This window comes from Canis lupus, chromosome 4 (genome assembly GCF_011100685.1).
Source record: "Canis lupus familiaris isolate Mischka breed German Shepherd chromosome 4, alternate assembly UU_Cfam_GSD_1.0, whole genome shotgun sequence".
In the NCBI taxonomy this organism is placed as follows: domain Eukaryota; kingdom Metazoa; phylum Chordata; class Mammalia; order Carnivora; family Canidae; genus Canis; species Canis lupus.
The window spans coordinates 75,374,282-75,446,370 of NC_049225.1; positions in this window are offsets into that span (position 1 = coordinate 75,374,282).

A 72,089-nucleotide genomic window follows, 5' to 3' on the forward strand; every position below is an offset into this window, starting at 1 on the left:
CTTAAATGGGCTCACCTTCTCAAGCGTAGAGTAGATGAGAAGGGGAGAGGAAGAGGGAAATCCCAAAGGGATATTTTGATTTCTACAATGACATAGCACATTACTACGGCCTTCCTGTCAAAAAGGTAAGACTAAATGACAGCCAAGCAGCATGGGTATCATCTGGGAGGTTTCTAGAAATGCAGGGTCTCAGATGCCACCCCAGACTGAATGAATCAGAATGTGCATTTTAATAAGATCATATGAGTCTTATGCATATTTGAGTAGCCCTGGTTAGGGTGTGCCTCCCCTACAGTATTTACAAGTACTTTCTACATTCGTGGTATTTTGCTACATAGGGAATTCTGCTCAGTTTAAAGCCTAATAGCCCAGTGCTTGTATTTAGGTAAAAGGCTTTAAGTCTTAAATTATGAAAACACAGGGCTTCTATGTAATCTAAGGCATTATTGAATAAAAGGGAAAGATGTATGCACCAGGACCTCTAATTCCTCTAAAATTGAGCTGTAGAAGTGACAACTATTCCACATGTAAGTAAACCAATGTCTTCAGTAATACAGAACAAAGTAATTTAAATTTGTTGGGTCTTGGATTTAGTTTATTTTTAGAAGTTTTGGGCATATAAGTCATTATGCAATTATGCATGGATCTTATGGGGGATGTCAGTTTTTATAGACACCTGTCTTCCAAGAACAAGTGTGCTATCTGCCCTCTGCCCAATGGGAGAGGCCATACTTCTGAAATCCTGGATCCTTTGGCTAAAAAAGATTATTTGTGGCATGACTGTGTTTATTTAAATTGCCTGAGGTTACTCCACTAGCTCTTTGTTTTAAATTCATGATAGAAAAGTACATTTTAAGGAAAGTCTTTAAATTATGCATATAAGGGTCTGTAAATTAAGTATTATCATTGCCTGAAGACATATGAAGAACTGTTGATATGTTTTAAGAGTAGCAATCACTAAATGCAGGACAATAGAGGATGTATTAACCTAAATATTCTAGACAAGTATTAGCCTATTGAATTATGTTACTATGAGCCAGGCATCTGACAACTTGAAATCTATTGACGCAATTTGTGGTTACATTAAATAGTTGGTTTTATTTAATGGGAATTTCATCCTCCCAAATTCCATCTTGTGTAGTGTGTATGATGCAAAGTATGTACTGTAAGTGTGGTCCTGACAGTACAATTTAAGATGTTGGTCCTAACAGTGCAATTTAAGCAATTTTTTCAACACTTTGATTTAATTTTTTCTAAGGACTGTCTACTCTCTGTTAAAAATCTTTCTACTTGCCTAATGAAACAAAGTGGCAGTAAATTTTGTAAAAAGCAGTATTTCCTAATGCAAATGCTGTTCAGCTAATGACTGCCAGGAATAGGTCTTTAATTACTTCATACAGCAAGAAAAGATGCACACCATGGAATCATGGGGTGTCTCAGTAAGAAGGTTGTTATGGACTGAATATATCCCCCAACCAAATTGATGTGTGAAAATCCTAACCCCCAGTGGATGGTATTTAAAGATGAGCCCTTTAGGAAGTAATCAAGGTTAGGCGAGGTCATAAGGGTAGAGTCCTCATGAAGGGATTAGTGCCCTTATAAAAAGAGACAGAGGGACCTGGGTGGCTCAATCAGTTGAGTCTTGATCTCAGCTTGGGTCTTGGTCTTGGGATTGTGAGTTCTGGCCCTTTGGGCTCTACATTGGACACAGAGCCTACATTAAAAAACAAAACAAAACAAAACAACACAACAGAGAGAGAGAGAGAGACCAGAAAGCTTGTTCTCTCTATTATGTTATCTGCAAATTAGAGTTCTCACTAGAAACTAACCATAGTGACACCATGTTCTTAAACTGATAGCCTCCAGAACCATAAGGAAATAAAATTTGGTTGTTTAAGCTATCCAGTCTATAGTATTTTGTTATGGTAGCCTCAGCAAAATAATACAAGGGTTGAAAAGAATCTATAGCATTTTGGCTTTGTTTGGATGATTTGAGGGGAGAATCAAAAAGCAGGAGGTTTGCTCTACCAGGGTGCTGTCAGAAAGTAGGAACAATTTCATAATTGGTTTTCTCAGTAATTGGATAGGGCAGACAAAAGAGTGGGTAAAGCTATAATTGGTACAGAAGCAGCAATCACTCAATTTAGCCAGGGATATTTTGGTATTTTATGGGTGGCACAGTGGCCTTGATTTTGTCTATACTTAGATTGAATTATAAAATGACATTATTTTGTCTCACACTGTCATGATCTCAGAGTGACCTTGTCTGATACTGCTTTCATGTGAGATTTTTTTTATGTCCAGCAGGGAAATACATGGCCTACCTGTGAAAAGGGCCAGCTTCTTAACAAAAGTGGAGCTGAGCTGTACATGCCAAACCAGTTCCCTGATTCTGATTCCCAGTTTCTTCTTTTTTACTAACTAGAAAATTGGTTTCTAGATGTTTTAGAAGATTTATTTCTTCCAATAATAAATATATTTTATTTTTAAAAAGATATTTTTGAAATTAGGGTCTTTATTCAATAAGAAAATATTAAATAATGAGATCATTTTATAAATCTTAAATTTCCTTCCTATTAAAGAAAGTATAAATAACATCTAAATCAATGACTCATTTGAGCTGGCATCCTGTCTTTGACATACCTGCCTAGGAATTGCCCAGACTATACTGGAACATTTCCAATATAAGGAAATACTTGGCTACATTGAGCTATTCCTTGATTCCCTAAATCTCCCATCCATGGGCTGTTCTTGTATTCACTTAAGCAACAGAGAACAAAATTAATGTTATTCATAGGAAAAGTATTCTAATTAATGAAACCCACACAAACTAGTTCAAATGAAGAAAGAGAAATATTTTTGAAAGGCTACAACATGCCATCTCCAAGACATTAATAAATTGAAAATTCCCATTGCACTGAGTCAAGTTAAGCTTCTTCCTCACATTTTCCATTGATTCATATCATCTCTTTCTTCTATTTCTTATGGAGTGTCTTTTCATTTGTTTATTCTTGCCCCTGATCTCTCTCTGTTTTTCCTTTCACTCATACTTTCAGCCAGCAGATCACTTTGACTTATCCTGGTACCTGTGCAGAAGAAACTAACATCCTCAATTCACAGTATATTTTATCTTAAGGGATTATAAACATCTAAGTGACCCAGTCTTGGACCAGTTCAATTTTGAGGTGAGGGAATCCACTTGGATCAGTTCAGCCTATGAATTTCCTTTTTCTCGATCTGATGTTCAGTCTCATATAATTTTTGTCCTCATTCAAACTTGTAGTTAAGGACCAGCCTTGTATTCATTATAGAACCCTAATCCAAGCTTTAAATAAGTATTTGGAAATATACCAGATTAGCTTAAAGGCTATGGAAATACAGTTCACAGAAAAGGAGATGCAAATACTTTCTAAATATATGAAAATGCTTAACTTACTCATGATATAAGTATATGACATTATAGAGCCATTTCTCACCTGTAGAATTGTTAAGAATTAAAATCTTAGTTGTATTTGATAATATACAATGTTAATGAGGCTGTGAGGAAATAGACCTTTTCATACATTGCTGGTAGTAGTGGATATTAGCACAGTTTTTATAGAGACTAATTTGGCAAAGTATATTCAATTTTCATCAATAGGAACTGAATAAGTAAGACACTCATAAAATGAAAAACTATGTAAAAAATAATAAGGAAACACTTTATATCTGAAATGGAACGATTTACAAGATGTTTGCTATGTGAAAAAAATCCAACTACAGAACAGTATGTATAGTAGTATACCATTTATATAAAATCAAGAGGTGGAAAAATAACTTTATATGTATATATAGTACATTGAAATTTCTGGAAGAACTTATAAGGACTAAATATTAGTAAGGAACTATAGAAAATAGATAAAAGTAGGCAGGAGACTTTTCACATCTTTTGTCTTTTGTATTTGAACCATATGAATATATCACTCATTCAAAAATTAACTAAAATAACTTTATAAGAGAATAAATAGAATTTCTAATCACTACAAAAATTGTACCTGTTTTAATGTGTATCTTCCCATATGACTTCAGATACAATACAGAACAACAAAAGGACAAACAAACCTACATAAAACTATATACTAGAAGACAGAGGACATTCAAACTTCAAATCACCTTTACATATGTATTTACATAAATTTAAGTGAACTGTCTCTGATGTTCGTCCTGTAAGTCTGCAAGTCTTCATGGTTATCAGTACAGGAAAAACTGCTGGAAAAGGAGTAGAAGAGAGCTAGTGATGGATCAAAGATTGATTTTTAAAAAGATTTTATTTATTTATGCATGAGAGACAGAGAGAGAGGCAGAGTCACAGGCAGAGGGAGTAACAGGCTTCTTGCAGGGAGCCCTATTCAGGACTTGATCCCAGGACCCCAGGACCCCAGGACCTGAGCCAAAGGCAGACAATCAACCTCTGAGCCACCCAGGCATCCCCAAAGATTGATGTAAAGCCAGTACCACATAGGACAAAGTTCATCCTTAGGTTGAAATTATTTGAAAAGTATGCTGGTAGATCAGCGCACTGACTACAGGAAGGAGATTTAAAAATCCACACATGGGACGCCTGGGTGGTTCAGCGGTTAAGCGTCTGCCTTTGGATCAGGGCGTGATCCTGGAGTCCTGGGATCGAGTCCCACATTGGGCTTCCTGCATGGAGCCTGCTTCTTCCTCTGCCTGTGTCTACCTCTCTTTCTCTCAGTGTCTCTCATGAATAAGTAAATGAATAAAATCTTTTTTTAAAAAAATAAAAGTCCACACAACTCCAGGTATCAGTCTTTGTAATACATTGTTTCTGGGAGAGAAACAAAATAAAAAGATAAGGGAAAGATACTTTTGATGATTGGATGGTGAAGTATAAAGGAAGCAAAAAAGCAATCCAAAAAATAATCCAAAACTGGAGAACACACAATTCCTCAACAACCTCCCCAGTAACCCCCATACAAAATCCATTAAACAACCTGGGCTCTGCTGCACTGACAGAAGAGGGCACCATTGAACTAAAAATTTTGTGAGCCATCACACATCCACAAAATAAGACCAAAGTGAATAAATCTATTCAGGGCTGCTACAAGATAACAAAATCAGAATCAAAATATTTCATTTGATGAGAATTTCTCCCCAGATAATATGAAGAAGACAAATTGTAATAAAAAAAGCCTATAACTTTAATTTAGAATTCTAAATAAGTGTTTAAAGATAGAAAACATTAAAGACAGAAATGGACAAAAAATAGTAAAACGAAAAAGGATTGACTAAACTTGATAAAGAAATAAAGAAAAGGAGAAAATGATTGTAAGTGTGATCACAGGGTACTCAAGGGAAAACAGACTCAAGTGAAAATTTTATGGCACATTGAAGTAGGAAAACAAAAGATAATGAAAAGTGACACACACACACACAAAAGGAACAGAGAGAAAGTTGTTGAAATGGAAGACAGACAAAGAAAAATTGTGTGTGTGTGTGCGCACGCACGTGTATTGGAATCCTTAAAACAGACAAAAAAATGGATAAAACTAATATTTAAAACTGTAATTCAAAAGATGTTCCAGTCACAAATGAAGATCTGAATTGACATATTGAAAAGTTTTAGCAGGAACCTGAGAAAAAGGACCAGGAATGGCCTGCTTTGAGACATATCCTAGTAAACTCTTAGATTTCAAGATCTAGAAAAAAATTTTCCTAAGACCTTCTATCAAAATCATCAAATTACTTATGAAGAGAGAAAAATAGACTGGAGTTAGACTTTTCCAAAACAACTTATAAAATAATAGAGCAATGGATCAACAGTGTAAAAACAAACAAAACAAAAAACTAGGAAGAAATTGCGAACCAAAGATTTGTATTCAGTTGTTAAGACAATAGAAAAACAGAATCTCTGGAGGATAGGTTTATTCAAATAAAGAGATGACTCAGAAAACTTCAGCAATGTGGTTTATGATAAACACAATATATTTCATTGCACATCTAAAACTAAACCAAATATGGGTACAGGGATGGAAGTATAATTAGAGATATTATAATCCTGAAAATGTAGAAATGATGTAAGTAAAAAATGGGAGGATAAAAGAGAGTTAATAATAAATAGGAAAAAAAGAATAAACTTCGGTAGTATTTTCTATATATGGAAGTTAAATGAACCATTAAATCCTGACAAATCAGATAATAACAGACAACTAAAAAACTGAAAAATTTTTGCGATATGTAGCAGATAAAGGGCTGATATCCCTAATGTATAAAGAACCCTTAAAAGTTGAGAGAGAAGAAACACCAAATGCTTGATAGAAAAGTGGGTAAAAGATAATTAACAATTTACAAAAAGAGATAGAAAAATCACCCTTAATGAAAAACCATTTCAACTTTACTCATGAGTAGAAAAATAGAAGTTGAAATTACACAGACTATTTTTCATCTTTCAGACTGGCAAAATTAAAAAATACACAACATAAATGTTGGGGGAGGCTATGTGCAATCCATCACTCATATATTGCTAGTGAGACAACTTCAAACATGCAAGTCAGTACAACCTTTGGAAAAGGGAATTTGGCAGTATCTAACAAAAATTCTTATGCATTTACCTCTCAACCCATATAGCCCTTTATAGGAATCTATCCTGAATGTTTACACCCAACAATTCAAATATATATGCACAAGGTTATTCACTACAACAATGATTGTAATTATAAAATATTAGAAACATTCTTAAGGGGAGAGGTTGAACAAATTATGGTATTTCTATCCAAAGGAATACTATGCAGCTGTGAAAAGAAAAAGGAAACTCTCTAAGCTGAAATAGAATGATTTGGAGTATATATGATTTTTTAAAAAGTAAAATATAAAAGACTGGCATTTTACTGACTTGGAAAAAAAGAAAAAAGGGGTAATAGAAAGATACATGTGTTTGCTTATTTGTGCTGTACAAAAAACACAGGAAGCATAAACCAAAGATAGATAGTTATCACCAGGGGTGGTTAGGAATGGGTAGGAAAGAAAGGGAGCTATAGACATGGAGTAGAATGTATGGATTAGGGGAGAGACAGTTCTCTCATTCATGTATTTGTATAGTTCTGCATTTTAGCACCAAGATGATGTTTCACATTCTAAAATGAATGAATGAATGAATGAATGAAATCAACAATGTTGGGGAAAAACCAAACAGATGGGTCCAACAGAAACAAATGAGTCTAATTGTATTTCAGATGAATAATATAACTATACTGAGTGGGAATGAAGTGGACTGATTCAAGGAACTTTTATGCACTGTATTTTGATTACATATCCTCAGGTTACATACAAAAAAACCCTGTAAACAAATATTGATTCTAGTTAGTAGGTTTATTTTTCACAGTAGTATAGGTTAGCAACTCTGAAATATTTGAAGCATATCCTGGTACTGAACAAATAAGTAAATATATTGTGGATTATGAGAGCCAAGTTTCTAGTTGAAAAGCAAGTTACAGAAATGGAAAGGAAGAAGACTAGAATAAAGCTTTTGATGTTGGAATTGGAACAATGTGAACTCACAGTTTTCAAATATAAAATATGATAGATATAGATGTATGTGTATTTAGATATTTTCTGTCTCTGTTCACTGAGATGACCTTGACACAATGCACTCTAATACTGATAAACATTCCTAGCCCCCAGATAGTGGTTTCTAAATACTATTCTTCACTAAAAAGAACCGAGGATCATTAGAAAAATAGCTGATTGCAGAGCTATTGTAGCAAAAGTTCAAGTCATAATTAGAGTATCTTTTTTTGTGGGTGCCAGTAGATAAGGAAGGGCTCAAACAGTATTGGAGACATCCCAGAAGAGCACAGGAAGTAGTTTGAAGGGCTCTCACTGGTCAAATCTTGGACAGCTGAGCATCAAAATAAATAATGAAAGATTAAAATCCACAATTTTTTACATATATGAATACATAAATTAATATATAAATAAGGTTTACAAGAACACTCTTTCCAACTGTAAAATATCAAATAGTAACTGTAGAAGAATGATAGAACTGGGAAAAAATGAATCACTACCATAGTAATAGATATTTCCATTAAGAATTATCATTAAAACTAGTAGACAAAAGTATCCTGATGAGAAATGAGATTTTTACATAATCTTAAAGTATCTCTTCATAAAATACTTCCTAATATTTTTACTTAAAAATAGTAGCTTTATGGTGGACAGACATGACACATTACCATGACCTAGGAATATTGTTATGAAGGAAATAAAAAAAGGTGTGATGGTTTGATAGTTCCAGAGATGTATATCTGGAGTTGGTTGCAAAAGACCTTTCTAAGACAGACATATGAAGTGATGCTTAAAGAATGAGAAAGAGCCAATACTTGAAGAGCTAAGGGAATGCCTCATAAAAGAATGCCTTGGATTTATAATAGATGTCAAGGTGGACACTGCATTAGTAGCCGTTTCATCTACTGAGATAATATTTTCCTGAGTGCTACCTTGAAAATTATATTACAAGTTACTGAAACATGAGAAATATATTTATATTTTTATAATTTAATACAAAAAAATAGATTTGGGTTGATGATAAGCATAAATGATGTTTTACAATCTTCCATTGTTAGCTATGAGCAGTCTCTGGGATAGACAATATTTTGACCTTTAATAAAAAGAGGAGATATTTCTAGGACACCAAGAAACAAAAACTAGTCAAACGGTTTCATAAACTGTTATATTTCATATTAAATTCAATATTCAAACTACTTCACACTTCAACAAAACTCTCCCTTTTCACTCTTAATTGAAGATTTTATATCTTATTTAATGGAAAATATACAAAAATTCAAGTGTGAATCTCTATACATTACCAACAGCAAACATACCAGCTTATTAAAATCTGTGCCAATATTTGTTGCCCTAACTCCTGTTACAGTGAATTAAATGCTCCTGCTTCTATCTACTCTCCCTGCAACTTTCAAATAAACAGTACAGTATAAATAACTATATTAATAATGTTGTACATTATATCCCTAGAACTTATTTACCTTTTAATGTAAGTTTGTACCTTTTGATCAGCTCCACCTATTTCCCCCATTTTTACACTCTACCTCTGGAAACCACCAATCTGTTCTCTGTTATTGTGAATTTCTTTTTATAAATTGTTTTTTTTTTTAAAGATTTTATTTTTTCATGAGAGACACAGAGAGAGAGAGGCAGAGACATAGGCAGAGGGAGAAGCAGGCTCCATGTAGGGAGCCCAATGCTGGACTCGATTCTGTTTAGATTCCTATGAGATCATGCAGTATTTGTTTTTCTCTGTCTGAATTGTTTGATGTAGCATAATGCCCTCAAGGTCCATCCATGTTGTTGCAAACAGCAAGATATCCTTTTTTAAAAAGAGATAATATTTTGTTGTATGTACATATGTGTATGTATGACACATTTTCTTTATCCATTCAATATTCAGGTTGTTTCCATGACTTGGCTATTTTAATGATGCTACAATATCTTTTCAAGACTGTGATTTCATTTCTTTCAGATATACCCAGAAGTGTAATTGCTGGATTGCAGATAGTGAGCACCTTAAGGGCAAAAACCATATGTTAGTTTTCTTGATATTACCACTGCAGAGCACAGTACTTGATAACTAACTAGTAGACAACCAACAAATATTTAATTAGCTAGACTGAATTAAATCCATAGGCATTAGGATATGGAATAGTGTTAGGTTATGGAAGAATGGCAACTCACCTCCCCCCCCCCCCATGCTAACATTAACACAATACATATAGGGAAAGGAGACATTCTTGTGTTATTAAACTCTCATCATATATCTTTAGGCTTTTTTCTTGAGATATCTATATATATATAGCCTTTGAACTGACTCAGTATATTTGCTGAGAGAGTACGGGAGCTAGCAGGATCTCCCCTCAGTATCTGGATTTCCCCGTGGGTAGCAGGTAATGGAGTGCCTGATAGAATGCAAATGAAATTGTATGGGTGTGGCTATCTTTTCAGAGCCAAAGAACCCTGAGAAGGTGGAATGTGGTCCATTAATTTGAAATGCATGCTAATGTGGTGATTTATGTCAAAGATAAGCTTGCTTTTATAAATAGTCCTTCTCTCCCCAGTAAATAGGCTGGAGGAGATGACTTTCTGACAGGAATGAGACTTCAGGACTGGGGCACTCCTAAATGAAGGGGCCTATTTAGTTAATTATGGGGCCAACTTGTGAATGTGCTGCTAGAGGCTAGAAATGAATACTACCCCTTGTGCTAAAGGACCAGTAGGTGATGGTGTCAGCCAACTTCAGCCCTGTTTGTGAAGAGCCCACACTTCCCTGGATAATCAGCCCAACAGTTAGGCCTATTTAATAATTAGAGAACCCACAGGTTGGTCAGAGCTAACAAGAAGTAGAGAGCAAGGGAGGGTGGTGATTTTTTCATCTCTTTCAAAAGAGAATGTTCACGAGTATATATATGTTCTGGGTTGGGAGTCAGACTGGTGTCCTGAGGCATGGGAGGGTTCTACTTCAAGGTATCCAAACTTAGGTTACAGGTCAGCATATGGCATTCTAGTTCTGCATTCTGTTGACAAATTTTAAGGAAATAATACAAACCAAAATTTCTACAAGACTTGACATTTCCTATAGAAAAGTCCATATTTAGAACATATAAAGTCCATGCAAGGAATGACCTTGGTGGAGTACTTCATTTCTTTCTTATTCATTCATTACCTTTTACCCAATACTTAATAAATACTGGTAAGAATTTCCATTGTTCCTATATACAGTTCCCAGTTTCTGTTGATGGTACTTCTTAAGGTAAAAAATGTGGGCCATAGAATCAGAATACCTGCTTTTGAATTCTGTTTACACATTTATGTGAACTCAGATTCTTTAATGTAAAATTGCATCTACATCCTAGAGATCATGTGAAAAAAGAAATATGTTAATATACATTAGGCATGTAGATCAATGACTGGCATACTTTAAGTAATAAAAAAAAATTAGCTAATCATCTCCTAAATCTTCCTATTTTATTTCTCTTTGCTCCTTTAATCTAGAATTTCACTGTATTTTTCTTGGATTACAGTTCTTTCCACAAATCTCCTAGCATCCAGTGTTTCTTCTCCCTACGTAACTGCCAGAGTAATTTTTTCTGAAATGCAAATCTGACCATGTCACTCCCCTAGTTATATTCAAACTCTCCATCCTGGCATACAAGGCATCTTTTTTCCAGCCTGAATCTCTTTCCTATACCTCCCATTTTGTCCTTCCACAATGACGAAAGACTCTCAGTAACCTGTCACAGCAGACTCCCTTATGCTTCTATGACCTTCTCTAGTATATTTTTTCCCTTCTTACCCACCTGATGCATATCCTTCAGACTCCTACCTAGTATTTTCCTTCTGTTGATAATCTTTTGTAACAGCCCTTCATCTGTGACTGAATGAATTTCTTCCTCCTCTGTATTTTCTGTTTATCAGTTCTAATTCTATTATTTCACCTACTCTACTGTTTTGTGACTTCACATGGAAACAGGATAGTTATTTTAGGTAAGTATCCAAGAAGATGACAGTGCACTCTGCCCAGATGGAGGGAGTTAGTGTTTACTTAGGAAAACAGACATCTGAAATTAGAGATCTAAGAAGTTAGACAACACTCAATAGTTATTGAACACTCACCTGTACTAAAATAACTACGAAGGGATCCCTGGGTGGCGCAGCGGTTTGGCGCCTGCCTTTGGCCCAGGGCGCGATCCTGGAGACTCAGGATCGAATCCCACGTCAGGCTCCCGGTGCATGGAGCCTGCTTCTCCCTCTGCCTGTGTCTCTGCCTCTCTCTCTCTCTCACTGTGTGCCTATCATAAAAAAAATAAAAAATAAAAAAAAATAAAATAACTACGATACTTAGGTATGTTCTCTTTGAAAGAAGAATGTAGAAATACTTATACCTCATGGTATTTGAAAATAAATATGATCTAAAATATCTATTGTGAACTATAGAATTAAATAAGATAAAGCCAGTGCAAAAGTTGGAACAGGATCTGTTGTTTGATTTACAATATTCATGTTACAGGGATTTCTGGTTGCACGTAAATTCCATTTTCTTTTTTTCCTGGGTATGTGTAACTGGAGTCCTAGAAGAAGATCACAGTGGGAAGGATCACAGAAAAAATATTTGAATAAATATTAGAGGAAATGTTTCCAAATTTGATGAAAACTCTAAAGCCATAGAAACAAGCTCAATAAAACCCAAGTCAAAAAAATAATATAGGATATCATAATCAAATTGCCTAAAGCCATTGTAATCAAGAGACTATCTTGAAAACAGCCAGAAGGAAGATGACATATTATATGTTAAGGAAAAGATATGAGAATGACAACAGATTTTACATGGAAAACAATAGTGCAAGCTAGAGGACAGTGGAGCAACATCAAAGGTATTATAAGAAAAGGAAACTTTAGACCACTATCTCTCATTAACATACATGAAAAATTTTAATTTTAGTAAATAGAATACCACAATATGTTGAAAAGTTAATGTATCATAATAAAGAGAGGGTTATCCCAGAGTGCAAGACTAGTTTAGCATTTCAGAATCAATCAGTATAATTTATCATGTTCCCATTTTACAAATAAAGGCTCTATAATATTTTAAATAAAGGCATAAAATACATTTCATAAATTCCAACATCCTTTCCTGATAAATTCTCAGCAGACTAGAAGTAGAAAGAAAATTTATGAACCTAATGAAAGACATATGAAAAACCTAGTATAGATTTTATTTAAAGATGAAAGATTAAACACTTTCCTTCTATGATCAAGAATGAGGCAAAGGTTATTAACTCTTGCCATTTATATTTAACACCTTACTGGAAATCCTAGCAAGAACAATAAAGCAATAAAAATATTAAAGACATATAATGGAAAGGAAAATTTTTTTACTGATTTTATTTATAGACACATGATTATCTAAGTAAAAAATCTTAAGTAATCTATCCAAATCTTTTTTTTTTCCTATCCAAATCTTAAGTAATGTATCCAAAGCACACACACAAACACAGATACATGCACATACAATGGAATATTTTTTATTTTTTTATTTTTATTTATTTTTTTAAAGATTTATTTATTTATTTATGACAGAGAGAGAGAGAGAGAGAGAGGCAGAGACACAGGAGGAGGGAGAAGCAGGCTCCATGCCGGGAGCCCGACGTGGGAATCGATCCTGGAACTCCAGGATCGCGCCCTGGGCCAAAGGCAGGCGCTAAACCGCTGAGCCACTCCGGGATCCCCACACAATGGAATATTATTCAGCCATCAAAAAGAATGAAATCTTACCATTTGCAATGATGTGGATAGAACTAGAGGATATTATGCTAAGTGAAATAAATCAGTCAGAGAAAGACAAATATATGATTTCACTCTTACGTGGGCTTTAAAAAACAAAACAGATGAACATGGGGAAGGGAAGGAAAAATAAAATAAGATGAAAAATTGAGAGGCCGGTAAAGCATTAGAGATGCTGAACTCTAGGAAACAAACAGGGTTGCTGGAGGGGAGGTGAGTGGGGGGAGGGATAATTGGGTGATGGGCATTAAGGAGGGTACTTGATGTATTGAGCACTGAGTGTTATATACAACTGATAAATCACTAAATTCTACCTCTGAAACTAATGAAAAATAAATTAAGAATAAAATTTAAAAAGACTAAGAAATGTAAAGTCTATAAAGAACAATAACAACAACAAAACACTATTTACTATAGCATCAAAACCATGTAATACATTGTGATTATTTTGACAAAGAGAGGCACAAGACCAATATACTAAAAACTATGAAATAATGGAGAGAGAAATTACAGACCTAAATATATGGAAAACATATGATCTATTCATGTATCAAAAGACCCAATATTATTTAGATGTAGTTCTCTTCAGATATATGTAGATTCTGTACGATCCCAAACAAAATATCAGCAGAGAGTAGAAAGTGACAAAATGATGCTAAAAGGTATGTGGGAAGATGAGGGACCTAGAATAGCCCAAATAATTTTTTGGATTTTTTTTTTTTTTTTGGTTTTGGTTTGTTTTAAAAGCTTTTATTTAAATTCTTTTTTTTTCTTTTATTTAAATTCTTGTTAGTTAACAATCAGTGCAATATTGGTTTCAAGAGTAGAATTCAGTGATTCATCATTTACATACCACACCCAGTGGTCATCATAACAAGTGCTTTCCTTAATAAAAATTATGATGATGACTTTACAGCTGTGTACATTTATCAAAACTTATAAAGTTTTCTACTAATTACATTCACAATTCATTCCACATTAGTTCTCAAAAATGCTGCCTTAAGAAAGACTTTTATTTTTTCCTTTTTTTGTTTGTTTTTATTGAAGTTTGATTTGCCAACATACAGTATAACACCCAGTGCTCATCCCATCAAGTGCCCTCCTCAGTGCCCATCACCCAGTTACCCCAACCTCCTGCCCACCTCCCCTTCTGCAACCTTTGTTCATTTCCCAGAGTTAGGAATCTCTCATGGTTTGTCTCCCTCTCTGATTTTTCCCACTCAGTTCCCCTCCTTTCCCTTAAAATCCCTTTCACTAAAAAAGCAGAGCCATTGACATTATGATCAGGTGTCTAGGAGTATATATGAAAAGTTTGGAAAAGTCCAAGAGGTACAATCAACTAGTTATAAAATAAGACACGGAGAAGTACTGTAAAGCATAGGGAATATAGTCAATACTATTGTAACAGCTTTGTATGGTGACAGATGGTAACAAGATTTGTGCTTTTTCATGATATATGCGAATATTGAATCAGTATATTGTACACCTGAAACTAATACAGCTTCATATGTCAATTATTCTTCAATTAAAAAATTTAAAAATTGGGATCCCTGGGTGGCGCAGCGGTTTGGCGCCTGCCTTTGGCCCAGGGCGCGATCCTGGAGACCCGGAATCGAATCCCACGTCGGGCTCCCGGTGCATGAAGCCTGCTTCTCCCTCTGCCTGTGTCTCTCCCTCTCTCACTCTCTCTCTGTGACTATCATGAATAAATAAATAAAATCTTAAAAAAAAAAATTTAAAAATTGTTTTAAAAATCTTTTAAAGTTTGAAAAAATAATTTTTAAAAACTCAAATTATTAACAGTAAGCATCCCTTCCAATTGATTCTCATATTGGTCTGGTTTTTTTGTTAGTTGTTTTTTTTTCACTTTCTGTGCCTTTTTCCAGTTAAGATGATAGTTTTCTCTTTCTTTCTTTGCATACTATAGTGACCTCTTAATTACTTGTATATATTCATAAAAATTTTCAGATAAAAGAAATCTGCGTTCTCTTAAGCCAAAAGTCAGAAATCTCTTGTTTCTTCTGTCACAGTGAAATCAGAGCTAGTTCTTTAATACTCTCTAAAACTCAGTAATTTAAAACAGCAATTATTTAGTATTTCTTCTATGTCAGCAAGTTCCCTGGGGGTTGGCTCTAGGCTTGGTTAGCTGGGACAGTTTGCCATTTGTCTTTCGTCTTTCTTAGACTGGTTGATAACCCAGGCTTATTCTCACATCAATGGCTAAGACTTGAGTACATATTCAGGAACATTCAAGGTCTCATAAAGCCTGGTTTACATTTGTACACTGTCACATCCATCTCATTTTGTTAGCCATAGAAGGTTATCTGGTCAAATCCAAATTCAAGGAATGGGGAAGTAAATATCACCCTATTAATGAGAGGAACTCGTGACACATGGCACACTACAGAAAATGTGAAGTATTAGGCACAATGATGTAATCTACAAACACCAGATTAAACCATGTATTCTTTCCCCTCTCCTCATTCTTACTAGTTCTGTATTCTGGGGAAGATACTCTGTCCCTTCTAGCAAAGCATTTCAAGTCTTCACTGAAATAGTTCTTTTTTTTTAATATTTTATTTATTTATTCGAGAGAGAGAGAGAGAGAGAGGCAGAGACACAGGCAGAGGGAAAAGCAGGATCCATGCACCGGGAGCCCGATGTGGGATTCGATCCCAGGTCTCCAGGATCCCGCCCTGGGCCAAAGGCAGGTGCCAAACAGCTGTGCCACCCAGGGATCCCCACTGAAATAGTTCTGATCTAGCTTTTTAAGCTTCAACATTCTTTATATCCCTTTAAAGATTTTATACTCTATCCCATGTGATGGTATCTATCTGATGCTATGCTCGCCTGTCTCTTTGTGTCCTTTCACTGTCTTCTGTTGAAATCTTCCCAGATTAATCACAAATGTCTTTTTTATACAGGCAGTATAATTTCAAGAAAGAGACTAAGATGCTGTGAACCAGAAGGGCTGGTTCAAATCCCAATCTATGACTTGTTAGCCTTTGGGAAAATTACATAAACCTCTCTCAGCTTCAGTTTTCTTAAAAAAAAAAAATCTATAAAATTGAGAGAATGTCATTTTCTTAACTTCTCTGTAGGCCAATGGAAACAACATTGAGATTTTTAATTCTTCTCCTTCCTTTTTCAGTTTTTTCCAAATTTATTTGATACCTTGTGATTCCACAAAGGGAGACTTCTAAAAGTTAGTTTCAGATAGGGAATTAAAGGAAGTTTATGGATCCTGCCCAAACATAGGTTCTAAATTTATGAATGAAAAGTAGGGCTTTCATAAACCAACTAGTCAATAAATTAAAAAACTACTGGCTTTTAACATTTCTTTTTGTGTGTGTCTATTTTTTATTGGAGTTCGATTTGCCAACATCTATAGTATAACATCCAGTGCTCATCCCATCAAGTGCCCCCCTCAGTACCTGTCACCCAGTCACCCCATCCCCCCACCCACCTCCCCTTCCACTACCCCTTGATCGTTTTCCAGCGTTTGTCACCCTCTCTGATTTTTCCCACTCATTTTCTCTCATTTCCTTATAATCCTTTTCACTATTTTTTATATTCCCTGTGGGCTTTTAACATTTCTTATTGCATTTTGTGTAGGTTCTTATGCTGTAAGCACACAGAACAATTACTTGAGGAGATTGAGTGAATGAGAGAATGAACATTGAATGACATATTGATGAATAGACTCAGAAAAGAAACTTTCACCTGTGTGGTTTCTGAGTCAAATGGAAAAGCATACTGCTCATTATTTTACATTAGAACTCTTATAGTATATAGAAACATTTTTCTTAGGCATTTCAACACCTTTTGCAGAGTTAACAAGCATTGAATATACATGTCAGTAAAGGAAGTGGTTATATTTTTAAACAAGTTAATTAAATTTCATCAATATTTCATCAGTATTTTCATAGCTCAGTGACAGCTTATTTAATTTTATCAGTGGAGAGTCTATTCAAATTAACTCAAAAGGATAAAACTTTTGTTCAGATACTTGCACTCTTATATGACAAAGATCTGCTTAACACATGTCTGACACTGGTCAGTAGAGGAACTCTGATCCACATAGTCACTCAGAGTCAGAGACTAACACACTCTAGCATCTCAGTACAGGAGGTCCATAATTTTTACATTAGAAGTGAGAGAATAGAGAACTCATGCCCTCTCGTTTGCTCTATCTTAGAAGTATTAGAGATAATTTCTGCTCTATAGTCCATTGGGCAGAACTCATCATGGGTCCCCACCTAACTGCAATCTTGCTGGGAAATACAGGGAGCACATGAATATTCAGTGAGCTATAAATATTTCTGCCACAATTGTAATAGAATCTAAACTCATCCAAGGTAGTTATTAGGAAACACAAAAAGAGGTGTAAATCAAGGAATTTATTTAAGTTACAACATCCTTGGAATGTGATAGAAGGTTCCCTCTAAGTATTTAAGTGAGATTAGATGAATCCTACCCAGAAGATGTGTATTTGTTTCTCATGAATGTTGTTGGTATGCAGTTCTCCTTGGGTATCTTATGTTTATGCACATCTTGCAAACAGAATTAATTTCTTTTATTCTGGACGACCTCTCCAAAGATATTTGTATGGTGAATAGCCTTAGAAAGATATGTGTCAGGGCACCTAGGTCGCTCAGTGGTTGAGTGTCTGCGTTTGGCTCAGGTCTTGATCCTGGGGTCTTAGGATCAAGTGTCACATCAGGCTACCCGCAGAGAGCCTGCTTCTCCCTCTGCCTATGTCTCTGCCTCTTTCTCTCTCTCATGAATAAATAAAATCTTAAAAAAAAAAAAAAAGAAAGATATGTGTCTCACTCTAGAGCCAAGGGCAGGCATGCTTACTCCCCAGTATAAAAACTTTGGTTTCCTAAGCTCAGGGTTTCCCTTCTGTTATGCAACCCATGGGCATCTATTAGGACCCATTTGTGTTGTCCTTGTGGGACTTGAGGTAAGGGAAGCTAATCCAAAATGTGCTGGTACTCTGGATATTGCTATTGCTATAATAATCTGCACTTCTTCTCTGCCCTGGACTCTTGTTTTCTTCTACCACCATCTTTGAGGCTAGTGAACTTATTACCTTGTAGGTAGGGTAAAATCTCAGAACATTCCTGATACTTGACAAATGTATACAATAAATACATCTAATACACGATCAAAAATGGTTAATAAGAACTCTAAAGGTTCATTCATTTAGCAGATATAAGTTATGTACCTGGTATGTGTGAGATATGATACCAGGTATTAGAGAATGTAAAAATAAAAAGATAAGGCCTTCATACTCATGTTGCTTATTGCCTATTTGGAAGATGTATATGGAAACAGTTATTACAATACAGTATCAGAACCATACTAATAAAGTGGCATACAAAATGCAATGAGATTCTAAGGATTAAGAGAAATTGAGGAGACAGTGTTTTAACTGAAGGGAGGAATACAAGTTCACCAGATGGTCAAGAAAAGGATATGACTTCTAGACAGAAGGAAAATTTCTGAGGTGTGTCCTATTTGGAGAGCCACAACTTGTTCAGCATGGCTGAAGTTTTAAGTGCAAGGAGGCAAAGGATGAAAATGAAAAGAGTGGCTTGAAAGGTAAGTAGTGACTGGACTGAAGGTTTTTATATGCCACACAGAAGATTTTGGTTTTATCCTTTAGGCCATGCAGAACTATTTAGGTACAACCAAAAAATATTAATAAAAGGATTTTGTGGTAATAAGACTTTCAAGGAGATTTTAAGAAGCAAATCTTATTCTTTCTAGAACAATAATTCAATTACTGTGCTCATCTTCCTTTCTACATAAGGTCATTCTTTTTTTGATGCTCTGAATTATATTCTACTAATTACATAACTTCTCCATAATATTGCATACTACCTTAAAGTGGATATTTAAACCAGTTTTGAAACAGCAACTATATAGCCAACCTGCAACAGAGCTATAGCCTCAAAAGTGAATTGTGTTCATTAGACCTAATGCTAGTGAGACAAGGTTGTGAAATTTTATTAAATAATTATATTATTCCTTTTTAAAGATTTATTTATTTATTTATTTGTTTATTTATTTATTTATTTGAGAGAGAGAGAGGCCACGAGCGGGAGGGGCAGAGGAAGCAGGAGAATCCAAAACAGACTCCGTATAGAGTCCAACACAGAGCTTGATCCCACAACTCTGAGTGGGACTCTTGATCTGAGATCAAGACTTACCTGAGCCAAACCAAGAGTCTAACACTCAACTGACTGCACCACTCAGGCACTTCTATATTAATTCCTTTTTAAAAGGAGGCACAGTCTTTAATAATTTTATTTTTTTCTTTTGGAAGACTGACCTTTAATTTAATTTTTATGTACTGTTGTGATAAAATGCATTTGGATTTCTTACAATGATATCTCTGAAAGGACTTAACTTGAAATACAGTTGGCAACCCATGTGAAAAGTATGTGTGTCATCTGTGTATGTTAAATAAGTTAAATTCAACTTGGTGGTTCAAAAAATAATGTTTACATATTCCTTCAAGACATGCTGGGCACTTTTCTCCTGAAGAATAGGGTTTTCCTGGTAGTGAGGTAGAGCAAGCAGGTGCTGGAAACCCAGGGTATACATATGTAAAAATATTTCTAGTATTTGCTCAGGCACTTGCCAAGTCTGTTGAAAAGTGAGATATACTGTCTTTTGCTAATATTAGAATTTACAAATGCAAAGCAGATGTCATTCTACATAGCTGCTGACCTTTTGACTCTTTTTGTTACTCTGGATAAAAAGAAGTAAAGGAAAAAAAATATGAGTGGGCAGGGTAAGGCATATGTTACAAAATTAGACTGGGTAGCTGTGTTGGAATCACAGAGATGATGTCATAGTATAATAATAGTCTTACATTATAGCATGAAATATTCTACTGACTTTCAAATGATAAAATTTGTCTTAGATCTTTACTTACTCCAATTAGAAAACTGTCTGCCTGTATGATTTTAAGAATGCTACAAAGAACTTCCTGATCAGCAATATAGTTTCCTAACTATTTATCAGTATATACTGGTAAACAAATCATTCCACAATTAGAGTTGAAGTTTAAGGTAGAAATGCCCCATGGAAAAAAAAAAGAAGAAAAAAAAAAGAAATGCCCCTAGGTAAGGCATAGTATACTTAAATGTTACTGTAAATGCATTGTAAAAGCAAATTTTGCTGGTAATTGATGGGAAAGATAAATTACTTGGGTACCAGTTGTATGAAGGTGGAGAGAATTTGGAAGATGCAATAAAGGGTAGGTGGAGATTCCAAAGACAAGTAACATGATATTATTTAATGTTTTTGAGTGCTTATCATTTATCAGGAAGTTCTAAGCTCTTTAAATGGGTTATCTCCTTTAACCCACCTCAATAACCCTATAAGGTAGATACTCTTCTTATCCCCCATTTTAAAAATGTGGCAACTGAAATACAAGATATTTCCCAAGGTTACATAATTGGTAAATTGTTGAGATTCCAGTCCAGACAGTCTGACACTGGTGCCTGCCCTCTTAACCATCATCCTGTACTTCATTTATATCACAATTTTGTGCATGTATCTTGTGAATAAGAGGTCCCTTCATAGGACTCAGCATGCTGGGTTGGCCCAGCAAGCTATGGTCAGTTTTCCAAAGGAGTGGTAGGGTATGTTTTATAAATATAGAAATAATATGAGGTGATAAGGAAATTATTCAGTTCCTTCACCAACTTTCTATTTCTTCATTAATGTAAAAAAATAAGAATTCAGTAAATGTTTGAATAAATAAATAACTTAAGCATCAAAGTTATAGTTTGTGTTATAAGATATTGCCAACATACTCATTAAATAATTTCCTAGAGAAGAGCAGTACCTTAAGCTAGCAGTCATATATTTCTCATTGAAAGAAGTGAGAGAAGCTTAAGGGAAAAGGCTTTGGATATATGAGAAGAAAGCACTCGGGTAAGGGAGACATTCCTCTTATTAATTTTTATCTTTTTTTCCCTTTTATAGGAGCCAAAATCAGATTAGGTTATTAAAGTGAGTTTTCAGTTTTTCTATTCTTAAATTTTTCCTTTCTTTGCCATGAAGATTCTTTTTCTAGCCTAGGAACAGACTTATCTTCTACTTTGTCCGTTTGAAGCAAAATAATAAGGAAAAAGCACTGATATGTCAAGATGTTTAAGAGCCTAAGTTTTGAAGTCAGACTTGATTTGGAACCCTGACTCAACCATTTGCTAAAAGCATGAGCTTGGGCAAGTTATTAATGATTTGGAATCTTATTTCCCTCTTTTAGAAAATAAGTGTATCAAATGTGGGTATTTAAAGCTGTTGTAACAAACTTTGAACTGTCAATAGGCTTATTTCTCTACCTGTCAATAAGCAGCTGCTTATTTTGGTGCTGAAGCTTGAGAATTTCAGGGCCAATTTCTCAAAGCCATTCTCTAGGCTGGCCCCCAGTTCTTTTACTTCAGGGTAAAATTGATTGCTGCAGCTCCAGGCATTCATTGTGTTCAAAGCTGGAAGAAGTAATAGTCATTCCCATCAACAGTGTAAGAGGGCCATTTTTGTGTTGTCAGAAAAGCAAAATCTTCTCTGGGAACCCAGATTTCTACTTCCAGAACTGTGTCATGTGGTCACTTCTACCTGAGGAATTTAAGAAAACAAGTGTTTAACTCTCTTAATGGGATTTAAAAGTTGGTGAGCCAAACACTTATGTAACAAAGGAGAATAATAGACTATACCTGATAGGTTATATAAATATTAAATTAGATAATGTTGAATAAAGTGCTAATTATTTGCCTATTGTATGAAAAGTACTAAATAAGAGACAGCTATAGTTAACATCATCATTTCTTATATTGTCATTACCATTACCAAGAAAGATAATATATACCCTCCATAGACTCTCCTCTAGATAAAATCCAAAGTCACAGATTCCACTGTGTCATAGGCTTTTTCATTTTCTTTTAGAGTTTATTTAAATTCAAGTATTATTAGTTTCAGAGGTAGAATTTAGTGCTTCATCAGTTGTATATAACACCTAGTGCTCATTACATTAAGCCCTACTTAATGCCTGTCACCCATTTAGCCCATCCCGCCCACCCACTTTCCCTCCGGCAACTTTCAGTGTGTTCCTTATATACCTAAGAGTCTCTTATGGTTTATCTCTGTCCCTCTGTTTTTGTTATTTTATTTTTCCTTCCCTTTCCCTATGTTCATCAGTTTTCTTTCTTAAATTCCACATATGAGTGAAATGATATGGTATTTGTCCTTCTCTGAGTGACTTATTTCACTTAGCAAAATACCCTCTATTTCTATCCACGTCGTTGCAAATGGCAAGATTTCATTCTTTCTGATGGCTGAGTAATATTTGATTGTCTGTGCGTGTGTGTGTGTGTGTGTGTGTGTACGCAAATTACACCACATCTTCTTATCCATTCATCAGTCAATAGACATCTGGGTTCTTTGCATATTTTGGCTGTTGTGGACATTGCTACTATAAACAACTGGGGTGCATGTACTCCTTAAAATTACTGTTTTTGTATCCTTTGAATAAATACCTAGTAGTACAATTGATGAGTCATAGGGTAGTTCTATTTTTAACTTTTTGAAGAACCTCCATACTGTTTCCCAGAGTGGCTGCAACAGTTTGCATTCCCATCAACAGTGTAATAGGGTCCCACTTTTTCCATATCTTTGCCAACATCTGTTGTTTCCCGAGTTGTTAACAGCCATTGTGACCAGTGTGAGGTGGTATCTCATTAGTACTTTTGATTTGTATTTCCCTGATAAGTGTTATTGAGCATCTTTTCATGTGGCTGTAAGCCATGTCTGCTTTGGAGAAATGTCTGTTCATATCTTCTGCCCATTTCTTGACTGGGTTTTTTGTTTTTTTGGGGTGTTGAGTTTGATAAGTTCTTTATAGATTTTGGATACTAACCCTTTATCTGCTATGTCGTTTGCAAATATCTTCTTCCATTCCATAGTTTGCCTTTTAGTTTTGTTGATTGTTTCCTCTGTTGTGCAGAACCTTTTTATCTTGATGAAGTCCCAATAGTTTATTTTTGGTTTTGTTTTCCTTGCCTCTGGAGACATGTCTAGTAAGAAGTTGCTACAGCCGAGGTCAAAGAGGTTGCTATGTTCTCCTCCAGGATTTTAGTGGATTCCTATCTCACATTTAGGTTTTTCATCCACTTTGAGTTTGTTTTTGTGTATGGTGTAAGAAGGTGGTCCAGTTTCAGTCTTCCACATGTTGCTGTCCAGTTTTCCCAGCACCATTTGTTGAAGAGATATCCATTGGATATCCATTGGATATTCTTTCCTGCTTTGTTGAAGATTAGTTTACCATAGACTTGAAGGTCCATTTCTGGGTTCTTTATTCCATTGATCTATGTTTGCTTTGTACCAATACCATATTTCCTTCATGATTACATGATGGATGTAATACATCTTTGTAATACAACTTGAAGTCCAGAATTGTGAGGCTTCCAACTTTGGTTTTCTTTTTCTTCTTTTTAAAACAATTATTTAAATTTAATTGATTAACATACAATGTATTATTTCTTTCAGAGGCAGAGGTCAGTTGTTTTCTTTTTTAACATTTTAAAAAAGATTTTATTTTTTTATTCATTAGAGACACAGAAAGAAGGCAGAGACATAGGCAGAGGGAGAAGCAGGCTCCCCACAGAGAGCCTGATGCAGGACTCAATCCCGGGACCCCGGGATCAGGACCTGAGCCAAAGGCAGATGCTCAACCACTGAGCCACCCAGGTGCCATCTTTCTCAACATTACTTTGGCTATTGGGGGTCTTTTGTGGTTCCATACAAATTTCAGAATTATTTTTTCCAGCTGTATGAAAAATGCTGGTGTTATTTTGATGGGGATTGCTTTCAGCGTGTAGATCTTTTTGGGTAGTATAGGCATTTTAACAATATTTGTTTTTTTGATCCACGAGCATGGAATGTTTTTCCATTTCTTTGTGTCTTCCTCAATTTCTTTCATAAGTGTTCCTTAGTTTTCAGAGATCCTTTACGTCTTGGTTAGATTTACTCCTAGGTATCTTATGGTTTTTAGTGCAATTGTAAATGGGGTTGAATCCTTGATTTCTCTTTCTGCTGCTTCATCATTGGTGTATAGAAATGCAATATATTTCTGTGTGTTGATTTTATATCCCGTAGCTTTGCTGAATTCCTATATAAATTCTAGCAATTTTTTGGTGGATTCTTTTGGATTTTCTACAGAGTATCATGTTGTCTACAAAGAGTGGAAGTTTGATTTGAATGTCTTTTATTTCTTTTTGTTGTCTGATTGCTGAGACTAGGACTTCCAGTTCCACTGTTGAACAACAGTGGTGAGAGTAGACATCCCTGTCGTGTTCCTCACCTTAGGAGTAAAGCTCTCAGTTTTTCCATTTTCCATCCAGTTTCATCTCTGGCAGCTTTTTCACCCTAGATACAGTAATATTAACTGCTTTAGTAAAAACTAACTGTTTGGAGTTTTTTCCCATACAGACCATTCTGCTTCTTCTTTGCTCATCTCTGTCCCAATTCTTGCAGTATCCTTCCCATTCTTACTGACTTACCATGCACTGAATCATCCTTTAAAATCTGTATAGCTTTTACCTCTCTGAGGACTCTCGGCCTCACCCAAAGTGGGATTAGTGTCTCTCTTCAATGCTCTCTAGTACCCTGGTTGTGTCACTATCATAGACTTTATAAGAGAATAGGAATTTATTTTTGATGGACTCCTGTGGCTTCATTACATGATTCTTAAATTTTAATGAGGAGTTCTATTGAATCTTCTCTAATCTTCATTGCCCTCTGCCCAAAGCTCTTTATAAACATCTTTCTCATCTCTCCCCTTCTCCTCCCATCTCTCAGGGAAAATGATCATCTTTTCAAGAAATAATCACTGGATCATGATTTATTTCTTGGTGTTTTGGAAAGTAAACATTTACTTGGCTAGCCTGAGCACCTATTGATTCTGACTGCCAGTAGTAAGGAGTTAAAAATGGAACTACGTAAACTAGCTAGAGAAAGAATCTCTGTTCTTTGGGTTTTCTGATAGTTCAATTGCCATGGAAACAGCCTTCTCCCTGTGTTAGTTCATTAGGGGTTTTTTTTCCCCCTTAAATAATTTGGAGGACAGCCACGTTTTACAGTAGACTACTTTATGAGAAAGATCATGCTTGACATCTCCTTCCTTATGCTAAACTCTGTACCAAACAGAAAAGCAGCATTCCTTCAACATAGCACACTTCATTTTAAGATTGAATTATTACATCAAGTAAGTCATTTGACTTAAAAAGAAATACTTCTTTGTGGAGTGTGCATATGAAGTAAGAACAGGAATAAATTTCTAAATTGAAACGATTCTACTACATCTTATTAATCTATACAATTAGGGCAATTAGGGTATAATCTTTGTTTATATTTATATCAGATACAAGTACCAAATCTTAAAAGGGGAAGAATCAGCTTTCCATGGTATTATCCAGGGAAGTAAATTCTCTTTCCCTTGGGATTCTGTGAGATGGAATACAGATAAGGTAAATCTTTTTGTAGGTGACTGAAGTTATGTTTTCACCTAGTTTGGGAGACTTTTCCTTCTGAAATAGGAAAAGTCACAGGACTGTGCTAAAAATTTTCACCTGATTTTAATCAGGGTAGAGTGGTCATAGTGGATTTGTTTAAATCACCCTTACTTTCTACGGAGAAAGCTCTAGAATATTATGTATATGCCTGAGTTTCCTACCAAAAGAATTTTTCTGAAGTAAAATTTGGGTAGGAGAGAAGCAGTTACACTCTCCCTTAGCTAAAGGTGATAACCATGTTTCTAAATTTGTGGTATTTAGAAATATAAATAGAAGTTATTTGTTATTTATTTATCATTTAAAAATTTATTATTCTAAATTCACATCATTTCAAAATAAGTTTGGATTCTCATAGAAATGTGGCAGCCTTTCTGGTCAATAATCCTTCTCCAAGCAACAGGTGGATTATTAAGAAAGGTGCTTATGGAGTTGATTAGAACAACTTGACCACCTATTTTTGTAGATGAACTATGGAGCCATCTTATAATGAGTAGTTAAGAGAGAATATTCAGAGCTGAAATTCAAGCAGCTCACCTATCAAAAACTAAATCTATCAGTTACTAAATCAATTAATAACAATTGCTAAAACATTGATTTTTTTCTAGGTTTGAGACATAATTGACATATATTACATAGAAGACATTAACTTTTCAAAACAAGAGTCATTCAGTGTTCCAAAAACAAAACAAAACAAAACAACCCATTGGTTTTATACTTACTGTGGTCTGGTACTGTGCTAAATGTTAGGAAACAAATGTCAATAAGACTTACAGAGCTCGTAGTCTGAGAAGAAACAGAAAAGAAAATAATTGTAGTACAATGCAGTGATAGAGACTTGCCCAGAAGACTAAAGGCCAAGGTTTATTTCACACAAAAGAATCAGATACTACAAAGCAGTATCTCCTTTGTAAAGAATCTTATCTACAGAAAATAGTCAATAAATATTTATAGATGTTTATGGTATTGGAGCTAAGCAGTAGCTGAAATCTGTTATTCTTTTTTACATTTCCAGGATTAAAATAAAAGTTGCTTTGGTGGATATGAAATATGTGTAAAACTGCTTTATGATTATAAAACATGATGCAAACATATGGCATGATCAATATTTACAAACATTATTTGTTACATTTTTTAATGCAAAAGTTCTAGACTGATTTTGGAGACTTGCCCAGAGTGATCATTTTTTTCTGGAAATGCACAACCAGGAGTAAAATTAATAGACACAATCAGGCAAGAGAAGGTATTTATATAATAAATATAAAAAAAAAAAAAAAAAAAAAAAAAAAAAAAAAAAACATTTCTGGGGACCTTCTGCCTTCTGAACTGTTTATTTATTTTCCATAGCCAGTGTGCTTGTTTTCCCTCAGTAAGGGGACTACTTCACCTCATCAATACCTAGCTTTTAATTAGCTAGTCAGTTAAATAGAAATTTTGATCCTCAAATAATATAATCTTATTTATCATCATAGAATTTATATTCTTAAATAAGTGCTGGTCTTTTAAGATAGTCATTTTAAGAAATTATACTGTTATTCCACTGCTCAAAATGATTTGCAAAGTCATCTCTCAGGCTCTCTTTTTGAAATGTTTTGTTTAAAAACAATATGCAGTATATTCTAGTGGCATAGAGATATGTTATTATAGAATATTTGAAACTTTGATAAGCAAAATAAGAAAATTTAAATCATCTATCTTCCCATCTCCTATAAATAATAACCTTCAACATTTTAGTTTATATTCTTCTACCTTTTTTTACGATTTTATTTATTTATTCATGAGAAAGAGAGAGAGAGAAATAGAGAGGCAGAGACAGAGGCAGAGGGAGAAGCAGGCTCCATGCAGGGAGCCTGATGCGGGACTTGATCCCAGGTCTCCAGGATCACAGCTGAAGGCAGCGCTAAACTGCTGAGCCACCAGGGCTGCCCTATTCTTCTGCTTTGTAAGAGAAAGATAATTCTTTTTTAATAATGGGATCATACTGTGATATTGTTTTGAATTATTTACCCCACATCTGAAATTTATTATATAGATATAATGTATTTTATCTAATCCATTTTCTATTGTTGGGCACATGTTGTTTCTCTTTTTTTCTATTAGAAAGAGCATTATGCTGAACATGCTTATAGGGAATCTTCATTACCATCCAAAATTATTTCCCTAAACTAACTTACTAAAAGTAAAATTGTCTAAGCAAAGAGGAAACATATAAATTGCCCTCCAGCAATGTATACCTGATTCTCTAATCTCTTGCTAAGTTTAAGTATTATTTTTAAAGCCTTTATCATTTTAGGAAGTAAAAAAAAAAAGCTATTTCATTTTCAGGAGCACTTTATTTTTATTATTGAGTTAACTTTATATTTACTGGTCATTTTATTTCATCAATTACCTATTAGCATCTTTACCTGTGTTTGTATTGATGAGTTTTTTTCTTTATTTATTGGAAGATTTTATATGTTGAGGCTAGTATACAAAGTATATATAATATATAAGGACTATATAATATACAAAGTATACATGTGTTGCAATTACCTTAACTAAACATTATTTGTATTTTTGTAATTTTATGTTATATTTAGCATAAACTTTTTAATTTTTAAGTAATTGTTTTAATCTTGGCATTTTCATTATTTTAAAATATCTATTTGGATCTTTAGATAGGAAGATTTCATACTAAGGAAAATGGCAAAAAGTATTTGATACTAATATTGAGAATAAGATCAATATCATAGTTGGGCGATGCTATTTGGAATTTTTTAACTTAGGTGATAAGAAGTATTGAGATAGCTGCTTTAGGGCTAATCAAATGTTATTTAAATTTATTAATTTTATTTTATTGCTATTTACAACATATATTAAACCTATATGATTAAGAATTGCATAGCCTTATTAGTATTTAAAAGAAACTATTATGGTTACTTTTGCTAAAAATCCTAGACATATGCTTCTGTTTTAGATTTATCTAGGATCCTTATCATGTGTTTGGGTTTTGTGGGTCCCAGACTGGGGCTTCTCCTGGGCTCTTTTGGCACTGTTGGGCCAAGCTGCTCATAACGAAAGTCTCATTGAGCTTGCCTTTCTTTCTCAGACAGTCCCTTTGTATGTATTATTTGGGACTGGTTGTGGGTAGTGAGGTTTCCTGTTCCTTCTTATATGTTCACCCTGTAGATACAGATCTTTGTAGTTGCAGAATATCCTGCTGGTAACTTTCTCTGTGAACCTAATCTTAGTCTCCCCTTTCCAAGAGTAGCGCCAACTCAATCCCTCCTGGCTTTATCATTTATGTCTTTAAACTTCATCACGCACTTCTTGTTGAGTTCAGCCACTTCATCTCTCTATTGTGTAGTGTAGCCACAAGAAAGAAGTGTTGTTAGTTTCGCTTAGAGAATATGTTAGACTAGTATTAGCCTCAAGACCCATTTGCTAGCTAGTCACTTCTATGTCTAGTTATATAGCAGCCTTGTTAACCATTTAAGTGAATAGAATAAAAAGGCAGGTTTCTTTTGTAACATGAGCTAAATGGTGTGATAACTGACAATAAATATAAAAGGAATAAAGTTGGAATAATGTGGAAAGCTTCACAGAGGAAAACAATTTTGAGATATACTTTGGAGTATATTGTATTTTTTTGTACACATTTCTTCCTTCCTTCCTTCCCCTCACCGTGAATCCTGTCCTCCTCTATGACAGGATTATGCTTACGTGTCTCATTGATGTTGCGCTTAATTGTATTAATTTCTTTTACTCTGAAATGTAGGCAGAAGTGTTTGACTTAGCGCTAGTTCTGAACTAGGCCTGAAGAGAAATCATGTATTTCTTTTTGCTGCCTTGTGCTCCGCCATTGCCCTGAGAGGAACAGTCCACAAGGCTGAATGACTCATCCTGGACAGACCTGAACCACCCGGCAGTTTGAAGCCAAGCCCACCTGAGCTCGACAGAGATTAGCCAAACCCCAAATGACCCACAGACTTGTAAGAAAAATAAGTGTTGTTATAAGCCACTGAATTTGGAGGTTATTTGGGACTTGATATTACTGAAGCAACACCTGACTCCTGCATTCATATTGTAAGAAATAGTTGGGTCATGACCTGGTAGCATCTTTCCTTCTGTTTCCGCTGTCACTGCCTCAGTTGAGGCTTTTATCCTGCCTCCCTGGATTGTTTTAAAAGTTTCCTATTTTTTCTCATCTGCATTAGTTAGGATAGCCCAATAACGATAAGCAGTTGATCCAAAATTTATAGTGTTTCAAACATAGTACAAGTTTACTCCTTGCTTACATTTCTACACTATTATCAATAGGTGATTAGGGAATCTTCCTTCCACATAGTCATTCAGGGGCCCAGACTGATAGAGGCTTTTCTGCTTTTTTTGTTTTTTGGATGTGTCTTGCAAAATACATGCAAAAAAGTAAAAAAAAAAAAAATGTAGCTTTAGCTGTGGGGACAAGAAAAAAATTGACAACATTGGTTATGATGAGATGAGCAATTTATAATCTCTGCTATTCCATCACATGTTTAATATGCTTTATTTTTTTTTTTTAAAGATTTTACTTATTCATGAGAGGGGAGGGGGCGGGGCAGAGACACAGGCGGAGGGAGAAGCAGGCTCCATGCAGGGAGCTGGACGTGGAACCTAATCCGGGGTCTCCAGGATCATGCCCTGGGCTGAAGCCTGTGCCAAAACGCTGAGCCACCCAGGCTACCCTAATATACTTTGATCTAGAGCTATTAGTTCTAAAAATTCAATGTGATGTTAACTATATGCTTAAAATCTATGGTTCTGGGCAGCCCGGGTGGCTCAGGGGTTTAGCGCCGCCTTCAGCCCAGGGCGTGATCTTGGAGACCTGGGATCGAGTCCCTCGTCGGGCTCTCTGCATGGAGCCTGCTTCATCCTCTGCCTGTGTCTCTGCCCCTCTCTTTCTGTTTCTCTCTCTGTGTCTCTAATAAATAACATAAAATCTTAAAAAAAAAAATCTATGGTTCCAATTGCCTACAGTTTCATCATCAAATTCAGCATTTGATATCCATATAGACTTCTGTTTTCATCCAGGAATAAGACTGAAGAACATGTGAAGCCAGCAGTTCTTTGATTTCCTCACTACATAATCCTGTCATGCCAAAATATTAGCAAGCAATGTAGAAGTTACCTACAATTTCATGGGAGAAGTAGAGGTCATTCACTGTATGGCAAACAACTCAATAGATCCTCATCACAGTTTTCATTCTCTTCTAATCTTTTTTCAGCTGTGTGACGTTTATGGTCACTTTTGCCATTTTTTACCTTTTTTTTAACCCTTGTAGCATGAAAGACCTAAATCTTCCTATTTCCTCTCTTCTGTGCCTATAACTCTCTCTACCCATTCCCTTTCTTGTATATCTTATAATAAACCAAATATACCAAACATGCATAGTCACACTCATCACTTCATTGAAGAAAATAATAAAGATCATGTAATTCCACCACCCTTGGAAAGCAGTGAGAGACCATAAATTATATTTTCCCTTGATACAAACAAGACCTCTGTGGTTAGCTCATTTCCCCTTTAAAAAATTTTATCTCTAGCTTTTCCCTTCATGCTCCCTATGTTCCAGTCATGCTGAATTCGTTGAACACACGTCTAGTTATATATTGGCCTTGTTAACCATTTAAGTGAATAGAATAAAAAGGCAGGTTCCTTTTGTATTTCTGAGGCCTTTATAAAGAGTACATCCTCTGCCCAGAAGCCTTCTTCTGTTCTGCATGTCAAGATCCTATAAATGCTTTAAGGGCTAGTTCAAGTATTTCCTTCATTGTGGAGTCTTACCTACCTCTATTCCACTGCCCACCTTCACAGAATTCATTGTTCTGTGCTCTTGTAGAATTCTATACACACTTCTACTATACTATTTATTACATTATTTAATATGTTAGTCAGTAATCTAGTTTGCCAGAATACGGACCTTGTCATCTTTGAATTCTTAGTGTAGTACTTAACATGTAGCTCGAAACACAGTTTCTTGGTAAATGTTTGTTGATGCCAGAAAAACTTCTCTGTAAGCTGGAAACCTGGTCAAGAGACAGGAGACTCTCCGTTCACAACCAGAGGCTTAATAACTAGTTGGGAACACAGAGAACTTCCATGAAGGAAGCCTTCAGGGTAGCTTTCATTCTCTACCCCAAAGTGCTATCATTGAAGGGAAAAAAGTTTTGGAACATTTTAATGTTAGTTTCTTAAATTGTATTTTCTGTGAAGAGAAAGCTGAAAAGGAGAGGAGAGTGAATGAAAGGAGAATACTGAGCCGGAAGCTAAGGCCATTCCAGAAATGTCAGAAGAGTTAAAATGTGTAACTTTCCCCCTCACTTCTGGGTTTACATGCATTGAATTTAGCTTGAGCTATTGAAGTTGTCTTGGGTTTGCCTGTAGAGGCTGTCTTTTTTAGGCCAAATTATCTAATGCAATAGATGGAAAAATAATCATATACTCCTACCAGTTCAATGAATGTTTTTGAATTAATAAAATAATCCAGGACCTAAATTTTCTAGTGTCAGACAGTAACAAACAGCACCATGAATCTTTGCACAGAAGAATACTTTGAATGTGTTGCCAGTGTTTCAGGTTTCTTTTTTATCATTTTGGCTTTGATATTGAAACTGACCAGAAATAGATGAGCAAAATTATGTCATCATAAGACTCTACAGAGTAATTGCAATACATCCTGCAGAGAACTAGGCAATAGAGACATAGACAAGATATAAGGAAGCCTCCTTATACTAACTGGAAGTGTAGTTAGTCAGAATATTACTTAAGGTAGCTCAACTACTCTATACAAATAAATTTCCAAATTTCAGTCACTTAACACAAAAATGTATTTTTTCCCTCATGTTGGGCAGTTCATCACTGCATAATAATTGAGGAATAATGTTGTCCTGGCTTTCTTTCAGTGGTTTCTCCCATCCTGTAACTCTAGAAAATCTAACATAGGATTCCCAAGATAACCCAACATGCATTGTCTCCATCCCAAGCAGTGAGAAAAGGAGAGGTTCACAGAGAATCTCGTGTGAAGGTTTTTATGGGCCAGGTCTGGAAAGGGTACATATTACTTCTGTGTCCGTTCCTTTGGCAAGGTCATCACAAGGCCATGCCTAATTCCTAAAGCTAGAAATGTGGTCAAAGCTTATCCTTTCAGGAATCACTTTTATAACTTGTTACTAGAAATGTAGTCTAACTACTGTAAGGAGAAGGAAACAGGCCTGGTAGACAACGCTATGCCTTTTGTTGCCTTTTGTTGGTGATTTCGCTATTTCAAATGGCCCTGAAGCATAGTTCTGAAGTGCTGCTTAGTGTTCTAAGCACAAAATGCTATGATGTGCCTTGAGGAGAAAATACTTGCGTTAGGCAAGCTCCGTTTAGACGTGAATTCTAGTGCTGTTGGCTGTGAGTTCAGTGTTAATGAGTCAACAATATATACTAAATAAGATATCTTTAAACAGAAACTCACATAAAACAGAATTGTATATTGACTGGTCGAGAAAAATGTTACCAGAGGCTCACAAAAACCTAACCCTGTATTTCTCCTAGGAGCAGGGTTCAGTATTTGCTAATTCAATCTTGAATTCATGTTCATGGTGATTGTATATAACTTAAGTGCCATAAGTAACAAGAATCAGTTCTCTCTCTGTTTATGTATAATTTTAACTTTCTTTCACACTAATATATATATATTTTTTTTTGTTTGTTTGTTTACATATTGTGTCAGCCACTGCCTGTTACCTACCTCAAAAGGCATTCCCCCTGATGCCATGGCTTTGTATACCATAACACCCTGATCTTGTTCAGCCATCAGGCAGAGTAACTTGACCTAGGATAGATTTTATTTAACATGCAGTTCTAGCTGATAAAATATAAGAGGTATATTTTGCACTGACCTCCATTTTCATCTATCTCCCATATGGTATGAAGAAGTGATACTTTGAGCTGTTCCAACCATCTTGCAACCATAAGATGAGGTCCAAGAGAGCTCCCCAAATGTTAGCTTAATTAAGCTTCTACATCAATGACCGTGACGATCTCCAGACTTTGTGCAGAAAGTAAGTCCCTATTTTTAAACTATTATTAATTTATTTTCTTACCTACAGAAGTGCCTTTGACCAAAAGTATTGCTACATATTCACATAATGTTTAATCCATTCAACAAATGCTTCCTAAGTGTTTATCATATGCAAGCACTGTTAAAATAGTGGATATTCAGCAATAAACAAAACAGATAAATTCATGATCACATAGATAGGAAAAGACAAAAAAAGGGATGAATTTATTTTAAGTGCTTATTGGCCCTTTCTGTATCTTCTCTGCAAACATTTGTATTCAGAACATTTCCCCATTTTAATTGGGTTTTTGTCCTTTTTAAATTATTGAGTAAGATTTGTTATATATTCAAAATGAAAATCCCTTACCAAATACATTATTTGCAAATTTCTTTTCTCATTCTATGGGTTGCCTTTTCATTTTCTTGAAGGGCATTCTTTGAATTCCAATAAAATGTTGAATAGAACTGGGGAGGAGAGCTGACATTCTTGTCTTGTTCTTACCCTTAAGGAGAAATATTTAGTTTTTCCATTTAGTATGATAGTAGCTATAGGTTTTTATTTTTCTACATTCATAAGTGATAATTAAGGTCAGTAGTTTATAAAAGTATGATATTTATAGTGATGTAAAGGTCAGTAGTTATCTTATGATGTCTTTTTAAAAAAATTTTTTATTTATTTTTTAGAGATTTTATTTATTTATTCATGAGAGACAGAGAGAGAGAGAGAGAGAGAGAGAGGCAGAGACACATAGGCAGAGGGAGAAGTAGGCTCCCTGCAATACAGGGACTCAATCCCAGACCCCAGCATCACGCCCTGAGCCAAAGGCAAATGCTCATCTGCTGAGTCACCCAGGTGTCCCTCTTAGAGTGTCTTTGATTACATTTCATATCAAGGTAAGAGCAGCCTAAAGAATGAGTTGGAAAGTATTCCTCCATTTTTAATTTTGGAAGAATTTGTGATAATTTGTTATTAATTTTTCTTTAAATGTTTGGTAGAATTCACCAGTGACCTTATCTGGGCCTGGGCATTTCTCTATAGTAGATTTTTATATTATTAAATCAATGTCTTTACTTGTTCTAGATCTATTTGGAATTTTCCTTTTCTTGAATCAGTTTAGTATTTTATGTTTTTTAGGAATTTGTCTATTTCACCTAAGTTATCTGATTTGTTGGTATGTAACTGTTCAAAGTAATTTCTGATAATCTTTTTTATTTTTGAAGGATCCAGTGCTTGTTTTGGCAGCACATATATTTCTAAAGGATCAGTGGCAATGTCCCTTCTTTGATACCTTATTTTATAATTTGAATCTTGTCTTATTTCCTTGATCAGTTTCACTAAAGGTTTTCAGTTTTGTTTATCTTTTCAAAGAACTAGGGCAGCCCCGGTGGCGCAGCGGTTTAGCACCACCTGCAGCCCAGGGCGGGGATCCTGGAGACCTGGGATCTAGTCCCACGTCGGGCTCCCTGCGTGGAGCCTGCTTCTCCCTCTGCCTGTGTCTCTGCCTCTCTCTCTCATGAAAAAATAAAAAAAATCTTAAAAGAAAAAAAAAGACAAAAATCTTTTCAAAGAACTAGCTTTTGTTTTGTTGATTTTATTGTCTTTTTTATTCTGAATTTATTTCCAATACAATTTTTATTATTTCTTTTCTTATGTTTTAGAAAAGAGTATTAATGTTTACTGGTAACACTTAAGTAGAAGTGTATATTAAAATGAAGTTTTAAAAAACTATTTTTAATAATATTTTTATTTTAAATTTTTATTATCAAAGTGTAGTTAATATAAAATGTTACATTAGTTTCAGGTATACACCATGATGATTCAGTAATTATGAACATGATTCAGTGCTCATCATGATAAATGTAGTCACTGTCTGTCACTATACAACATATTACAATATTATTGACTGACTATATTCCCTTTGCTGTACTTTTCATTTTGAGACTTAATTTATTTTGTAACTAGAAGCTTTTAATTCTTAACCTTTTAACCCATTGCTCTACTCCCTTTCCTTTTGCAAACCACCAGTTTGTTCTCTGAATTTATGAGTCTGTTTCTTTTTTCTTTGTTTCGATTGCTATAATCGTCCCTCTGAGACCTGCTGTTGCTATCTATATCCTAAAGATTTGGAACCACCGTGTTTTCACTTTTTTTTTTCCTGTCCCCATGTATTTTTTGATATCCTCTTTGGTTGTTTAATAGCATGTTGTTTCACTTCCATATGCTTGTGCTTTTCACAGTTTTTTTTTTTTCTTTTTCTTGTAATTGATTTCTAGTTTCATACTCTTGTAGGGAGAAAAGAAGCTTGATATGATTTCAGCCTTCTTAAAATTATTGACACTTGTTTTGTGGCCTAACATCTGATCTATTCTGGAGAATGTTCCAAGTTTATTTGAAAAGAATGTATATTCTGCTGTTTTTAGGTGGAATTTTCTGTTTATACTTGTCAAATTAGTCTAATGCATTATTCAAAATCACTGTTTTCTTACTAGTTTTCTTGTAGATGATCTATGCATTAATGTAAGTGGGATGTTAAAGTTCCTTACTCTTATTTAGTATCACTGTCAGTTTCTCCCTTTATGCTTGTTAATATTTGCTTTATGTATTTAGGGGCTTCTATGATGGGAGCATAGATATTTACAATTATTTTATTTTCTTGTTCAGTTGATACCTTTATCATTATGTAATGCCCCTTGCTATAGCCTTTGTTTTAAAGTCTGTTTTGTCTTCTATAAGAATTGCTTCCCAGCCTTTTTGTTGTTGCTTCTATTTACATGGGATATCTTTTACAGCCAATCAGTTTCAGCTTATGTGTCCTTAGGTCTGAAGTGAGTCTCTCAATGCAGCATAGAGATTGGTCTTATTTTTTTATCCATTAAATCATCCTATGGCTTTTGGCTAGAGCACTCAGTCCACTTACATATAAAGTAATCATTGATAAGTATACACTTACTCTCATTTCGTTCATTGTTTTCAGGTTGCTTTTGCAGTTCTTCTCTATTCTTTTTGTCTTTTTTTAAAAAGATTTTATTTTATTTATTTGACAGAGAGAACACAAGCAGGGAGAGAAGGAGAGGGAGAAGAAGGCTCCTCGCAGAGCAGGGAGCCTGATGCAGAGCTAGATCCCAAAACCTGAGATTATGATCTGAGCCAAAGGCAGACACTTGGACTGAACCACTCAAGTACCCCTGTTCTTTTCATCTTGTCATGCTCTCTTTTTTGTGGTTGAATTCCTTTCTCTTTATTTGTTGTGTATCTGTTATAGGTTTTTGATTTGTGGTTACCACGGGGTATTTTTATAACATCCTATGTGTATAGCCATCTATATTAAATTGATAGTCACTTAAGCTTGAGCACATTCTAAAAGCAATAAATTTTTACTACCGCTTTCATGTTTTATGTATATGATTCATTTTTAATACTTTTTTATTTGTATATACCTTGACTAATTTTTATAGATATAATTGATTTTATTACTTTTGTGTTTTATCTTCCATACTGGCTTCATAAGTGATTAATATACTACCTTTACTATATGTTTGCTTTTACCAGTGAATTTTTTTCCTTTCATAATTTTCTTATTTCTAGTGATGTCATTTTCTTTTCACTAAAGAATTTCTGTTAACATTTCTACTAAGGCTGCCACAGCGGTGAATTCCTTTAGCTTCAGTTTTTCTGGAAAATTCTTTCTCTCTCCTTCTATTCTGAATGATAATCTTGCTGTTTAGAGTATTTTTGGTCCTAGGGCTTTTTCCTTTCAGCCCTTGGAATATATTCATGCTCTTCTCTTCTGGCCTACAAAGTTTATGCTCAAAAATTAGCTTATAGCTTTATGAGTTTTCCCTTGTATATATCTGTTTACTTTTCTCTTGATGCCTTTAAGATTCTCTATTATTAATTTTTGCCATTTTAATTATGTACTTGATGTGGACCTTATTGGGCTCATTTTGTTTGGGACTCTGTGATTTTTTGGAGTTGGATTTCTGTTTCCTTCCCCAGATTAAGGAAGTTTTTAGTTACTATTTCTTCAAATATGTTTTCTATCCCCTTGTCTCTCCCTTTCTTTCTGGGATCCTTATAATGTTGTTAGTTTGATGTTGCAGAGGTCCCTAAACATATTTTCCTTGTTTGTTATTCTTTTTTATACTTTTTGCTGTGTGGCTTGGTTGCTTTCAATTACTTTGTCTTCCAGATCACTAATCCATTCTTCTACGTCCTCTAATCTACTATTGATTCCTTCTAGTGTATTTTTTTTATTTCAGTTATTGTATTCTTCAGCTCTGAATGATCCTTTTTTATATTTCCTATTTCTTTTTTTTTAAGATTTTATTTATTTATTCATAAGAGACACAGAGAGAGAGGCAGAGACACAGGCAGAAGGGGAAGCAGGCTTCATGCAGGGAGCCTGATGTGGGACTCGATCTTGGGACTCCAGGATCATGCCCTGAGCCAAAGGCAGACACTCAACTGCTGAGCCACTCAGATGTCCCTATATTTCCTATTTCTGTTTAAGTGCACTGAATTTGTCCACTCTTCTCAAAAGTGTCAGGTATCTTTATAATCATTACATTGAATTATTTATCAAACATATGCTTATCTACATTTCATTTAGCTCTTTTTTTATGACTTTCTCTTACTGGTTCATTTGGGACATAGTCCTCTTTCTCCTCATTTTGTCTTACTGTCTGTGTTTGTGTCTTTGTATTAGGTGGGTCAGATACGTCTACTGGTTATGAAAGTAGTGATCTTGTGTAGAAGAGTTCCTGTGATGCCTTGTAGTATAATGCCCCCTGGTCACCAGAACCAGGCACTCCAGAGGTATCTCTTATGTGGAGATACCTTTCTTTCATGCACCCTCCTGTTGTGGCTGAGGCATGATTGCTTTGGGCTCACTAGTGGGTGGATCAGGCACTGTGCCTAGCTGTCTGCAGTTAGCCTCTGTGACAGCTGCAGGCACACCAAATGTCAGGGATTCCTCCCTGGAAAGCCAGCTAAAAGTCCCAGCTGTAAGAACTCTGGGCATGCTGGTATGTGGGGTTATCTCTTCCCCTATTCAGGGCAAAAGTCACTTTGGAGAGGTAATGGTCCTGTCCAGTGCTGACTACTAGGCATGGCAGGATAAGAGCCACTTTGGGGGTTGCCTGATGCCTGCTGAGGTAGATGGATTGGGTGAGGAAGATCTGCAGAGGAATATCAGAGTGAGACATGCCAGGCTAACAAGGTTGATGGAGAATGTTAGAACTGGTTCCTACATGCATAGCATTATCTAAGCTGGGAGAGGTCAAGAAAAAAGCCTACTAGTACTTTTGTTCCTGGAGAAATCTGCAGATCCTTGCTCCCCTGGCATACATACTAAGACTAGTTATTAAATCCCTTTCACATATACTCTTTGATTTTATTTTTTAAATTAAAAAAATTTTTTTAGTTCCAGTATATGTTATATTAGTTTCAGGTGTACAGTTTGACAATTCTATACATACTTAGTGTTCATCACAATAAGTGCACTCTTAATCCATTAACCTGTTTCGCCCATAATCCTGCTAACCTCCCCTCTGGTAACCACCAGTTTGTTATCTATATAACCCAGGTTCTTTTCAACCTGCTTCTTCTGTGCTGTGTCTCAGGCGGAGTCATTTAGTGTGCTGGCCCTTTAAGGACAGAGACTCGGTTTCCCATCACCCTCCAACTCTCTTAGAGTTAAGCCCTACTGATTTTTAAAGCTCCTAGAGTTAAGCACCACTGAGCAAAGCTGAGAAAAGAAAAAAGAAAAAGTATGTATTTATAGAGTTTGTTATGTTGACTTTTTATTTACCATTAGTTCTTATGAATTCAAGTTACCATCTGATGTTATGTCCTTACTTCAATACACCTTTGGTCCCACCTACCTCCTTTTTGTTGTTATTGTCAATAAGTGCATTTCTATATGTTATAGGCTTAACATTATGCATATTTATTTATAAAGTTGCTTTTTAAATTAGTCAAAAATACTTTCTTTTGTAGCTACATTATTATCTTTACTAGCACTCTTTGTTTTTCCATATGAAATCAAATTACTACCTGGGGTACTTTCTTTCAGCCAGAAGAACTTCCTTTAGTACTTCTTTGTAAGATAGGTCTGCTAACATTTAATTCTCTCAGTTTTTGTTTATGTAGGAATGTCTTTATTTTGTTCTCACTTTTGAAAAGATTGTTTTGCTGAATGTAAAATTCTTGGTTGACTTTTTTTCTTTCTGCTTATTTAATATTTCTTCCCCCTGCCTTCTGGCCTCCATTATTTATGATAAGAAGTCATCTGTCATTCATATTGAGGCTCCCTTGCACAGATTAACTCTCTTTTCTGGTGCTGCCTCAAGATTTTCGCTTTATACAATTTGATTATGATGTGTCTGCATGCAGATCTTTTTCATTTTATCCTTTAAACTCTTTTAGAGTTTGTTGACTTTCTTGGATGTGTAAATTAATATTTTTCAATAAATTTGGGAATTTTGGGGGGGATCCCTGGGTTTAGCGCCTGCCTTCAGCCCAAGGCGTGATCCTGGAGTCCCAGGATTGAGTTCTGCATTGGGCTCCTGCATGGAGCCTCCTTCTCCCTGTGCCTGTCTCTCTCTCTCTCTCTCTCTCTCTCTCTCTCTCTCTCTCATAAATAAATACAATCTTTTAAAAAAATGGAAGTTTTTAAACTATAATTTCCTTGAGTATTCTGCTCCATTCTCTTGTTCCTCTCTTTCTGGTTCTCTGATTATGCATATGTTGATGTGCTTAATGGTGTCCCATATTTATCAAAAACTTCATTTTTCTTCATTCTTCTTTCTGTTCTTCAGATGGCATAATATCTATTAATCATTCTTTAAATTCACCAATTCTTTAATCTCCCCATTCAAATCTACTTTGCAAGCTCTCTCAGGAATTTCTCATAATACTTGTACTTTTGACTTTAGTCTTTCTGCTTGGTTCTTTTGAAGAAGTTACACCTTTTATTGATATTCTTTATTGAATAAGACATTGTCACTAGAGCTTCTTTTACTCCTTTGAGAAGTTTCCTTTAGTTCTTTGAAAATAGTTATAGGGTTGTCTTAAAGTTTTTGTATGTTTAACATCTGGGCCCTCTCATAAGATATTTCTCCTGCCTACTTTTTTCCTGTGTATGGACCTACTCTCCTGTTGCTTCTAATATCTCAGTTTTTATTGAAAGTTGACATTTTAGGTAGTATATTATAGCAATTCATACATGGTTTCCCTTCATCCCCTACAGGGCTTCTCTATTTTGTTGTTTTTTTTCATTTATTTGTTTAGGGACTTGGCCAAACTATTTCAGTGAAGTCTGTTTACCTTGCAGTGTGAAACCTCAATGACAGTCTGCAGAGAGTACTTCCTTAAGCATATGCACAGTCACCCTGGGATGACAGTGGCTTTGGAGGGTTCTCTTTGACTGTCTCTTTCCCTGATCTTTATTGGTAAGCTATCTCATTTGATATCACACTCAGCTATTCGGTTCCACTCATTTCAAGCAGATTGCTCTATTTTTTCTTCCCAAGAATTGTCCAAGGCATAAATTGCTCCATAGTTAGATTCAATTATATTTGGGGAAGGCTAGTTTTTGAGACCAGTGTGAGGTTTTGTTTTTTTTTTTTTTTTTTCTGACCTGGGAAGGTTCTTAGCTGTCTCTTTTTACTTCTCTCTGGTAAAACTGGCTTAGGGTTTAGTTTGTTGCTTTTATGAAACTTCAATTCTCCTTTTAATCGCTTACCATCAAAATTCCCATTATTTTCAAGAGTGCCCTTAGGCTTGAACTTTCCTATACTCTGTTTTAAATAGAGTTAGTTCTTTTGGGGATAGTTTCAGGGCTCACTGTTGTCATGGGCTGCCTCTCCCATTAGGTAAAATCTCTGACCCACTGCTCCAGGTAATTTATTATGGCAGTATATTAGTTTCCTAGGGTTATCATAATGAAGTACCATAAACTGGAGAAACAAGAGAAATTCATTTACTCCCACTTCTGAACATCAGAAATCTGAAATCAAGTGTCATTAGAGCCTGTGAAGGTTCTAGAAAAGGAACTGTTCCAAACCTCTCTCCTAGCTTCTGGTTGTTCCTTGACTTGGTAGCATAATTCTAATCTTTATATACTATTCCTCTGTGTGCTTATGTGTCTGTCTCTTCATATGGCATTTTTTTTTATAAGGACACCAGTTATTTTGGATTAGGGGACACCTTAATGATCTCATCTTAGCTTGATTATGTGTGCAAAAACCCTATTTCCAAATAAGGCCACATTCATAGATATCAGAAGTTCAACATATCTTTTTGGGGAGATGTAAAACCCATACAGCAAGAGAACTTACAGAAAGAAGTCTGAAGGGATCAGTATCTTAGGGCGCAAAGCAACAAGAGAAAAGTAGAGAATAGACATGGTGGAGGAGAGTGGTTGATGCAAATGGAGACTAATCAGCCCAAACCCTAGACATACCAGCAGTAGAACCAGAAAATTAGAGTTCAAAGGTAATAATTTGGCTGTATGTGTTCAAAACTATATAGAATATAGGTTACTATAACCAATGCCCTCAAATTTCCCTTTTCCTGGCAGTGTTACTTCCCTAGTGGGACTAGATCATAGCCCATTGCCACAAGCCATTATAATCACTAAGCTAAAACTTATTTATTTATTTGTTTATTTTCCTTCTCCTAAACTCATGTTCAGCAAACTAATTATAATTTGCCTTTTTATACAGTGTTTCAATAAGAAAAGGATATGCTGACTACCTTATTAGAATGTTCTAGTCCAAGAAATTGTTCTTATTCCTAATATAAATTCACATTAGGTGTTGATCTATTTAAAATATTGATTCTTCTGAATGTGAAAAGTTGAAGATGATACTGGCTTTTTAATCAAATTTTTACTGTCAGAGGGGCTAACTAGTTTATCAAAATGATAACTCTGCCTCTTATTTACAATTATTATAATCATTAGTTATTGCATTGAGAACTTACTATGTGCAATGAAATATGAGGCTCATTCATTCAATTCTCATAATAATCCCCATTTTACATATAAGGAAACAAAACCAAAGAGAGAACAACTTCAGTGTCCCCCAGTTAGTAAGTTGTACAGCTGAGATTTGAGCTCTGGTCTTTATGGCACCAGCACTATATACTATTTCCTTTATAACACTCTGCCTTTCTGACTACTGATCTCATAGACCAAGGACCAAGGAATGTTCATGATAATTCCATTGAATAGGTCTCTAGTTAGCACCTAATTATATTTTATATTTTGATAGCCATTGTGAGGAACATAAAAGAATTTATCAAAAATAAGCCTTTGCTTCTGGAAGTTTGTAATCTAATTTTTAAAGGAATTAAATAAGAATGTAACATACATAATTAAGTCCCAGAATAACATTTTTGAGTTGTAGATGCTGCTAGAAATCAGAAAGCAATAAGGGCTTTATATAAATATGGATGACTTCATGGAGATTGAATAAGTTATACAGAGGGATGTTTCAGGCAAGAGATCTACCATTAGTGAACATTGTTGGGTGAGAATGAGTGTAACACATTTAGGGATAGAGAGAAGACAGTCTTGTATAGAAGAGAGGGGAAGTGGAATTAATGAAACTAGTGGCAATGAGTATTTAGGAAAGACCTCAGGCCTCAAGCTTCTGATTAATGTGTCTGAACTTGGTTTTTCGGGCATTGTGGAAATGTGGAAGAGTATTATACAATAGTGATTTTTAAAAAAGATTATTTGCTGAAAATAAGCCTGTCAAGGCTATGTGGAAAGCCAGAGGTCAAATATAGGGGTTCATTTCTTTGGTTCAGAGGAGCTAGCCAAGGGTTATCAGCATGCATTCCCTACCTGGGTCAGTGCTATAGACCTTTAGAGCAGCACTTGCTTCTACTTAGGAGTTGGAAATATTCTGATGCTGGCCACTTTCTGATCTGTGACACTACCCTGTAAAGCTATAATGGGAATGGTGGAGTTTACAGACGCATGTGTTCAAGGATTTCATTCCTCTTAAGCAAGCAGTTTAGTGAGTTTTGGTATGACCTTGTTGTGAAGAGCCAGGCTCTCTTTAGTATTGAAAGCATTTTGGAGGAAAGGTGCTATGCAAATTGGATTGATGCCATTTATGATTGCTTTGGTTTTATTCTAAGTGTCTGGAATGTCTGCTCAGAGATTACTAACTTGAGGGCTCAAAAGGCATGCCTAAAAGACCTTGACACAAGTGGTAGCTCTATCAACATCCAGTTGTGTAAAACAAAACAGGATTCTGTCACTATTAGGAGAGGTAATGCTATTTATGTCACATGAAAAGGTGGCCCAGGGGCAACTCCAGGTGGCTCAGCGGTTTAGCACTGCCTTCGGCCCAGGGTGTAAACCTGGAGACCCGGAATCAAGTCCCGCGTCAGGCTCCCTGCGTGGAGCCTGCTTCTCCCTCTGCCTGCGTCTCTGCCTCTCTCTCCTCTCTGTGTGTCTCTTATGAATAAATAAATAAAATCTTAAGAAAAAAAAAAAAAGGAAAAGGTGGCCCAAAGTTATCATTCATACAGCCTTGGTAAAATCATCACAACATGTGGTTTTCCTCAATTTCTAATGAAGTCTCCTTTGGTAACACTTAACAGCAAGGACTAAAGTTCAAATTCTTAAACTTGTATGCAATATCCTTTACAGTGCTTTTCTTTGTTTTTACTACTTACCTACAAGAATCCTTGCTCTGATCAAACAGCCCTACTCACTTGTTGCCTAAACTTTTTACTTTCCTACCATTTGGACATGGTTCCCCTCATCTAGAATATTTCCTCTACTTTTCCCCTTTTACCTCCTATCCTTCTATTTAAATGCTATATATCCTTTAAGAGGCAGCATAAATTCTGGTCCTCCTTGAGGACAGCTTCATAAAGATTATGGGCAGTCTACTGTTTATTCTTATGGTGGTGTTCTCAATATAGATTCCTTTTTACATGTTGATCCCAGGTTCCCCTGAAAATTTTGTATAAGTGTGTAAAGTTTATGATTATTATTAAGGTGCCTCGTCATGAGTGGCTGGTATAGTAGTGGGGGAGTAAAGCTAGGTTAGGCTGGCTGACCAAGAGTCACAAACTAAACTTTTATGATCTTTCCCCTGGTCATAGAAGAATGAGCTTCTCTGAGTAAACATAACTTTTCCACAAGTGCCTAGTCTTTCTGGAAAGCTGCAGGGAGCTAGCAATGTGTTCCTGTTTTACTGCTGGTATTATAGTTTCTGCCAGATAGTATAATCTGTCTATCACAACAACTGTGCCAGCATCATGATGACTTTTATAGTACCCTTCTTGGTGATCCAGACTTCTCTCAGCAGGAGTGGAAGATGCCCCCACTGTCACCAAGAATGATAAACATGAACAACATATGTTGAAATAATGCCAGTAAAAACTAGAAACTCTCATCAGTCATTAAATTCATCAGTGATGACCTAAATACATTTCAATTTTCTTTTATTTCCTTATGTTTTCTCCCTTCACACCCCTTTTTTTAGGTTTACCCAATACTTTTGGCTATAATGACTTAGAATTGCACTATGCACAAAAAGGTAGGATGCTGCCATCTTCATGAATACTTTGGGTGAAACAGGTTTGACATAGAAGTATCTTTCCATCTGATGTTGTAACTGGTTTATAGGAGATGCTGCTTTTTGAGATGAAAATTCTTAGTCTTTTCTCTATAACTTATATAGATAGTAAATCCAGTGTCTTAATGAATGAAATATAACTATCCAGGGACACCTGGGTGGCTCAGCGGTTTAGCACCTGCCTTCGGCCCAGGGCGTGATCCTGGAGACCTGGGATCGAGTCCCACTTCGGGCTCCCTGCATGGAGCCTGCTTTTCCCTGTGCCTGTGTCTCTGCCTCTCTCCCTCTCTGTCTCTCATGAATAAATAAAAAAAATCTTAATTAAAAAGAAATATAACTATCTAGAAAACCTAAAAAGCCAAATGACTTACGGTGCCAACTTTACCAATTTAGAATAAGCTAAAATGTAGATATAAATTTTTTTTTAATTTTTAAAAAATATTTGTTCTGTTTTATGACAGTATGCTATAAGGATGGTAGAAGCACATGCACATTCAACTCTAAATCACCAGAGAGGTTTGGTACTTAATTTTGGAAAAGACCCATTAAAGAATCACCACCAACTCATCATGTGCTATGAAACATCAGGCCTGGTAATAGGAAAACACTTGAAGAGGTTAGACTATACATAAATATTTGTAGCCTGCTGGGGTGTTTTCCCAATTGTAAAAATGTTAGAGAAAATATGAAGAAAATGTGCACCATTTACTTAGAGAAAGAATTCTTTATATTCTATGCCAATGTCTCTTTCTTCTTTTACTTCCTTACTTTTTTTTTTAGTACTAGGAATTAAAAATATTTGGTGCAGCTTTAGGTAGAATATGATCCAGTGACAAAATATAATTGTGAATTTGTCTAGCCTCTAATCTGTTTTAACTGTTTTCTTTACTTCTGTGCACAATTGGCTTCTGGGTAAAGAACCTCACTTGCTACCACCCACCTTCTTGATTGGTATTGACTAAATCATAATATGGATCCTCCTGAGGGATCTCCTGTTGAGTAAAGTTATTTCCTTTACTGGATCTTTCCCAGTATGGTGTCTGTAAAACATTCTGAATTTTTTGGTTGTTATCAAAACAGTCTCTTAAGCCCACGGTCTGGGTTCTGATTTGAATTGGAGAGTTGCAGTTTCATAAGGATCAAATGAATGTGCATTTCTGGAAGAAAGGAACATTTTTTGTGGTCATGGCAAATGCACCGGACATCACCAGTTTTAGACTTAGGGGCATCTGAGAAGAATGTGATATTTTTCCATATTTTAGTTTCTCGCTTTTTGAAGCCAGGTTCCTTGAGTCAGTGGCATGTTCTTATATTATAATGATTTTTTTGCTTAGTGGTACTGTAGATATACTTGGTCATACTTCAGCCCCCAATATTTGGGAGTTCCCTGAATTAAATGTGTATAATGAATTTGGCCTATGTAGTTGTTGAAAATGAGAAATTGGTTGCAGATGTATACAATCTCTGCTCAGATTCAGGCACTACTCTCAAAGTTAAGATGAGGAAAAGGGGAGGATATACATAAAGACAATTCACCAAGAATGAGACTGCATCTTTTTTTCTGTGTTTGGTTTAATAAATCTCAGGATTTTCTTGAAAAGAATAAATAGAAATTGTGGGGAAAAGCATGGATGATTTAGTGGTGGAATAAGGAGAAAGGAATAAAGATAAATAAAGATATAGATTAATTTGGTGGTGGATCAGGAAACTTTGGTAGAAGATATACATTTCTAAGAACCTCTTTTTATATTATTTATTTTGAAATAATTTCAAACTGGGAGAAAAATTACCATAATACAAAAGAAAACACAACCCTACCATGTTCCCTCACACAGGTTCTCCAAATGTTAACATTCTCCACATTTGTTCCCTCTCTCTTTCTCTTTAATCCTCTGGTGTGTATTTTTCAAAAAACAATACCACTCTCCTACATAACTAAATACCAATATACAAAGAAATCAATAGTCATACAACACTGTTTCCCAATCCACAGGCTCTATTTGGATTGCACCAACTGTACTATTGTACCTCTTATTCCTTTCTGGTCTAGCATCCAATTCAGATCATGAGCTATATTTAGTTGTTATATCTCTTTAGGCGCTTCAACCCATAATGATTCCTTATTGTTTCCCTTGTTTTTATGATCTTGATTTTTTTTTGTATTATGTTATAGCAGCCCAAACAGATGAAGACAAGAACAAATACATGTAAAAAGGCTTATTACAAGGAATTGACTCATGTGGTTATGAAGGCTGAGAAGTCAGCAATCTGGATATCCAGAGAGCTAGTGGTATATATAGTTCCCGTTGGAGTCTAAAGGCGTGAGAACTAGGAGAGCTAATAAGGTCCAGTCTGAGTTCAAAGTCCTGATAACCAGAAGAGCCAATAGTATAAATTCTAGTCTAAGTCCAAATCCCAAGTTCTACAACTTGGACAAAGCCAAAACCCATTAGGGAGAGCAGTCTGTTTTACTCATTCTGCTGATTGAAATGTTCATTTTATCTAGAAACATCGTTACAGACACACCCAGAATAATGTTTAACCAAATATCTGAGCAAACTGTGGCCAGTCAAATTGACACATAAAGTTAATCATCATAAGTCCAACCCTTGTCAACTTGGAACTCATGCCCATCTCCTTAAGCCATACTGAATCTCCAAACAAAGACAAGAACAAGGTCAAAAATCCCACCTAACATAGTATACCTGTCCAGCATACAACCAAAACCACATTAACCCCTTTCTCAGAAGAGGAGTTAGAATCCTTGAGTGATATTCACTCTTCTCCTTAATAACTAATAACTTAACAAAGTATTACTATACAAGGTTAATAATACTTAGTAGATATGATACAAACTTAATAAATCTTAAAGGCAAAAGGGAGGAAAAGAAAGATTTTTTATACAAGCATATTCATAACAAAATAAGGAGAAAAAAACTCATGGCAATTACAGTCCTCATTTCTGTAACTGCTTACATGGTCATGGTTGATATTTATAATTAACTTCTTCCACTACCCAGCCTATAACCTTTGCTATCAGCAAGCACCTCAACTAGTTATGGTTAGTTACCAGTGGCGTAACTCCTGAAGAGTCTGGGTCATTAGTCAGTCAGTCTTGCTTGGATTGGGTTGTTGCAGTTTTCTATTGACCTTACTCACAGGTAACAGTAATACTAAGAAATGCCCAAAGGGGTCTTGAATATTCCAGACATACTCTTCCTTACTTCCGTTGTGGAGTAACAGGCCAATTTTTCTTTGGTAGTCAGGATCAGTCACCCCAAACAGCACAGTAACTGCCTATTCTTTTTTCTTTTTAAAGATTTATGTATTCATGAGAGACAGAGAGAGAGAGAGACAGAGACAGAGACAGAGACAGAGACACAGGCAGAGGGAGAAGCAGGCTCCGTGCAGGGAGCCCAATATGGACTCAATCCTGGATCCCGGGATCATGCCCCAAGTCAAAGGCAGACGCTCAGCCACTGAGCCACTCAGGCAAACCCCATAACTGCCTATTCTTTGCCTGTTTATTCACAATGAGAAAACCCAAGGCACTAGATGACAGTCTTAACTTTCAGTTCAATGAAATCATTGTTGTGTCCCCTTGTAGAAGCATCTCTCCCCTTGGAACTAAGATTTCTAGGCAGCAGAGCATAATATCATAGGAAGAGGAACCAAAAATTTTACTAGTTGGTAGGTCACTTGAAGTGATAGAAGTGCCACGGCCACTTCCACCCCTTGGCTCCTGGACTCATATACTGGATGATGACTCAGAGCATATATAGCCTTCTGGAGAACCTTGCTTCAGCCCTGCAAGGTATTCCACCTAACTGGTGGGTTTTTTTTTTAAGATTTTATTTATTTATTCATGAGAGACACACAGAGAGAGAGAGAGGGAGACAGAGACACAGGCAGAGGGAGAAGCAGGCTCCATGCAGGGAGCCTGACATGGAGCTTGATCCCAGGTCTCCAGGATCAGGCCCTGGGCTGAAGGCAGCGCTAAACCACTGAGCCACCTGGGCTGCCCCCCTAACTGGTGTTGTAACTGAGTCTTTAAAAAGCCATTTCACCATTCTATCAAAATAGCTGCTTCAGGGTAGTGAGAAAGATGGTAAAACCAGTGAATTCCATGAACATTGGACCATTTCTACACTTCTTTTGCTTTGAAGTGAGTTCTTTAATCAGATGCATGTTATGTGGAATACCATGATGGTAGAAAAAGCTGTAAATCCATGGATGGTAGTTTTGGCAGAATCATGCATCCAGGGAAGGCAAATCCATATCCAAAGTGTCAATCTAAGTAAAATAAAATGATCCCCTTTTCATCATGGAAGTGGTCCAGTGCAATCAATCTGCCACCTGGTAGTTGGCTGATTACCCTGACCACTCGTGAACAAAGTGGCCATGGTGGCTGGGATGAAGGTTATATATGGGTTTAGGAACATGGATTTGCACATATCAAGGTCAATCTGGCCACTGCCAGAGTTCAGTGACCAATCTGCAGGCATCAACAACTAACACTGGGTTCTGGATATGGTGCTATTCTCCAGGGTGATCATGAGCCTATAGGGAGAAAAAAAAAGCATTTGTATATAAGCTAAAAGGAGATATATTAAGTTGTTCAAACATGAAACTACATCTGATACAACAACTGCAATTGGATACACTTAGGATAATCCACAGTCATTCTCCAAGATCCATCGTTCTTCTATACAGACCAAATAAGTGAATTGAATAACGATGTGGTGGGAATCATTGCCTCTACATCTTTCAAGGTCTTGATGGTGGCATTAATTTATGTAATCCCTCTGTGGATGTGGTATTGCTTTTGTTTGCCTAACAGTTTTAGAGACTTCCCTTGGCCTTTCCCACAATAATAGTCCTAACTCCACAGGTCAGGGAATTAATGTGGGGATCCTGCTAGTGGCTAAGTATGTCTATTCTAACTCTGTATTCTGGAACTGGAGAATTAACCACAGTATGGGTTTGGGGACCCACAGGGCATACTGTGAGATAGACCTGAGGTAATACTACATTGATCATTTGATCTCATAGGACTCTATGCTGACTGGTAGACTACAATGACATTTAGGTCTCCTGGAGTTCATGTCAACTCAGAGCGAGTGTCCAGTAGTCCCAGAAAGCTTTGATTATTTACTTTTCCCCAGTGAGTTACCCTGATAAAAAGATGTCAGTCTCTTTGGGGAGAGGTAGGAGAAATATTGGCAGTATAAATTTTTGTCAGGCTTCCCCATCATTCAGGGTTTGGGTTGGTGAACTGGCTCAAGTTTGGGAACTGATTGAGAGAATGTCGCTCTGTTTTTATGTTTAAACTTTTGTTCACTTGACCTAGAATTTTTCTGCTTATACAAATCAAGTAGAATTTAGTAGTTTCTAGATATGTTCCACTTTTAGGAACACCACAATCAAATACTCAATGCCATAGCTGCATATAAGTCAGACTATTCTAATAGCTGCTTTGATTCTGTAGCCCATTACTGTAACCATGCCAACCTTGCTTTGGTGATTGGGTGCCTCCACTTGACCCCTGCCTCTCTGAAACCCAATTTCTCTCATTACATTTAGATTTCTCAATTCAGTGACTTTAGTTCCCACTGTAAGGTCTGACCTTTAGAGAAGAACTATCATAGAGTTCTTCAAGGATGCCAGGATTCTCCTTACCAATTTATTTCTCACAGTAATGGTGAAAGTCCTGCCGCTTAAACCCTCCCAGTGTGAGTGAATAGATATTAAATTACAAATTTACTCTAACGTTCCAATCTTTCTAAGCCTTTGAATCCCTTTCCATTAAACCAGGGCAGGTCTGGCATTTCTAATTTGTTCACTATAGACTACCTTTTTTAAGTCCATGTTTCAGCCAACCAAACAGTGAGAGCCCTTCCTGACTCCAAGCTGCAGCATTAAATGCAGAATCTCTGCTTAGTGAGATTTTATTAATAAATTTAGCCTGATCCAAATTTATGTTCCTTGCAACATTATCCCACACCCTCAATATTGTTTTACACACATATTCTACAGATTTCTGTCTGTATAAATTAGGAAACTTAAGGAGTCCTTTTGGAATATAGTATATACTTCCTCATGAGTTATACTTCATACCTCACCTTTAGTGGCCTACTGCAACGAGTCTAGTTATAGATTTAAAAAAAAAACAAAGAGGCTTTATGGGAATGGGTCATGAAGAGAATCAGCATTGCCTTGCATGGCAGCTACATTAGAGGAAGCCATTACAGTTTTCTTAGACAATGCAGGAATAATCCCCTTAAAACAGGGTGAGGGTGGAGTGGGTGGAGAGGCTGCTGCTACCACTAGTAGTGGGGAAGCTACTGCTACTGGAGTGGGGAGGCCATTTCTCCTGAGTGTGGTGAGGCTGTTTTCATTGGGAGTAAGGGGTTAGAAAGGCTGCTTTCACTGCCAAAGAAGACTCATCAGAATTTAGGGACTCAATGTCCCTAGCATCATCAGTCTTTTCACATACCTTTATTCCAATTTACAGGATCCCATTCTTTCCTCATCAGTGTCCCCACTTTAACAGTAAACACCGTGTGAGAGTGGGTGTTCAAATTGTAGTGTAATTCAACCAGATGCAGGATGAGATTGTGTGTTTAATTTTCAGCAATCTCAGTCCTGCAACTATAGGGTATAGGGATCTCTTTTCAGGGTACCCATGGAAGCTTTCAGATTTTTATGCTTAAGCTGAGAATTTGAATCCCTGAGACCATCCTTTTCTTTCAATACTTTGTCCAGCTAATTGAGAGCAAACAGCAATCTCAATATGTTTCTTAGTTTTCCAGAAATGTTCAAAAGTATCATATGCACAGTTTCCTAGCCCCTTGCTTCTTATAAATGGTTGATTAGGAGTATCCAATAGTATCATGGACTCATTGGTATAATTTAAACCTCTGGAAATAGAGTCATTAGTGTCCCTAAATTTAATCAGGTTACAGATGCAATTCTGGAAAGCCTAGAACCAATCCAGAAAAATCATCCTTAAAATTCTGTTCTAGTCAGGGTTCTCCAGAGAAACAAAACCCAATAGGATGCAAGATACGCAGATGCACACGCACACACACACACACACACACACACACACACAGATATAAAGAGATCATAAGGAATTGGTTTATATTGTAGAGGCTGAGAAGACCCACAATCTGCATTTGGTAAGCTTGGAGACTCAGGAGAGCTCATAGTATAATTTTGGCTTGAATCTAATTGCTAATGGTGTAATTTCTAGTCCAAGTTCTTTTTCTTTTTCTAGGTAGGCCTCCAGTAGATTGGATAAAGCCCATCTGCTTTAGGTAGAACAATCTGCTGTCCTCAGTATACCAATTCAAATATTAATTTTATCCAAATGCTCTCATAGACATACCCAGAATAATATTTGGCCAAATATCTAGGCACCCTGTGGCCCAGTCAAGTTGACACATAAAATTAACCATTATGCTACTTAAAAAAATTATTTATTCATGATAGACATAGAGAGAGAGAGAGGCAGAGACACAGGCAGAGGGAGAAGCAGGCTCCATGCCGGGAGCCCGATGGGGGACTCGATCCCGGGACTCCAGGATCGTGCCCTGGGCCAAAGGCAGGTGCTAAACCACTGAGCCACACAGAGATCCCCTTATGCTACTTTTTTTTAAAAAAGATTTTATTTATTTATTCATGTGAAACACAGAGAGAGGGGCAGAGACATAGAGGGAGAAGCAGGCTCCTCACAGGGAACCCCATGTGGGACTCGACCCTGGGCCCTGAAATCACACCCTGAGCCAAAGGCAGATGTTCAACCACTGAGCCACCCAGGTATCCCCCATTATGCTCCTTCTCTCTCTTTAATTTATATCAGTATGGATGCATAGATTCTTGTTTTTTCAATGGATTTCATATATATATTACTATCATTATTTTGGTGTTAAAATTCTCAGATTTGGTTTGTGACAGCCACTTTAAACTGATAATCTGCGTCAGTTGACATGCTTGCATTTTTCTTTTAGGAACCTTTTTTTCTGGCATAACAAGCAATCCCAGGCTCACTTTATACTTTCTCCCACCCCAGTTTCTCTAAGAAGGCCTGGTTTCTTTTAGCAAAAGATGGTGTTTAGAATTGAAGATCTTGATGTTTAGTATGCTTATTGTTATTGGGGTGGTTATTGTTGCTAGATCCACTCAGCAGAGAGAGGTAGGAAACGTATTTGTGCATGTATTTACATACACATAAATCTGTGCTTTTAAATCTACCTATATATGTGTATATGTTTGCATGTGTGTGTGTTTTAAAAATGAGTTTTCATCACATCAATACTCTCAGTTCCCATCCAGAACCTAACACACGGACCTAAGAATTTTCATCTTCCTTTCTATATTTGTAAATCCCTTCTCTAGCCTCAAAATATTTGCTAACATGCTCAATTCCACCTGTAATTAACCAATCTTTCAACCATACCAGCCAGGTCCTCAAGACCTCAGATAATTCTTCTAAGGCATGAATTTACATTAAACATGTAGGGCTGTAGTTAAGAGAAAGTCACTTACGTTGGTAGTTCTAAACATACCCACAAATTCTTTGCTTCTCTTCCCATCAAAAAGTGGAATCTCATTCTTCCCATGAGTAAGGCCTGGCCTTAATGACTTGCTTTAACAAATAGAATATGGCACCAGTGACACCGCATTATTTCCAAGGCCAGATGCTATAAGGTGATCTGTCTGTCTTCCTCTTGGGATGCTTTCTTTTGGAACCCAGCCCCATGCTATGAGGAAACCCAGGCCATATGGAGAGTACACATGTAGGTATTCTGCCCAGTATCTCAGCTGAGATCTCAGCCAAAGGCATTAACTACAAGAATTGTGAGATGACTCTAGTCCCCAGCCATTGTCTGACTATAACCATGTAAGATACCCTGAGCAAAAACTGCCTAGCTGAGCCCAGTCAACCCCCAGACTCATGACAAAGAATGATGATGAAACATATATGTTTCCTTTAGGCTGCTGAGTTTCAGATGGTTCATTACACAAAAGTAGGTAACCAGAACATTTTTGTAATGACTGTCTATCCACTTGTCTAGAATCTGATCTCAACACAGAGTTGCCATTTATATTTTAGTATAGTAACATATTTCTTATAACAACTCCATCAAGTAGACATTAAAATCCCCAATTTTTAGAGTTGAAGAATAATATGTTATCATGGAAACTTGATAAATTAGGTCTTAGACAATGTTAAGGGTCTGCTGCAATTCATTTTTGTTTTGTTTTTTTCAGGATGCTAAGCCTTGATTATCTCAAAGACTTTTTCAGTAATTCCCTTGGACTTTTGTGCATTTGAAATCACCTAGCATCACTTTCTTTAAGAAAAAGGCACCTTTTTCTAGGGTGCCTGGGTGGCTCAGTTGGTTGAGCATCTGCCTTTGGTTCAGGTCATGATCCCATGGTCCTGGGATCAAATCCTGCAGTTGGCTCCCTGCTAAGCAAGGCACCTGCTTCTCCCTCTCCCTTTGCCCCTCTCCCCTACAACTCATGTTCTGTCTCACCCACTCTGCTTTCTCTTTCTCTCAAATAAATACCTTTTTAAAAATCCTTTTTAAAAAATCCTTTTAAAAAAAGAAAATTTCTCTTTTTCTAACTTCCACATTACAATGGCCTATTTTTTCATTCATTTCTTCAACAGTTTCTTCTCTACTTTCTTGGCTCTTCTTTCTGCCCCGAATTTCCCAATATGACATTTCCCAAGGTGCAATATGAAGTACTCTACTCTCTTTACTGTCTTTCTCAGAAGTCTTCTTCTCTCACCATAATTATTTCTAAACAGATAAATCTCCCTATCTATATAATCCCTATTTACTGACAGGATTTTTTTCTGTGTTTGTATTTTACAGCTAATCATTTCCTTCATTAAAACCTCAGTGTCATCCCAAAATACAATTAGAACCAGAACCACATGAACAGCTATACGCCAATAAATTAGGCAATCTAGAAGAAATGGACGCATTCCTGGAAAGCCACAAACTACCAAAACTGGAACAGGAAGAAATAGAAAACCTGAACAGGCCAATAACCAGGGAGGAAATTGAAGCAGTCATCAAAAACCTCCCAAGACACAAGAGTCCAGGGCCAGATGGCTTCCCAGGAGAATTTTATCAAACGTTTAAAGAAGAAATCATACCTATTCTCCTAAAGCTGTTTGGAAAGATAGAAAGAGATGGAATACTTCCAAATTCGTTCTATGAAGCCAGCATCACCTTAATTCCAAAGCCAGACAAAGACCCCGCCAAAAAGGAGAATTACAGACCAATATCCCTGATGAACATGGATGCAAAAATTCTCAACAAGATACTGGCCAATAGGATCCAACAGTACATTAAGAAAATTATTCACCATGACCAAGTAGGATTTATCCCTGGGACACAAGGCTGGTTCAACACCCGTAAAACAATCAATGTGATTCATCATATCAGCAAGAGAAAAACCAAGAACCATATGATCCTCTCATTGGATGCAGAGAAAGCATTTGACAAAATACAGCATCCATTCCTGATTAAAACTCTTCAGAGTGTAGGGATAGAGGGAACATTCCTCGACATCTTAAAAGCCATCTATGAAAAGCCCACAGCAAATATCATTCTCAATGGGGAAGCACTGGGAGCCTTTCCCCTAAGATCAGGAACAAGACAGGGATGTCCACTCTCACCACTGCTATTCAACATAGTACTGGAAGTCCTAGCCTCAGCAATCAGACAACAAAAAGACATTAAAGGCATTCAAATTGGCAAAGAAGAAGTCAAACTCTCTCTCTTCGCCGATGACATGATACTCTACATAGAAAACCCAAAAGTCTCCACCCGAAGATTGCTAGAACTCATACAGCAATTCGGTAGCGTGGCAGGATACAAAATCAATGCCCAGAAGTCAGTGGCATTTCTATACACTAACAATGAGACTGAAGAAAGAGAAATTAAGGAGTCAATCCCATTTACAATTGCACCCAAAAGCATAAGATACCTAGGAATAAACCTCACCAAAGATGTAACGGATCTATACCCTCAAAACTATAGAACACTTCTGAAAGAAATTGAGGAAGACACAAAGAGATGGAAAAATATTCCATGCTCATGGATTGGCAGAATTAATATTGTGAAAATGTCAATGTTACCCAGGGCAATATACACGTTTAATGCAATCCCTATCAAAATACCATGGACTTTCTTCAGAGAGTTAGAACAAATTATTTTAAGATTTGTGTGGAATCAGAAAAGACCCCGAATAGCCAGGGGAATTTTAAAAAAGAAAACCATATCTGGGGGCATCACAATGCCAGATTTCAGGTTGTACTACAAAGCTGTGGTCATCAAGACAGTGTGGTACTGGCACAAAAACAGACACATAGATCAGTGGAACAGAATAGAGAATCCAGAAGTGGACCCTGAACTTTATGGGCAACTAATATTCGATAAAGGAGGAAAGACTATCCATTGGAAGAAAGACAGTCTCTTCAATAAATGGTGCTGGGAAAATTGGACATCCACATGCAGAAGAATGAAACTAGACCACTCTCTTTCACCATACACAAAGATAAACTCAAAATGGATGAAAGATCTAAATGTGAGACAAGATTCCATCAAAATCCTAGAGAAGAACACAGGCAACACCCTTTTTGAACTCGGCCATAGTAACTTCTTGCAAGATACATCCACGAAGGCAAAAGAAAAGAAGGCAAAAATGAACGATTGGGACTTCATCAAGATAAGAAGCTTTTGCACAGCAAAGGATACAGTCAACAAAACTCAAAGACAACCTACAGAATGGGAGAAGATATTTGCAAATGACATATCAGATAAAGGGCTAGTTTCCAAGATCTATAAAGAACTTATTAAACTCAACACCAAAGAAACAAACAATCCAGTCATGAAATGGGCAAAAGACATGAACAGAAATCTCACAGAGGAAGACATAGACATGGCCAACATGCATATGAGAAAATGCTCTGCATCACTTGCCATCAGGGAAATACAAATCAAAACTACAATGAGATACCACCTCACACCAGTGAGAATGGGGAAAATTAACAAGGCAGGAAACAACAAATGTTGGAGAGGATGTGGAGAAAAGGGAACCCTCTTACACTGTTGGTGGGAATGTGAACTGGTGCAGCCACTCTGGAAAACTGTGTGGAGGTTCCTCAAACAGTTAAAAATATACCTGCCCTACGACCCAGCAATTGCACTGTTGGGGATTTACCCCAAAGATACAAATGCAATGAAACGCCGGGACACCTGCACCGCGATGTTTCTAGCAGCAATGGCCACTATAGCCAAACTGTGGAAGGAGCCTCGGTGTCCAACGAAAGATGAATGGATAAAGAAGATGTGGTTTATGTATACAATGGAATATTACTCAGCTATTAGAAATGACAAATACCCACCATTTGCTTCAACGTGGATGGAACTGGAGGGTATTATGCTGAGTGAAGTAAGTCAGTCGGAGAAGGACAAACATTATATGTTCTCATTCATTTGGGGAATATAAATAATAGTGAAAGGGAAAATAAGGGAAGGGAGAAGAAATGTGTGGGAAATATCAGAAAGGGAGACAGAACGTAAAGACTGCTAACTCTGGGAAACGAACTAGGGGTGGTAGAAGGGGAGGAGGGCAAGGGGTGGGAGTGAATGGGTGATGGGCACTGGGTGTTATTCTGTATGTTAGTAAATTGAACACCAATAAAAAAAAAAACAAACAAACAAAAAAAAAAAAAAAAAAAAAAGAACCAGAACCACACTTTCAACTTTCTCATAAAAAATTACTGTCTTTTGACATATTTATTCCAGTCTTTGGCATCATTATCATTACTTTAATATACCTAAAGTTTAAACTTCCTAATTCTTTGATTAATCCCTTTTCTTTTTTCTTTTTTATAGTGAGTCTTGAAGTCCTGATTCTTTTTATCCTTTCTGTTATATTTGAAATTACCTCTACTTGAGGAGCTGCCTGCTAATTGGTTGCTAGGCCTCCAACCTCTTTCTTTCCTAAGCTATCCTGTTTATTAGTACTAGGTCACATCACTAAGATATTTTCATATTAAATCCTGATTGAAAACTTCTAAATGTATCTCATTATATAAGACATAAAGATTTTCCAGAACTTGATCACAACTGTTTTACTAATTTGTCTCATCTTCATCTCTCAAATGTAATTCCAGAATCAGTCAGATGGGTCTTTTCACTGTCCCTTTATTTCTTGTACATGCTTACCTCTTTGGCTTTGTTTCCTTTGCTTCCCTGGAGTTCTCTCATTTTTTGTAGTTTTTCAACTCCAACCCTCAATGCATTCTTATCAGCCCATTTGGTGACAAAGGGATCTGAAGTAAAATAAAACAGTATTAAAGGGAAATATGTATGTGTGAGAGGTGGGAAGTATTATTTTATACACAGTGACCAGGGGATTCCTTTGTCATAAAGAAGATCTGGAAGAAATGAAGAGAGGTCCACAGACAGAGAGATGATTATCCCAAGCAGAGGAAACAGCAAATGCAAAGGCCCTGCAGCAGAATATGCTTGATGTAGTCAAGAAACAAGGAAGACTGCAGGGCTAGAGTAGAATGAGGAAGGGGATTTGGAGATGAGGTCAGAGAGGTTGGGTGCAGCTCTTCTGGAACGGTGATGGTCATTTTAAGGAATATGGCTTGACCTGGAGTATTAAAATCATTGGACTGGAAGCTTTGGACATAATGTCATCTGGTTTATGTGTTAGATCAGAACTTTGATTATCATGGTACTCCTTTTTCTGGAAATGCCAGGAATTTGGCAGTTCTTTATAAAATCAGGAAAACCTCCTTCCTTTTGAAGAAACCCATTTAACCCATGGATTATTTTACTCTAAGTTTAAATCATAGTATATTCAATATTTGGAGATTTCAAAACTTTGTGAGCTTGGTTCTTAATTTTGTATTGCTTTTTATTTCTTTGATTTTACTGTTTTGTAATATAATTTTATAATCCAAGTAATAGAGATACATAGTTTAAAAGACAGAAATGTGGAGGGGGAGGTTATACCACATCCTCCATCAGCTGTCCAAGAAAGATGTCATCAAAGGTAATATTTTTTTTACCTTATATATCTGGATATATATTTATTCCATTGATAATTTGGTTTTGAACTGTAGGTTACAGATCTCTTTTTTTGCCCTTAGTTAGAAAGGCATTGCTCTATTATCATTTAGCTTTTTACATTGCTAAGAAGTTTGATATTTGATCTCTAAGCTGTTATTACATTCATTCGCATGAAGCGAGGGACTTTATTCACACTCTCAGTTAGTCCCATTCTAGGATGTTCCCTGTTTTCATAGATATCTTGTGTCTAATTTCTGACCATTTCTAGATTTTGCAGCATAAATTATCCTGCTCCTATTTGGCATTACTTTCTGTGGGCACTTAATTTTTAACATCTGCTCTGTTAAATTAGGGACCACTCAATTATCTATTTTTCCATCTCCCAAAATTATGTTTAAATATCTTATTTCTTTATTTTTTTCCACTCTTTTTTTTGTGGGGTTTATACACTTAGAAATCTTTTTGTACTGATTTTTGGACATTGCAGGGATTAAATATGCATTCAATTTGCCATGTTTAACAGAAAATTAAGGATTTCAGAATTTTATGATACAAACCTATCTTTCCACCTTTATTTAAAAAGCTCCATATATAGTCTACTACAAAGCAAATTTCCTAATAGTGTAAAGTAACATCTGCTAATATAAAAATGCTAGGTAGGAATTGATTTCATGAAAATCAAATCAACACATTAGTCATGGTCTAACATGACAGTACTAGGCATCAAGAGGTTATAAAAGAAGTACATGATATGGCCTCTTCTTTTAGGGTGCTTACCATTTTGTTGGGATGATAAGGTACACACACTATCATATGAGAGTTAATGATTTCATTAGAAATATTTTTTAAAATACTAGAAATAAACTTGAACAAAAAATTGCATGATTAAGTGGAATAGATAAGATATGTGCTTCCAAGAATGGGAATATATGAGTAAAGGATAAATATAAATTTAAACATAAAAATGTTCAAAAACTAAAATACATTTGTAACACTGACAGTTTCCTATTTTGTCCATTTTATGTAATCTTTTTTGGAGGGAGTGGAAGCTAGTAGCAATGATCAATTTCAAGGAAATGTTAGTGACCTTAGTTGTTTACAGTCATTTTAGGCCTTAAAATGAGTTTTTCTTCAGACAGATTCTTTGAGTCTTTCTGTTTCAGCTACATGATTCGAGGTGGAGATCAGCCCCTGTGTCTGGCAAAGCTAGACTTAATTGGATTAGCAAATGCAAGTCTAGAATTTTAAATACCAAATTTGTGCACATTCTTGGCATTCTATACCCATTGGAGGCATTTCGGAATGCTTAAAAGTCTCCAAAGGGTCCAGACTAACCAATCTACCCACTCGGGCAAAATTTCAACCTAAGGAGGCTACATTTTCATTTTAAAATTTTTTCCAATTTCTCAGTATACCACTGCAGTTTAGCTCCTTGTTTGTGAGCCTAAAGAGTATCAGAGAATATACCTCCTATTCTTTTTACTTCTATCTCCCTAATTGTTAGGCCTTCATTTACCCCTTTGCTATTTCCCCCATTTGATAAGTGAATGCTGAATACAATTACTGTATTCAAACATATGAGTTCTCATCCAAATGTAGTCCTCAGTGAGGTGAGAAAACGTTAATATCCCTTTCTCCCTTCCCTACCCTCATCTTTATAATCCTGGGAGTTTAACTAACTTGCCTTTATGAAGTTTAACTCTGCTGATAGCCTTCAATCTTCTTCAATGTTTAATTCAAATCTACTTCTCTGCCATAAAGCTTCCCAATTCTAATATATTTACCCTACGTCACCTGAATTGTGTTTTGTTTATTACAGACTCAGAAAATTTACTATGTACTATATCTCTGATAATATGATGTATATTTTATATGTTCAGTCCCCTTAGATTGATCAATTTTTTAAAGGTTTTATTTATGTAGTAGAGATAGAACACAGGAGCACATGAGTGGGAGGAGGGGCAGACAGAGAGGGAGAAGCAGACTCCCCATGAAGTAGGAAGCCCAATGCAGGGCTCAATCCCAGGACTCTGGGATCCTAACCTGAGCTGAAGGCAGCCATTTAATGGACTAAGCCACCCACGTGCCCCCCAAAATAAATATCAAGTGGCACTTGGGTGGAGTAGTTGCTTAAGCATCCGACTCTTGATTTTGGTTTAAGTCATGACCGTAGATCCTGAGATCAAGCCCATGTCAGACTCCATGCTCAGCAGGGCATCTGCTTGAGATTCTCTCTCTCCCTCTACCCTTCCCCCTATTCACATGCAGTCTCTCCCTTCCCCCACAAATAAATAAATTAAAAAAAAAGAAATTTCAAAGATATCATGTTACATATAGCACATAGTTTTACTGATAATTCAATCTTTATTAGACATTTATGAACTGGATCAATTAGTTTTACTGCAACTGATTGTAACCAAAATTATAACCATGTTTCAATTGCAGTAGTCTTATTACTTAAAAATAACCATCTTTCAAGACATGTATGTTTCCCTAAAAAAATACATTCTATAACTAGATTTTTGAATGTGAAAAATATTTCCACCTCAGAACTTAATTTTCCACCTTAGGAAAATATTTTCATTTCAGGTATCTTGAAATTTATTGGTAAAATGTTTTCAGTTCAGAACTGTGTGTTTGATGAAAGGAGTTTTGCAAAAAGAAAATGAACATCAAAACTTTAGCTTAATCTTCAGCAATTCTTTGCACAAATCTTTCCCTTGTACCCTAACTTGTCTTTGAAGTGGCTGGATCTAAGGGAAGGCTAATTAACACATGTATCATTTTGTCTTTGCATTCTTACTTTCACACACCCTCTTGATTTTCTGTTACTCTGGATTTGAAGACCAGTCTCTCCACACTTTTTACCTTTTGGCAATGGAAGAAAAGAAGGGAGGGAAGGCAAGAGGGGTGGGAAAGAGGAAGAAAGGAAAACTCAAGTCATATTTTTGTCTATAGTTTTCCTAAAGATATGGAGGAGGGGCTAGAATTTGAGCTTGGAGCATTTTCTATCGTCCAGTTCATTCTTATTTTTTCTGGAGCCATTAATAAATTTTTCCTCCTATCTTACCTAAAGCACATCTATTTCTATTCAGGTGCTGGAAGCATAGCTTCTCCTCTGAAATGGGCTTTTAAAATCTTGTCTTCAATAAAGGGAGACCTCTTCTTGCATGTGAATTTTCTATCAGCTGCCAAAAAAATTGAAGTTTCTTGATAACCCTACACTTTGAGATTCTTTAGTTTCTTTTGAACATTTTTGGAAATAACCTGGACACTCAACCTTATAAACATTTTTTTATAAACTTATATTAGAATAAAAGACCCTTGGTCCTTGGTTCCATGAGATATCTTATGACCATGCATATCTTCAACACCTCAAAATGATCCATCATAAATATGTCCTTCTGTGGCAGAAAAAAAATGTGTTGGGAAACTTGGTAAGTTCAAGAACATTGCTTTTTGTTTGAAATATCATGTATTATTACCACAGTAGTTAACATTCATTAAATCTTTACTTGGGTTATGTACTGGTCTATCTCCATTCCCTACAGAGATCCTGTGAGGTGACTGTATTTGTTTTCTACTGTAACAAATTACCATAAACTGGACAGCTTAAACTCACCTGTACGCTCATAATTCTAGAGAACAAATGGTGGAAACCAAGAGATCTGCAGGGCTGTGCGCTCTTTGAAGACTCTAAGTGGAATATCTTTCCTTGCCTCTTCCAGCCTCCCATGGCTCAAGAATTTCTTGGCATGTTGAATAATTCCAATCTCTACCTTCATCTTTACATGGCCTTCTCCTCTCCCTATGTGTCTCTCCTCTGTGTTGTCTCTTATGAGGGCACTTGTCACTGGACTCAGAATATCCTGAATTATGCCTCAAGATCTTTAACTTCATTATATCTGCAAAGACTCTTTTTCCAAATGAGGTCACATTAACAGGTTCTAGGTGTTAGAACATAAACATGTAGGGATTACAATTCAACCCACTACTGTCATTAAAGCTTTTTTAATAGATAAAGAAATCAAAATTCAGAAAATTCACTTAACTTGGTCAAGATTAGATAAACAAAATTTGAATCTAGATTAATCTCTCATCAAAATCTGTGCTATTTTGATTACAGTGTCTCTTATATGAAGATCTGGATTCATGTATATTTTGAGTAGAGTTGGAAATCTATAGACGTGGTGAATCTCATTCTCTTTTCACACTAGCCATGTTTTTATCATCCTAGTGCCCCTCCAAATAAACCCATCTTTACAAGGAGATATGCCAGTGGAACTCCTTTTGAGAATATGCCTAAGCATAGTTTTCCCAATTATCTGAAGTTAAAACACTAATAAAGAACATCAATTCCCCAGCAAACCAGTCACTACTCTTAGTGGCATTTATATCATTCTCTTTCATATCAGCAGAAGAAGCATATGGCTTATGTCATATATTTGGGCTATCAGCTGGACGGAGTTTTCTTTTTTTAAAACATCTTATTTATTCATTCACGAGAGACATAGGCAGAGGGAGAAGCAGGCTCCCCACAGGGAGCCTGTCGTGGGACTTGATCCCAGATCCCGGGATCACACCTTGAGCCAAAGGCAGATGCCCAACCGCTGAGCCACCCAGGTGTCCCGAAAACTATATTTTTTTTATATAGACACCCAGGTGTCTATAGAAAACTATAAACAAATGTAAACAGCATTTTTAAGAACATAATTTCTATGGCATGTTTTAATCTCAGTGGTTGTTTATCACCAAAATTCAGAAGACATCCTTAACTTGGTACTCATGACATGTTGACCTAAACCCAGATGTTCTGAGCTCACAACCTTTCTGAATATTTTGATTTTAGCCTCAGCTGCCATTTTTTCTGACCTCTCAATTAGAGTTATTTCAAAATAACAGATATTTTGTTTCATTCTTTGACGCAAGAATGGCAATTTTTCATCATTTTTTTCATATTATAAGTTTATGATTTCCTAATTCATTTCAGCTCTTTCCCTCAGCAGTTGTGCCAAAGTGCATTTTCACAGAGAATTTCATAGTCCTTTTATTAATGAAAAAAAATGTATGTGTTAAAGATCATGGAGTATGGAGTCAGCCAACCTGGGTTCAGTTCCAGCTCTACTATATACCTTGGTCAAATCACTTATCCTCTGTGTCCCTTAGTTTTACAATCTATAAAATGGAGATATAATAGTACTTAGATGACAGGATTTGTAATGATTGAGATAATACTAAAATGAGAATAATGCCTAGAATATAGTGAGCACTAAATATATATTTATTAAAGAAGTAATTTCTCCCCAAGGTTTGTGCCACTCCTGCATGTTGTGTTTCTGTCCCTAATCTTGTTCCTTACCAATTCACTTGTGACTACAGTCAGAGTGATCCTTTTAAAGTACAAATAGGTTACTCTACTTCTCTGCTTAAATATCTAAATAGAATTTCAGCTTCCAGCTCTCATGGAGTAAATCATACCAAGCTAGTCTTTTTGCCATTAATATCTCAAAAACTGGACAAAACATGTCAAGCAACTGCATTTTAGGCAATGCACAACAATCAGTTTAAGCCTGTGATCATTGCGGAGGGAAACTCACAAAGTGAGCCTCATGATTGCTCAGTTCTGAAATACCAAGGTAGTTAGAATGTGGCGGATGGGGCATGATGTGGAAGGGAGCTGTCCCAGAAATCTGTGTGATGGACCTTAAGTCCATGAGGGTAAGCTGTATGTATGTGTTCAGGGCAAATTACCCAAGGCTTAATAGATACCACCTGTTATAAGTTTGAGAGCTGAACAGACATCATGGAGGTGAAGCAATACCTGCAGACATTGAAGTTCCAGCCTTACTAGAGTAAAGACATTTTCTCTAACACCTCTTAAACACTCCTGGCATCCAACTGAGACACCAGAAAGGCATCTTAGGAGTAAGGACAATACCCTAGAGTAGAACCTACTATAGAATTACCCTAAGAAATTCCAATACCAAGCTCTAACAAGATCCATAAAGCAACTGAGTTTGGCAATTGAGTCCCCTTAAGTTAGAGGGGTTGGCAAAATACCTTGGGCTTTCCACAGTTCCTCACCAATAAAACATAAAATCAAGCCCATACAAATTCTGAGGGATTAGCCAGTATTTGAACTTGTTGCCATGTAAAAAGTGAGTAAGATAGTAGATCCTAATTCTCTACAATGCATTATCCAAAATATCTAGTTATTCAATCAAGAAAGAACATAGAGGGGATCCCTGGGTGGCTCAGCGGTTTGGCGCCTGCCTTTGGCCCAGGGCGTGGTCCTAGAGTCCCGGGGTCGAGTCCCGCGTCGGGCTCCCGGCGTGGAGCCTGCTTCTCCCTCCTCCTGTGTCTCTGCCTCTCTCTCAATCTCTGTGTATATCATGAATAAATAAATAAATAAATCTTTAAAAAAATTTTAAAAAACATAGAAATGTATTATATAGTCAGAAAAAGTCAGTAGAAACAGAAGTGATTTTCTACAAGGTAATTAAATGGGAAATTAACGGTCTTTTCAATAAATGGTTCTGAAACAATTGTAATCTAATTTTCATATGCAAAACAATGGACTTCAACTCTTACCTCACACGATATACAAAATTAATTCAAAATGGATTGTATCCCTAAATTCAAAGATGAATAAATCTTGTAGAAGCAAACATAGGCAAACAGAAAGACCAGTAACCATAAAAAAAGATATCAATAAATTGAACTTCCCCAAATTCAAACCAATTGCTTTTCAAAGGAGAAATTCAAGAAAGTGAAATGACAAGCCACGTACTAAAAGAAAGTACTCATAACACAAATGACTGATAAAGAACTTGAATATAAAGAACTCTTACAACTTAATGATAAAGCGATAAACTCAATTTTTAAAAAGATTTATTTATTTATTTTAGAGGAAAAGAGTGCATGCAATTGCATGCAGTTGAGTGCAAGTGGGAGGAGGGGTAGAGGGAGAGGGAAGGGGAGAGAATCTCAAGCCGACTCTCTACTGAGTGAGGAGGAGTTACATGGCTTTGACCCCACACCCCTGAGATCATGACCTGACCTGAAATCAAGAGTCAGATGCTTAACGGATTGAGCCACATAGGGCCTCTAACCATAACCCAATTTTTAAAATGGCAAGTGAAAACAAAACAAAACAAAACAAAATAAAAAGTGGCAAGTGAAGTAAACACATTTTATAAAAGACAAAATACAAATGGCCAATAATCATGTGAAAATTGATGTCTGCCATTACTGGTCATTACTGGAAATACAATTAAAATCATAATGAAATATCATTTCATAATTATAGAATGACTAAAATTAAAAGAATTGGTAATATAAAGTACTGGCAAAGATGGAAAAGCAATAATTTTCACACATTTATGGTGAGATATAAAATGGCATGACCACTTATAAGAACAATTTGCCTATTTCTCTAAAGTTGAACATGCTTATCATTTGATCTAGCAAATCTTCTCTTAGGTATTTCTGCAAAAGAAATGAAAACTTACTTTCAGAAAAAGACTTGTACATAAATGTTCATAGCCACTTTCTGTACAGTGGCAAAAAAAACCCTGAATAATAATGAATTCTAGCAAATGAGTGGATAAACAAATTATAGTACATCACAAAATCAAATACTCAGCAATAAAAAAGAAATAAACTATTGATACATACAATGTGGAAGAATTTCACCAATACGCTGAGTAAAAAACCCAAGATTTCATATGAAAAAATTATATTTATATGAAATTGTAGAATAAGTAAAACCGAACCATTAAAGTGATGAAAAGCAGAGCAATTTTTACCTGAGTCAGAGATGGGGGAAGCAAAAGAGGAGATACAGGGGCACTAGCAAACTTTCTCAGGAGATGGAAGTGTTCTATATTTTAATTGGAGTGTAAGTTACATATGTATACATTTGTCAGAATTCTTTTGACCTCAAATGTATGCATTTTATTGAATGTAAATTCAATTCAGTTCATTAAAAAAATTAGATCTTTCATGTCTCAACTTCCACCACCCTCTCCCTTGCAGCCTAATCCCTGTTTCATCTTGAACTTTAAGTTTTCTCCATTTGGGGTACTTCTTGCCCTCAAGTTTTTGCATAAACTGTCCCCACTACTTGATAATTTTTACACTCTTTATTCACCTTGAGGAAAGTGTTTCCTTCTAACCCCATCTTGGTTAAATGCTTTTCCCATCTGTTTTCGAAGCACTCTAGTATAATGCTCAATAGAGAATATATTCTGTACATGTTATTACATGTTATTGTTTTTGCTTGTTTAATTGTCTGTCTTTCCTGTTAAAGTGTAAACTCCCTGAATATAGGAACTGTGTCTGCTTTGTTTGTCACCGTACCTATCACAGCCTTGGCTTATAGTTGGTACTTAATATATATTTGTTGAATGAACAAATGAATGAACCAATAAATGAACAAATCAACTTACATAAACCTCCTGAAATCTTTAGGTAGATTCTCAGTGATTTCAAGTTTCTGTTTTCTAAGTAAAATTAATTGAGGGCTTCCCCCTGTAAAGTGAGTGTTGTTTTTGGTATGGCACCACACGTTTTATTATAGGTATTTTCTTCTAAATTGTATTTCTCAGAAGCCACCGTTTTTGTAGGAGCAGTGAGTCACAAAAATGCAATTCTTGGCTGTGCCTTTCCCCACCATCCTGTCCCCCCAGCTAGCCAGACCAAACATTCCATATTAACCATGTTTTTGATTGTCTACAGGATTTCTGTCTGATTTAGATTGTCTATCAAGATATTTTGTAGTCTTCCTCCATTCTGAAAGGTATTGCATATTTTTCCCTTCTTATAATGTTTTCTACCTTTTTGCAAATACTTTTAAAAAGTAGGTGTCTATATATATATATATATATATATATATATATATATATATATACCAAATATATACAAACAATACATACAGATGAAGCCTTAATAAGATAGATTCTTATTTATTCTGCCATGGTTTCTTGTGTCTTTTATTCTATTTTAACATGTAGTTTCAAAGCTTTTAGGAAAAACTATGCTATATTCATTTAATTCAAAGTATCAGAGAGAAGTAATAAGGTCTCCTCAAATAGCTTAAAATCTGATGGGGACTTAAAAATAAACAAGCCATTGTCTACTCTATGACGCAATAAAATCATGTCCAGGCACTCAGTGGGGGTTGGAGTCTGTAACTCTATGTACATTTATCTAGTTGTTAAATGCTCTTCTAAATTAGGCATTAACAGTCTTACTTTACAAAGATAATTAATCACAGAACAGTAGTGTTTTCAAGATAACATAACTAATAAGTGGCAGAACCAAAATCTAGGCCAGAGTTTTAAGCCTGTCATTTTATGCTTACCACATTGCTTTCCCAAGTATAGGGACAGAAGGAAATTAAGGAGTCAAGAATGAACCACAGTTTTCCAGCTAGGTAGACTGGGTAGCAAGTGGTAGGATCCATATTCTGAGACCAAGTATGCAGGTAGTTGGACAAGTTTGGAGGAGAACATGGTATTTGGAGATATTTCAAGGTTAGTGTTTGATGGTATTGAGAGAGTGATGCCTGTAGGCCACTAAATTCAGCTACTGAAGATAATGGAAATAAGACTTTGGAGCACAAGCTACAGGCTTGGATTGAAGACAAAGGTGTGAACACCATAGTCCCTATGTAGTGGTTGAAGCTTTGGGTATGTATTAAATCATCTAAAAGGAGTATGCAGATTGAGAAGAGGTTTAAATGTCTATCTTCGATTTATTGGTCTCTAGATTTCTCATGCATATCTTACATAAAAATCTAATGCATGTATCAGGGTTTAATTTAACTTGCATTCATTCATTGAATAAATATTGATAAAGTTACTGAGTATCAATTTTGTGTTCAATGGTTAGTTAGGCCCTCTCTCTAGGATCCTGCAATCTGGCTGGCAAGTCAGAGTGTGTATACCAACTACTAGAAGTCATAATGTGCAATCTAGAGTGTGGACAGGACTAATATGTCTTATGTTTGTGGATAGGTTTCAGGGAAACCTTGGGCATCTCATAATAAATCATCACAAGACATCCAAAAGTAATGATATAAACAACATTGGTATATGCTCCTCCTAGTTTACTACTTCTTTTTCTGTTCTTCTCTTTGGAAGCTATTCAGCACTTAACAAATAATGAAAACTTTTATTTCCTGAACATGTTATACTTGAAGCCCATTCCTTTAATGCTGAAGAATGCAAGCGGTCCTCAGGAAGACTGGAACTTAGAAAGCTATATGGGGGGATCCCTGGGTGGCGCAGCGGTTTGGCGCCTGCCTTTGGCCCAGGGCGCGATCCTGGAGACCCGGGATCAAATCCCACGTCGGGTTCCCGGTGCATGGAGCCTGCTTCTCCCTCTGCCTATGTCTCTGCCTCTCTCTCTCTCTCTCTCTCTCTCTCTCTCTCTCTCTGTGACTATCATAAATAAATAAAAAATTAAAAAAATAAAATCTAAAAAAAAAAAAAAAAAAAAAGAAAGCTATATGGAAGGACGCCTGGGTGGCTCAGTGGTTGAGCACCTGCCTTCAGCTCAGAGTGTGATCCCAGGGTCCCAGGATTGAGTTCCACATCAGGCTCCTGCTTCTCCCTCTGCCTGTGTCTCTGCCTCTCTTTGTGTGTCTCTCATGAATAAATAAATAAATAAAATCTTTAAAAGAAAAAAAGAAAGCTGTTGGGAGAGCTATGGATGACCTCACTCCATTTCCCATCCCTGCTTCTCACTGCAGGTCAGGTTCATCTTCTCTCTGCATATGCTCTCTGCTCCTAAAGCTGTGTTAGGAAGCACCTAAGACTCACCACCCAGAGTAGAATATGTTTACTAAGCATTTTGTTAGTGTTTCCTCTGAGTTTTCCTTTCTCAATCCTGCATGTGCATGTATTTTTTTTTAATCCTTACAACAACCTTTCAAGACTGAAATTATTCTTTTGCTATTATACATGAGACTGAAGCTGAGAGGGATTGTGGCCTGCCAAGTCACTGTCAGCTTCTGGGGATGCAGAGATGAAAACATTGGACTTCATAGTCCAACAGTGAAGCACATATTTATCATTATAGGTATACACATTAATTATTACAAAATTTTGTGAAAAAGTGCTGTAATAGATGTGTAAACACTGAATTGTAGTAACACAAAGTATGATGCCTGGAGAAGCAGGGAGAGTACCATATAGAGGACATTTCAATCAAACTTGGAAGAATGTGCTGGGCACAAGAGTGGGAGGAGGCTTTAGAGGCACATGAGTATTTAGGAAAAGCAGTGATGTCCATGTTTCTCTTTGATCCCATGGCTCACCTTCTGAGCTGGCAGCCCAAGCTCATGTGTGCCTTATGTGAATTTGGCTATAGAGCCTGCTGATATGGTTCAAAATAATCTGATTTCCAATCAGAGAAGAAAACACTTGAGACCAAAATTTGCTATAAAAATTCAATCTCTCTCTTACTTCTTTAGTTTTCTCTCTCTCTGTTTTTCTTCCTTGTACCCCACCACAACCACAATATAAATCAGCCCAGACAACGTGGGATTTGGCAGTGATTGGTACTTGCCCAGACTTGAGCATTACAAAAGCTATTGTGTTCTACATTACACTTATTAAAGGGTATCTCCAGGTGTATTTGTGTTTTCTCTATCCTACAGCCTATATCATAATGCTCTGAATAAAACTTTTGGAATATCCCACCAATAGGATGACTCTGAAAAAGAAACATGACTCTGGATTCTGTACAGACTTATTTGGCAAGGTATGGGTTAGAGAGTCTTGCATATGTCTCTTCAGAAACAAGGCTGAAATGTAGGTGATGTTTATATACAAAGCAGCTGAATACTGTCTCTAGCTTGCTATAAATGAAGAAAAGTACTGACGATTTTCACTGTTATGAGGTGCATTTTCCCATAACTAAGTATACCCACAGAGATGTTTAAATGAAACGTTTTTCCGTAAGCCATAAGAAATCTTAATAAGTGAGAAAAGTTTATTACATAAAGCATTATATTTAAGTTTCAGTAGAATTGTAACTGAACATTTATAAACTCATTCTATTTGTTAAGCTCTGAAGAAGATGGATGGGTATTTCTATGTATGCTTTCAGCTTAGCATTTGTCAATAGGACAATTCAACTTGAATGTCTTTTCTATGTAGCTTTGTTACTAAAAATAGCCTTATCTTTTTTGAACCCCAGGTCTTGCTGGTTCAGGACATAAAAAATATTGCATATACTAAACTACCTCATTTCATCTATTGTAACAAAAATTAACTAGTCTAGAAAGACTCAGGTAAAAGAGAGCGCAAATGTATTTGAGTATGTTGCCCCACTAGCTCTCACCACTAATGGAG